Genomic DNA, 72,089 nt, shown 5'->3' on the forward strand with positions numbered 1-72,089 from the left:
ATTGGACGGTCAGCGCAGCTTTAGGGGGTCCTCTGTCAGCTCCCCCAGCCCCAAAACCCCTCGGCCTCAGTCCCTCACTGGGCAGAGAAGAACAAGAAAGAGGGTGGGGGTCTGGAGGCTGAACCAGATGATGGTAGATTAAGGCACCCCCCCCCCCCGGAGGAGGACTGGTTCCGCGGAGAGAGGTTTTTCCCTGAACCAGAGAGGGAGGGGGGGTCGTGGGCTGCCTGCCTCCTGCGGGTGGGGCTTGTTGGTGTTTGAGGACCAGTTCCTGGCATGCAGGGAGGGGGGGCTGGATTAAGGGATTGGATGTGTCTGGTGTAACTATAGAAGGTGCATTAACAGATTAGCAAAGTTGGAAGAGAAGGACTGCAGGGGATGGGATGACACCTTCCTATATTTGGCCGACTGTCCCGGAGAAGAGGGGGGATCGATTCATCCTGCGGAGCCCCTGAAAGCAAGAAAAAGGAGCAACGGATGGAACCTAGCTCAGCTAAGAGAGATCCAACCGAGAAGCCAGGATAAATTTCCTGACAGGTGAAAAACTATTCATCAGTGGAAGAATTTGCATCCCAGAAGTTGTGGCTACTCCATTGATGGAGGTTCTCAGGAAGAGATTGGACAAGCATTTGCCTGAAATCTCCAGCTGGAGAAGCAGTTTGGACTAGAGGACCTCCAAGGTCCCTTCCAACTCTTTTGTTTTGTTATTCTGATTCAGTCCAAACATGAATTCAGAGACTGGTCAACAGAATTGCTTATTTAAAACAATCTTATACACCTCTGACAATTTATAGGGTGTCAAATACCAACAAGTAATCATTTTATAAAAGTCCTCTTTTAGGTTGTAGTTCAGCCTAAATTTTAATGTTGACCACATATTTTCCCATTGCTCCAATATTACGACCAAAATTACTGAATCATGCTACATTTAACATATTGACTGTTAGTGGAATCACCATCTAGTTCTTCTTTTTAGCTTTGTCTTATTTTATTCTTCCTCTTCTGATTGGAATTGCATTTGGATTTTGTGTGTTATATTGTCATCTAGAGTCGTTCTGGAACATGGCAAAATCTAAATGGAATAAACAAAAAAATGATGATTTTCTTGACTTAGGTACTAGATATTCAACTATTAAAAAGGTAAACTTTCAACTAAAAAGTGTTTGGTTGTGGATAAAGACAAACCAATTAATTGAGAAATAGAGAATAGAGAAATAGAGAAATAGACATAGTCAGGGCTACTGGGGGGGGGGGGGGGATGAAGGAATTGACTTGGAATGGAGTGCAAAATCATCCAGACCAACCCTCTGCATTATGCAGGAAAACCACCCAATCCATCCATGAGAAGCCTCTGTCCCCTTCTTAGGGATCTCCAGGTGTGAAGAACCCACAACCTTCACAGGGGGACCATTCCATGCTGGCCCAGCTCTTCACCACCTGAAGGAAATGGACCGGCTGATCTTTTCTCTTGAAGGAACCTGGAGATGTGGAGTCATCCAGATTATTCAGGAGGGGAAGAGATCATTGCTAGATCACCCATCTAAGAAAGTCTTAGCACAGATATTCCAATCAGGTAACTCTCTTAGGATGGGTAGATACTCTATACGTAATAAACATTTAATGGAGGAATGCCAATGTTTTTATTAGCAAGGGTGGGATGAAAGACAAGATGCTGTAGTGATTGTCAAAATGGCTGAGAAAATGCCCCCAAGGAAGCTTCCTCCACCATTTGTCTGAAAATGACCGTCAACTATTCAATTTGGTCTTCTACTTCTACTCTGTGTTGGATTCACCATCATTTGAATCCATGACTTTGATGGACGGAGGGAGGGATGCATCTTAGAATTTGGGATGGATTTCTAATACCAGAGAAGACCGAAGGCTCCATTGAGACCTTGGATTTTGGGTGTGTCCATGAGGCTCTCTGAGTCAAGATGGATTAAAATAAGGATTTTTAAAGTGTGTGTCTGGAAAGGGACTAAAATGACTCTCGCTGGACTGATTTGTCACATTTTGAAATAAACCTCCTAACTGGGAAAGCAGCAGGAGAGCAGGAAGGTCAGAGTGTGCAGAGACCCACAAAGTCTACATCTCAGGCCAAGCCAGTTATTATTTACATTGAGGGCAGCAGTTTAACTTTGCATTGTATTTCCCATCCACGAGGCTGTTTCCAAGGTGACAGAAAACTTCTTGGAGAGGAAAGAGGGAGGAAGAAATCCCCAGCGCTTCCATAATTATAGGTGGGACACCTGCCATGGCTCTTCTGCAGATCAAGAAGTGAGCCTGTAAACAAGAGCTCCCTTCCAAAGAGACTGAGAAACACTCCCCCTCTGTGCAAGTGTGATTTTTGTTTAACTACACAAAGTTCTGATGTCTAGTTTTTGATTGAGCTCAATATTGTTCTTGGAGAATGGCCACATTATTGCATCAGCTCTCTTGTGGTGGTGCCCTTGAGCATTAACTTTCCAAGTAAAGTACCGTAAATTTTGCTTCTAACTCAGCAGCTACTTCAGAGCCGTGACATGCTTGGGCATTAAGTGACCCAGGGGATTTTCCCTTTCATCACAATGCCAACTAGTCTCAATATATATATTTTTAATCTTCAGCCACAGTGCCGTGTATTTCCTCTGGGGCCAATTTCAAGGACTGAGATGCCAAACATCTCAATTCTTCATGACTGATTTAATTTGATCTCTGTCCCTGTCATTGTGAGCCACGTGGGGATTATTCCCCCTTCATTTCCCTCCAGAGAAACGCCCAACAATCTCAGAGTCCAAGAACTTGTTGAATCAGAAAACTTTTATCCTCAGAGTTTCAGCTCTGCTGTTTGACCGAATCCTCCAGGGAGACTCTGGGCAGAGACCCAGGGAGTCAGGGCAGGGGCAGCTCACTTCTCCCACTGACCCAGGAGGCCCCGGATGGAAATCGTTCCTGCTGGAGAACTTGGCTTTAGGCAAAAAAGTTTCTCTGAACAATTTGAGACTCTGGACTTCCCTCCCCACTGAAGATCAGGGCTGGCTGGCTTCCTTCCCATCCAAGCGTCTCCAGGGCAATTACAGAGGATGAGGCCCAAAGAGACCCTGCTCCTCTCATTCGGCAATCTGTGGAAATCTGCCAATGCCTGAATGTCACGTTTGACTCAAAAGATGGCTTTCCTATTGCCCAACTGTCCCTTTCCCCAGCTTTCCCCATCGCTCTGAGGAAATCAGTGAAAGGCTGTGATGACTTCTCAATAAAGTCTGTATGATTTAGAAGATGAAAGTCCAATAAAATATTTTCTCTGCAGGTAGCTTTGTACCTGTCACCCCAAGTATGGAATGTCACAAGCATTTTACCTTCACTGATATGCAATAAATTAAATTGCATTCCTGAAAAACAAACCCAGAAGTGTCCGGTTTTTAAAATTTTATCTTTGTTATTAGATTTTCCATTGTGTTCAGATCCATTCTTAGTAAAACCATGCAAGATTTGGGGAGGAAGATGCAGGAAGATACAGCTCTGCCCTGGAGGCCCAGAGGGAGAAGACCTTCCCCAGATGACCTGCGTTGGGCAACCAAAGGGCCCCAAAACATAGGCCACAATTATTGCCTGGTTCAAAATTCTTAACAACCCCCCATTTTATTTACGGATAGTCCTCAAATTACGGGCAGAATTGGGATGACAATTTCCATTGTAACTTGAGGAAATCATAAATTGAACACCATTTATGACCATCTTCCTGAAGGTCATTATGCAAATCATGCCGTTATTAAGCAAACCCAGCATCCTAATGGGTGTTTTTCCCACTATGAGTCAGGAATCCATAAACCCATCACAACAAGATGATGTAAATTGATTTCAAGATTGCCAACAAGCACTAAAATATATTTGAAAAATCTCACCAAACTTTCCTTTGAGGATAAAAAGCAATGAAATTACCAATGGCAATTCCGTGATATTGACAGAATAACAAAGTTGGAAGGGACCTTGGAGGCCTTCTAGTCCAACCCCCTGCTCAAGCAGAGGCCCCATGGCATTCAGACAAATGGTTGTCCAGTCCCTTTTTGGAAAACCTCCACTGATGGAGCATCCACAATTTCTGAAGGGAAGTTGCTCCTCTGATGAATTGTTCTCACTGTTAGAAATTTCTCCTTAGTTCTAGGTTGCTTCTCTCCTTGATTAGTTTCCATCCATTGCTTCTTGTTCTGCCCTTAGGTGCTTTGGAGAATAGGAGGCCCCTCCTCCTGGTCTCTCTGGCAACCTCTCAAATATTGGAAGACTGCTATCATGTCACCCTTCTCAATAACCTATGGAGACCCAATTCCAGCAACCATTCTTCATGTCAGCCTCTACTTTGCTTGCTTGCTTTCGGCTGCCATAGTAACGAGGGATGGGGTGGGTGGTGGCTAATGGTATTTTGGGGGGGGATTACTAGGAACTGGAGGAGATATCGCTTAGGAAGGTTTGTTCTCGCCATCTTTTGCACATGCTGATGGCTCGTGTTTGGACTTGGTCAAGGCCAACTGTCTCTGTATACCAACTGAATGAGGCCACTTGAAGATGCACCCCACAGGACATCATTGGGAGCGGGAGATTGGACATTGGGTTGGGGTAACTGGGGGGGGGAACGTTTGATATGTACAAGTTCACACTTTTTTGCTTCAGATCCTGCTTCACTTTAGCTGTTTGCATTTCATGCCCAGTAAAAGTACCTTTATCTCTACTCAAATGGAGTTGAGGGTTTTCTTTCTTGGATACTGAATGAGGCATGCATGACACTTCATATGTGCCTCATATGCCTCCAGTCCCCTAATCATCTTAGCTGCTCTGCCCTGCACTTTTTCTTGAGTAGATTGCAGGTAGTCCTTGAGAGTTAGGACCATTGGTTCAGCAACTGTTGCTATGGTGCTGAAGGGAGAGGCTACGATGGTCCTTGATGTGAGATAAGACTTCCTGGTGAGAGGTTTTGGGTAAGGAAGGAAAACATTTGGAAGCATCTTCCTCTTTGCAACCAGGGAGTGTTCCTGGCAAGGGCAAGAGCACACAAGGACCACACTGAAGATTGTTGGGCCTCAGTGGGACACACACACACACACACCAGCTCCTCCCCACCTGGGGAAGACCCTCCACTCACTCTTAAAATTTGGATGCCTTTTGCAGGGCCTCCAGGATCTCCTGGGGCAGCTGGTCTGGTTTCTCCTGGGGCAAAGTCCACAAGACCTCCTTGTCTTTGACATGGTAGACATGGCCCATGTGATATAATGCTGCCCCCACACCCAGCAAAAAGGAAGAGGACCTCGGGTGGGAGGCCCCTCCAAGGATTGCCAAATTTCTCATCAGGGTGTGGCTGCTGATGCCAGGATGGGAAGGGGGTCTCCTCTCCACTCTTCCCCACCTGCTTCCACCGCTTTCCTGGACAGGGGCTGGAGGGTCCCCTTGCTCTGGCAACAAACCAAGGCTTCCTCAAAACAACCCAAGATTCTCAGCCTGTTGCCAAGATTGCGGCTGGCTTTGCCTTGGGAGAAGATCCTGGGAGTCTCTCTTGGAAAGAAGGGAGGAGGAAGGGAGGAAAGGCTGGGGAGAGGACAGCGTTTTCTGGATGGGCGTTACATTTCCTCCTTTGGGCTGCCCAGGGGCTGCGGGAGAGGCCTGGGGTCCTAGCAATGCCCTCCAAGGGAGCAGAACTGAAAATGTCGGCTTTTTCTCAGCAGCTCCACATTTTTAATGGGTAGGGGATGATTTTAAGGCACTCCTGTCACTTTCCTGCCTCCTGGTCAGCAGTCATTCAAACATTGATATTTCTAAAACAGATGGGCAATGAAATTTCACTTTAAGCTCAAGGAATTCTATGTTGAGTGCCAATTAAAGATTGGTAAATCTCATTTAAGAGATAATGTCAGGTGCAACTCAGCAAGAACAGGAGTACAGCTCAAAGCATTGGAAGTTTGTTACAAGCTACCTAAAGATAAGAATTTGATGTACTGACAGTCAAGCCAATGGAATTGGGGGGGGGAGGGTGGATTTGGGGCTTTTGTGGGAAGGTAAGGATTCCAAACTGATAACACGTTTAACCCAGTAGTGGGATTCAGCCAGTTTGCCCCTATTTGGGAAAACCATTTGTTAACGCTCTGGGCAGTTTGGAGAACCGGTTGTTGGAAGAAATCTCTTTTTGTTTTTTTCCACTTTACAGGTCTAATCTTGTAAGGAAGGCAGGAAGGAAACATTCCGGTGTTCTTTTTAGCCTAATCTTTATTGCCCTGCTTACAGAAACTGCCTCTCCCGCTAAGCCTTATTGCATTGTAACAGCTAAAGGTTTATTATTTTATTAGGGGCTTGACTTTCTTAAAGGGGAAGGGTTGTTTTAAGCTTTTTACACTGCTGTTGGGAGGGAATACTTCCCTGTTGGAGTTCTTCCAGCTTGGATGCAACGATCAGCACTTTGAAGAAATAATTGACTAAGGAAGCAGAGCTGCTGGAAAGAAGCTTTTAATGACAAGGAACCAAGATGAGTGACATTCAGCAAGGCTTCTTGGCTAGCTAGAAAAATTAACATTCAAACATGAATTTATATATCCTTTCCGAGTTTTGGTCTAAAACTGGTTTTTGATGAAGTTTAATTCTGTGTTTCCTGATGTTTAATCTTGTGTTTATTGATGAGATAATTTTCCCTATTCCGCTTTGTTTGGACGGAAAAGAGTTAATCTCTGTTCTTGAAAAGAAGCAGGGTTGCGAAATCTCTCCTTCTTGTCTTTGAATGGGAGTTTCTCTATTTGTGTCTGGGAGTGGATGAGGATTAATCAGAGTCCAATCTTGGAAGGAGCTGGATGTAACCCGGGAGGAGATTCCCCTCCATCTCAATGGGGACCTCAAAGGTATTGGAGGAAAAGCAGCTGGAGAGCCAAGAGGAGAAGCCATTTCAACCATAGATGGGTGGAAAGAGTCCCAGGAAGAGGAGATCCCTCCCTTCCCCTCAAAGGATCCCCTCAGGGGGAAACCAGATCCATGCAGGGAGGGTGGAGAGGCCTTCAGAAGGAGCCGGAGGAGAGAGGAACCGTCGGAATGTGAGGACTGGTGAGAAGAGGCTTCCCAGAGGGAGAAGCCCTGAAGAGGAGATGCAGGGAGGGTGGAAGGAGCTTCAGAGACAGAGGATCTCTGGATTACCATAGAAAGATCCACTCAGTGCCTGGAGAAGGAGAAAATGCGACTGGAAGCATAAAAGTTCTTTCCCACAGAAGGAGGGAAACCTGGCAAAGGTGAACCCTGAGGTGTTCATCAGTAGATAGAATTGAGTTTGGGTTGTTTGTTGTTTATTTTTCATCCTTTATTAACTGTGTTCTGTGCATTAAACCTTATACTTTTTGCCACTTTAAATAAAGTCCATCTTGGTTTCAAACCTGGAGTTTCCTCCTGGCCTTCTTGCCCCCTGCTCAGCCAGACCTGGATGGGAAAGGGTCTCCCCTCCGATCCTCTCCTGGGTCCCCAGAGCGCTGGTTGGGGGGGGGGAGAAACTGGGAGGGGGTCACGAAGGGATGAAGGCTGATTGTGGGGTGGCAGAAGGAGGCCCAATGGGGCCACTGCTCCTCCCATCCCCGAATGGCTGGCAGCCAAGTGCACAGCCGGCGCTTTTCTCCTCGGCCTGATGCGTCGCAACCTGGAAGGGAGAGAAATCCGGGAGGCTCCCCGGAGCCCCCAGCTGGAGCCCTGCGAGGTCAACCCGCTTCCCCCGAGAAGGGCTTCCCCTCCGCCCTGCCTGGCTGCATCCCGCGAAGTGGTGCTGAGCTTAAGACCCGGGGCAACCCGCCCCTCTGCCTAGGCGCTTCTCCACACAGCTCCCGGGACAGGCTGCTGCCCTACCCGCCTCCAGGGCTCCACTGTGGCTCTTCTCGGTGGGGGCGTCCTCAGCCTTTGGGAGACGGAGCCCCAGCTCGGCCCAGGAGGGAAGCGGCGCAGAGCTCGCCATGGCCTCGATCCCCGCAGCCCGCCTGGCAGGAAGACCCTCCAGGCGCTCTGCCTCCTCTCTCACCCGCTGCGCTCCCACCAGCCCTGGGGGGGCATCCACAAACCAAGGCAGCGGGAGGGCAGGGGGCTCAGGCAGACCACCCACCGGGTGCAGACCTACCTGACCTGGGCGTGAGGGAGCGGGGCAGGCGAGGGGCTTGAGAGACAGCTGTCTGTTTGGGCGAGGCGAGGAGGGAGCCGAGAGGTACAGCGGCTGAAAGAGCCTTAGGGGTCGGGGGAGGTGCAAGGAGTGTCCGGGGAGGGTGCAGGGATCAAAGCCAGTTGAAGGTCTTTGGCCCAATCGCTGGACTTTTAATGCCACCTTCAATACAAAAGTCACATGGGTGACCTGTGGCCAATCATCAGGGGACTGGGAGTTCTGGTCCTAGCTTAGGCATGAAAGCCAGCTGGCGAAGTTTGGGGCCAATATTCAGGAGGCTCTGAGTTTTAGTTCTGACTTAGAAGTGATTGCAGGTTGGTGACTTTGGACCAATGACCAATGGATGGTGAGTTCTAGTCCCATTTTAAGCCAGAAATCTGGCTGAGTTTCTTTGGACCCCCCCCTGCCCCCCCACACCAGGAGAGTCTGAGTTCCAGTCCTGCCTTAATACTTATTGATTGCGGGTGTGAAAATGCTTGCTATGAATCTTGGTCTGATCCATCAAAGCTTTTTTTTACCTGCTCAAAATAGGATTCACAAAGGGATTCATTTGTAATCAGAAGTCATTCTGGGACCTCAAATTCAGTGCTAATTGATCAGCAATCTCTGTGTTTGGAAAGCGGGATACTTTCCATGGAGTCCTAAAAACCTAGATGTTCCCACCCTTAACCTCACCTTCTTCTTACCCCTGGATCAATACACAGCATTGAACCCTCCTGCCAAAGTCCAGACCATTTGGTCAGTGATGCGGCTGCCTTTAGACAGGATCCCTTCAGCCTCCTCCTGGGGAGAGTCTCAAGGTCCCCTTTCTTTGGGCATCTTCTCCAGCCCTTCACAGACAAGACAAGCTTGGAAGAGGAGCAGAGAAAATGCTTTAGGTAGAAATTGTAGAGTGGACAATTAAAAGGCCTGGATGTCATTAGATGTTGCCATTTTAATTCTCTGGGTGAGAAAAGAAGAAAATAAAGTGAGGATTTCTTAAAGGTACACACCTAAACACCAACCCCTAACTGAAATCCTAGACAGCCGTTGTGATCAACACTTTCTGTACAATGGATTTCAATGTGCACATCAAGAAGGAACCATATAATAGTAATGAATATTTGTCTCCCCAGCTGAGGACCTGGAGGCCCCCACCCAGCTGCTTTGGTGGGAGGGACAATGGTCCCCATGGAGATAATCCTACACCGTGGTTGGGGCTTCCTTCCCACAGCCTCCTGCTCACTCACTCACGCAGAGACACTTTTAGATGCTGTCAGCAGGAATAATTGCTCAAAGGATTTCTTAAAAGGCGTCATGTTCATTGGTAGTTCCTGAATATTAAATTCCTGTGAATGACTTTCACGGAGTTCTATTTACCTAGATTTATTGGGATGAAAGGGGAATGAGTTACAAGAAGTACAGTCATTCAATCATTTCCCATTCTGAAAAAAGTAGATTTGATTTTCTTTGGCTCCTGCCAACTATCTAAGTGGAAAGAATTTATCCTTTCAAATAAAATAATCTTTAACAATTCTTCCAATATCACAATGCTGTTATATTTTATGTTTTTACATTTGTTCTGGCTGTGAGATGCTCCTTTGTGTTCAGGTCTGGCCTCAGAAGGATAATGTAGCACTTGGGGATGAAGATGCAGCCCAGCAGACCAGCACTGGAGGCCAGGATGGAGAAGACCTGCACAGCCACCATGTATTTCCCTTTGGTGCTCAGGTAGGTGGGCACAAAAGTCACCCAGACACTGCAGAAGACCAGCATGCTGAAGGTGATCAGCTTGGCTTCGTTGAAGGCCCCAGGCAGATTCCTGGCCAGGAAAGCCACCGTGAAGCAGATGGCAGCCAGGAAGCCCATGTAGCTGAGGGTGATGTAGAACATGACAACAGCCCCTTCGTTGCATTGCAGGATGATCTCTCCAGGCTGGGAGTGGAGGTCAGAGTCAGGGAATGGGGCAGAAACTCCCAGCCAGATGGAGCAGATGATAATTTGGAGAACAGAAGAAGAAAGGATGATGGAGTTGGCCAAGCTCTTCCCCAACCATCTCTTCACTTGGTTTCCTGGTTTTGTGGCCAGGAAAGCCAGCACCACCGTGATGGTTTTGGCCAAGAGAGAAGAAACAGCAACTGAGAAGATGATGCTGAAGACCGTCTGTCGGAGAAGGCAGGTGGCTTTCCTTGGTTGACCAATGAAGAGAGAAGGAGACAAGAAGCAAAGCAGGAGGGAGACCAGGAGGATGTAGGAGAGGTCCCGGTTGTTGACTTTGACAATGGGAGTTTCTTTGTATTTCATGAAGATGATTAAGACAAGGCCTGTGATTAGGAAGAAGAGTAGGGCAAAAGAGACCAGGATGGTTCCCAGATGTTCTTCATAAGACAGGTAGGTTATAACTTTGGGGATACATTGGACTCTTTTCCTATTTGGATATTTATCATCTGGACACTTGGTACATTTTTTTGTATCTGAGAAAGTCAAAAAGCAATATTTCTTTAATATTTTGAATTTTTTTTTTGCCTTTCAAGCAATACCATTTTTGAACAACACCTGATTCCAGGAACATTTTCCAAGATGTGTTGCTCAACCATTCCACAGGGAAGAAAAGGATAACATAATTTACTAATGCCTACATAGCTAAGGTATATGAAATTGGAGGATTTCTAGTGCATTTTGAATAAACAAAAAAAGGGTTGAGTTTCAATGCAAACTTTAATTTACACTTTCATCAAAATGCTGTGGATGAAACCAGTCCCACAAAGCCTTCCTTTCCTCTAATGTCACTCACCTTCTTGAGTGGAGATGGTCCCCTCCGGACAAGGAACGCAGTCATAGCAGCAAACTGGCTCTCCTTCTCGAGCCCTCTTGACAAATCCAGGATGACAACTTTCCACACATTTGGACTGAGGCAGGGACTGAGCAGAAAAACAAGGAATGCCAAAGAAAAGATGTTAGGACTCTCCGTCCACAGAAAATGGAGGGAGAAATGGACATTAGACAAGTAGATTCTGGGCTTCATGGAGATAAATAGTGAAATCTCTGACTCCTTCCAAATAGATGTAGGAGATGTGACCCTGGCAGGTTCTTTCTTTAGTTCTTCCCTTTTGCTTCTGGCATTTAACATTGCAATAATAAAGTCTTTTCTATTTAATAAAGTCTGGAGGGATGGAATTGAGTAAAGATTTTAGCATTAAGTGACAAACAAACAGTTCCTCCCCATGGCTGTATTAAAATGCATTCCTCCACTCTTCATCTATCCATGGTTAGGATGATCCCATATTAGATTTTTGAATAAATTCATAATCAAAGATTAGATTTCTTTAAGTAGAGTAAAAGATTAAAATGGAAACTTCTGACCAGAAGAATCTGGAAAGGTTTCTACTGGACTACAGAAAGCCTTGCAAAGCTGCTCCCCTTTGACACTAGTTCCAAAAAGTCTCCCAGTTAAGAGATAAAGGAAACATTCCTCATAAATTATAGCTGATGATGTTTCCTAGTTTAGGTAATAAAACATCTGCAAGAAAACAAGGAAGCTCAGAGAGCACCAAGGATCCCTCATGTCAACCTTGAGCTACAAATATTCTCCTTTGTTAAGACAAAAGGTTTCTGCATAGTTTCTGGAAGTGTAGTGAGACTGAATGAGATCATGAGAAGGTGTCCCTGAAAAAGATTCAGATCTTTGGCTGCAACAGATGGGAGATGAGTGTGAGTCCCAGGTCAGAAGGAGACATTTCTAAGGCCCATCCAGTTATCCAAGAAAAAAATGCTTTGTGGTGAAGAACTGCAATTAGGAGACTCCAACTGGCATGGAAAGACAGACCCACATTTAATATTAGTTACATTTTGGGACTCCTTTTCATCCAGAGGGACTGAAGGCTAACACTCAGGATAAACAAGGCCATTTAAGGGATTTTCAGATGAAGAGCCTCTGAAGAGTCAAAGGCCAAATCTAAGTAGTGTTTCCTGTCACAATCTCTCTCGTTACTTCTGATATCAGGAAGGGCTTTTTCTTGAATCAAAGTTGTGTTTAAGGTTTCTGGGTCAAGGGATTGTCTCAGTGGTCACTGTCACTTTATGTGAAATGAAAGTCTTGGACCTCCTTCCTAAGGGCAGATGGTCAATTGCTCCCCCCAGTTGGGAGAAAGACACATATGATTAACTTTGACCAGGCCTGGACTACTTAAAATTATCAGAGACCCTGGACATGTCCTTTCAGGGAGCCATTTCCCAATGGCCTTTCCCTAAGCAGGACAAGAGGAAGCTTCTCTCCCAAATGGGACCACCAGGAGCTCCATCCAGTCATGATCCTATTTATTTTATTTATTTTATTTTTTTCTTTAGTTTGTCAAAACTTGTACAGGTAACAGGTATAAACATGGACACGAGTGTATAAAAAGAGTATAGATAGATGATTACAAATAAGTATAAGCATGGACATGAGTACATGAAATGAATACAAATCAATGGGGAAAGTGGGACAGGGAGGGTAGGCACGCTGGTGCACTTATGCAAGCCCCCTTATAAACCTCTTAGGAAATGTGTGAGGTGCATGGTGGACAGTTTAAGGTTAAAGCTGTGGGGGTTTGAGGAACTAACAACAGAATCAGGTAGAGCATTCCAGGCATTGACCACTCTGTTGCTGGTCGTATTTTCTGCAATCGAGTTTGGAGTGGTTTACAGTTTGTATCTATTGTTTGCTTGTGTAATTATCTGTAGAATGTTGTAACGGATAATTTTGTGTACTATACTTAGGTCAGGATGTAGGCGGCATATTTCTAGGTTGTCCAAGCCCAAAATTTCGAGCCTGGTGGCATAAGGGATTCTGTTGTGAGCAGAGGAGTGGAGGATTCTTCTCGTGAAATACCTCTGGACCCTCTCGATTGTATTAATGTCCGATATACAGTGTGGATTCCAGGAAGACAAGCTGTATTCGGAAATTGGTCTGGCAAAGGTTTTATATGCCCTAGTTAGCAGTACAAAGTTACCGGAGAAGAAGTTACGCAGGATTAGATTAACAACTCTTAATGCCTTTTGGGCAATGCTGTTACAGTGAGCTCTGGTGTTTAGATCCTTTGAGATGAGTACTCCTAGGTCTTTGACTGAGTGAGAGTCGTCTGCGACGTCGTATCCGCCTAGCTCGTATTTGGTGTTCTGATTTTTGTGCCAATGTGTAGGACAGAGCATTTGTTAGATGAGATTTGGAGTTGCCAATTGTTTGATCATTCAGATACATAGTTAAGGTTGGCAAAGAGTCCAAATAGGACACAGCTGCTCACAATATGATCTCAAAGGTCGTGTATGTAAAGCAGAAAGAGTGGGAGTCCTAATATGCTGCCTTGGGGGACACCACTGTTAACGGTGCAGGGTTTGATAGAGCGCTTCCACTTTTGACTATTTGACAGGAACGCGGCTATCCACTTGTTTCGCCTCATTCAGTCCAAACTTCAATTCAGGGAATGTTCAACTGAATTCCCTTCTGCTTTGCTATTTGAGGACAAGGAACAAGCAAACCTGAGACTATTAACAACACAACCTCCAGCATGCTAATCAGCTAACTCATCTTAAAACAATCTCCAGCACTGCAGCATCTGAAGAACAGCTTGGTCAATAGAACTGAAGGTCTATAGAAAAAATAAAACCTATAAGGTTTGTACTCCCCATGTTCAATTCTCAGTGAAGGTCATGGGCCCTGGAAACTAGGCTTAGTCCACATGAAATGGGTCCTAAATCTTTCGAAAAAAGAGGAAAGAGAACCAAATTTCTCTCACCTTGTTGAGCAACTTTAGCCGGGAAAGAGCTCCTTGGTCGATGATAAGTCTCTGTCTTTTCCAAATCCCCATTGATGGTTGGATGGGATCCTTCTTGGGGAGAATCAAACAGCTCATGATTGTCAGATCTGCTGCTACATCTCCGTTTTGATCCAAGTACAGGACGTAAGCAGAAATATTGCAAAACTCATTCTTCTGCAGGGAAGGGTGGAACTACAAGGGGAACATGCAAGAATTTTAAAATCTGAAAGCTTTTTTAAAAAATATCATTTAGCCTTTACACTTTTGAATCTTTCTTCCACAGTTCTCTAACATCAAAATCTGCTTATTTAGAAAAACAGGTGTTACTGCTATCTTCATAAATAAAAAACAAAAGTTCAGCAAAATTTCCCCATCAAATGTTGGCAAAATGTACATTAACAAAATGTATTTGTTGCAATTGATAAGTTATAGTGGACACTCTGGAGCAGGTGACAAATAAAACGAATCATAAGAAAAAAGAGGTTATTCATACATGCCTTGAAAACATCAGGTTGATTATGAGAAACTGCTCATTTAGTGGCCATTCAGAGTTACAACGGCACTGAAAAAAGTGACATGATAGTTTTCCCCATGATCATGGCAGCATTCCCAGGGTTTCAAATTCTGAATTCTTGGCATCCACTTATGATGCTTAGAGAGTTTTAGGGTCATGTGATCTACTTTTGCGACTTCTGACAAGGAAAATCAACCGGGAAGTCAGATTCACTTAACAACTATGTTACTGACTTAACAACTGTGATGATTCACTTAACAAGAAAAGGCAAGAAAGACCATAAAATAGGGCAAAACAACCATCTTGCTTAGCAACAGAAATGCTGAGCTCAGTTGTGGTGGTAAATCTCCTCCTGCCTTGTGCAGCCCTCTTCCGATAACTGGAAGAAGTTGCCCAGAAGCTCCAGATCTTCTCAATGTTGTTCCAGAGGGAGGGAAATGGAAGAATGAGCTCAGTCAGAAGGGAGGAGATTCTGGCTGAAGGAGAGGAAAAACACCCTGAAAAGAGGAGCCATTTCAGAGCTGAGCCCTTAAAGCAGAGAGGTTCAGCCTTCCCTTCACTGGGGATGCAAAAGCTTGACTGGGATTCTTGCAGAGGAGGGTTGGGCTGGATGATCTCAGGATCTCTTTCAAAGTTATAAAGGCAAAAATTCTACTATGCTTATCAGAAAATCATAAAGACAATAATATATTACAAAATGCATTTTACAATTACTAGTAAACCCCAAATCTATCTGCTGTGGTGCCTGGTGCTTAGAAGATTATGTTTAAAGCAATTTGATTGGCCAAATCTGTTGACCTTCTGAAGCACAATATGTTTGAGAAGGTTCCCCTCCTTCTCCTCTGGGTTCCTTCTCTAAAGGATCTAAGATTAATGGACCCATATTGTTAGAAATAGGAAAGCAGCAATAAAGCAAGGAAGGCAATTTGGTACCAAAAAGCACCAAAAGTTTATCAAAGCATCTGCAGATCCATCAGGTGGAGCCAGATCAAAGCAAGCAAGAAGTTTTATGCCCTTCCTCCCATCACTCAACACTGTCCTGCTTCCCCATTGGCTGGGTACTAGCAAGCTCTCAACCAATCCAGAGTGCCTGTTTCACAATATAGCCTTATTTTCCCCAGCAACTCCCTGTCTCCATGGGCTGGTGTGATTCTGCATCATTAACTTTCCGTTTCTCTTTTGTGTAAATCAGTTATATTTTGAAATGTGTCCGTTAAGCTCTTGCTCAGAAAGCAACCCCTCCCTTTTCTTTCTAGACTTTTCTGAACCACATTGTTCACTGTTAGAACAAGACTGTTTTCACTAGTTTTTCAAAAAGTTCCTTAACTTTGTAGTTCCTTATTTTCTTTATTTATTATGCAGAAGCAAGAGCTGTAATGAAACATTATTTTAGAAGCAATTCTTCATATTCCACAAAATTGGGACCCCAGACCTGCCATGGACACAGTCTTGGATCCCCCAGCCTCTTTTCGCCCTTCCTTCCCCTCCTCGAACTGGAGGAATAGGCTGCATTCAAGGCCTGGGCCAGAGTCTGAATGATACTGTACCAAAAGGGAACATTTGGGATCCATCTTCTACGCCTTTTCCACTGGGTCTCCAGTGGGGCTTTCTGGGTGCATCTTCTGCGGCCTTTGACAGAAAAGACATTCTTTGATAGAGAACAGAGAAAATGATGATCTTGAAATGGATATTCAAAAAAGAAATGGGGTTCAAAGGCAGAATCTTTTGGCATTTCTCTTGCATGAAAACCAAAGGCCCAAACACTATGGACATATTTAAAAAGTCTGTGCTTTTTACATCCAAATATTCCCATAGTGGGCTTGATCCAGACTTTCCCTTCAATGGGTCCTGGGAGACGCATAAGTGTTAAATGGAAAGGAAGGATTCTGTCATTAATGGGGACAACTTCCATGAAGTGAACATAGACGTTGACTTGTCTCCACTTAGAGAGGGCTTCCCTGAGGGTTGCTGTATAGCCAGTTGTTGAGAACAGTTGAGATATAACCACACAAATTCCATTCCTGACAAGCAAAGGAGTGAAAGTCCTCATGAAATTCTCTCCCTTTTCTGTGTCTGAAGCAAAGAGGCCAATCAGGGTCCATCTGAAGTGGAGGAGCAGCTGGACAATTGCTGGGTACTGGATTCCTTCTTTGGGGAGCAGCTGGTGGAAAAAGGGAAATTTGCTTTTATCGCTCAGCGCCTCTGAAGCAATTGCATCACTGATCTGAAAAAGCAATGAAGAAAGCTGTGTTATATTGGGGGTCAGATAAAGTCCAAAACTTTAGTTTTTAATAAATTCAACTTGGTATTGATGAACAAATAAATTATTGTTGATTAGCAATTATATTACATCAAGAAACTGGATATTAAGCACAGATTTTTAACAACACTGTATATAAAAATGGAATACAAGAAACAAATTAGGAGAGGCAAGGCTGGCGTCGCGGCAGTATGACGCCCGATCTTGAAGCTCCAAGCTCACCATTGATATCTCTGCCGCTGGACGGTCCTTTTGGACCTAACCGTACTGTAGAAAAAGTGATAGACAAGGCCACATCCTGCTGATCCCAGGGACACTGCGAAGTCCCTGGTAGATCCAGGAGAAGCCCTTTTTTCTGGCGGCAGAGAGGCGGCTATTAAAGCTACTGAAGTTGGGACAGCTACAGAATGGAAGAAAAGCTAGAGAGAAAGTGTGTCAATTTGGTGAGATAATTCATTATTATTTGAGAGAACACCCTAAAAGACTAAATGTAAAGTTAAATTTGAAGACAGAAGAGGTCAAGCAGCGAGATGAAGCCTGAGTCAAACTTAGTTGGTTTTTTAACCCTTTTTATTGCTGGAACTTTTACAAACGCTTTTTAAATTTTTAAACTGAACTGTTTTTTTCCTCTTTCAAATACTTACATAATAATTTTTATTGTTTAAGACTTTCTTTCTCTTTCTTCAATGTCTTACTGTATTTTTTTCTTTCTTCAACGCCTTATTGTATTTTTTTAATTCTTTTTTTTCTTTTTGTTCTGAATATAAGGAGGGAAGTGAAAGTAGAGGAAATAAGTAAAATAAGCCACCCAGAGGTTTGGAAACATTGTTTTCTTTTTCTCATTTGAGTGTTTGAGTTTGTTGTGAAAAGTAAGAGCTGGTGTTATATTTTAAGAACTCTGAACCTATTTATTGATAATGATAGTGGGATGAGCATGGAAGAATGTTTATACAGGTGCTCCTCTGGGATTCTGTCAGTGGTTAGAGTCTGGAGTTGAAAGAAAGCTTGGAGTTGAAAGAAAGAAGATAGCAGTAACCTTGGAAAGAGAATTGTTAATTTTGCTTGGAACTTGATAAAAAAGCCTTGGACTGTATAGTGGCAGTGGGGTTTTTTTGGTTTTTTTTTACAGAAAGCTTGGTTTTTTTCCTTTTATTGTTTTTTCTTTGGTGTCACTTCTCTACTTTCCCCCTCACTTAGTTATTCTCAGCTGGACTGAGGCATTTTACAGATGAAGCCTGTTTTTTTTTAAGGAAGGTGTATTTTTTTCTGTTTTCTCTTGGACACATTAACAGATATATACTTTTTTCTTTTTTTCTGCTGGAGCTTGTCATTCCACTCTACTTAATTAGATTAAGGCATACAAGAGCCTGAAGCTTTTCTTTTTTTCTTTTTATTGTTATTTGGGATTATATTTGCCCTCCATATAAGTGGATTAAGGTATAGAAGAACCTGAAGTCCTTGTATCTCTCAGCCATCATATAGTATATCAATTGTTTGGAAATGAGTAAAAAGATAATGGCCATTAGCTCTTCAATACCAACTTCTTCTTCTGCATCATCTGGAGGACAAAGATCAATACAGAAGATGTTGCAGCAGGAAAAAGAAATGGAAGTGACATTGCAGATGATTATGCAAGGAATTAAAAAAATACTAGTAAGAACAGAGAATAATGAAAGTAGAACAGAGAATATTGAACAAAGAACAGAAAAAAAATGAAAAAATGGAGAATATCCACAAAATGATGATGAGATATGTGGACAAATTTCAAAAAATTGAAGAAAAAGATGAACAAAGAGACAAGAAAATTGGAGATATTGACAGGAGATTGAGCATGGTCGAAAAAGATAAGAGTGGAATATTGGGATGGGAGATCAACATATTGGAATTTTATCTCAGATTTCAAAATATAGAAGAAGAAAAGGGATGAAAGTTGGCAGAAATAATGATAGAAATTCTGGCAGAAGCATTAGAGATAATCAAAGAGAAGATGATGGATGGAATAGACGAGGTGTTTCGATTTTTTACAAGATATGCAGTGAGAAATAAACTGCTAAGAGAAGTCCATATAAGATTCACTAAGAAAGCAATCAAAACACAAATACTACAGATGGCAAGAGATAAAATATTGAAATTGAAATATAAAGATAAGGAGATTGTGATTCTGAAACAAGTACCAAGAAGAGTGAGAGAGATGAGAAGAGAATATCAATTTTTGACTAAAAATTTATTTTAAAAAGGTGTTTATTACAGATGGCTGATACCAGAAGGTCTCATGTTTATATGGCAAGGACCAAGACAAAGAATAGATTCAATTGAAAAAGCAGAACTATTTTATGCAGAATATTTTAGAGGGAAAGAAGAGGTGACATGAAAAGAAGAATCATTAATTGAATTTCAAGAGGAATGTCTAACAGTGACTGAAAAAGAAGGTGTGGTAGGTGGCATTGTGGAGCCTAGAGAACAACGAGGTCTACTAGAGCAGCAAACCCTTCTTATAAAGTATAAATATGGAAGAGAAAAAATGATTACAATTAATATAAATGGACTCAATTCAGCTATTAAAAGAAGGAAAACATTTTATAAATTAAAGAAATTAAAATTTGATATAATCTGCCTACAAGAAGTACATATTAAAAAGCAACATGAACAAATATTGATACAGCCAAAACTAGGGAAAATATTTACTGCATTGACAGGTTGTAAGAAAGGAGGAGTGGTTTTATATATTAAAGATACAATTCCAGCGGAACAAATTTATACAGATGCTGATGGAAGAATATTGATGGTGGAAATTATGGACAACAATATGAAAATACTTTTAATAGCAATTTACTCTCCAAATGACAATCAAGAGAATTTTATATAAAATTACACATGAAAATAATTGGATTGGACTATGTTAATATTTGCATGATAAGAGATTTTAATGGAATAGTAGATGAGAAATTGGACTATAAAACACAAAAAACAATAAAACAAAGTAGAAAGACTCTTTCAAAATCTTTTTTTTAAATGACAGATGAAATATTTAAAAGATGCATGGAGAGAAAGAAATGCTAAAAATAGACAATATACCTTTTATTCAAATAGACACTCATCATGGTGTAGAATAGATATGATATGGATGTCAACAGAATTGATTTTTAACATACTGGAAATTGATATAGAAACAAGTACTTGGGCAGACCACAATCCAATGACAATTAAATGGAAAGGACAAAGGAGAAGATCTAGATGGACTTTAAACAATACCATATTAAAAGAAAAGGACTTTGTACAGAAAATGGAGAAAGAATTGGCTTTCTTTTTTAAAGAAAACAGAAAAGAGGACACATCAATGCAGAATCTTTAGGATACAATGAAGGCCTATGCTTGAGGCTTGATAATAGACTATACAAGGAAAAGAAATACTAAGAAAAGACAAGCTTTTAAAACATTAGAGGATGATTACAAGAGACTTGAAAAAGAGTTACAGAAACTTCCACAAAAACGGACATTAAAATAAAAATGGACACAATTAAACATAAAATATGGGTTAATGGAAAAGGAGGAACTAGCACAAAAACTTAGAGGTGCTAAACAGAATTACTTCGAAGATGCAAATAAACCAGGTAGATGCTTAGCGTATAAACTGAAAAAAGAGAGAATCAAGAAAAATAATGCAACTAATAGATGATCAAGGGCAAATTTGCCATGGAAATAGAGAGAAGAAAAAAATTATGCAAGATTACTATGGAAAATTGCATGAACAAGAGAACATAGAGGAGGGAAGAGTCAAACAATACCTGCAGAAAGTGAATCTACCCCAGATATTTAAAGAAACTGAAATGATGCCAGAAGGGAATATAACGATGATGGAGTTAACTGAAGCACTAAAAAAAAACCAGAATAATGGAAAGGCTCCAAGTCCAGATGGACTGCCAGTGGAATTTTATAAGACATTACAGGAATCGCTGAATCTTCCATTGTTAGAAGTTATGAATGAAGTTATGTTATATATGTGAGGCTTTATTATTAACCCGGGAGAAGATTAAAAGGCATCATTATTTAAAACTTCCAGCCTGGTTATCAACTATTGAAGCATTTTCATATCCAATAACATATAAAAAGGAACAAACAGATATGGTGAAATATTAAACGCAAAGGGTGAACTTAAATCTATGCAAGAACTGGAAGGATGAATTGGTTTTCATATGTGCAAATACATTCTAGATATGATAAAGATCTTAAAATAGAAGCTTTTATGACAAATTGACTGATTTAGATAAAATCTTGACAGATACCGATGAAAAGGTGATTAAAAAACTATATGGATATTTATTAGGGGTTAAGCTAGAAGAAGAACAAGTTAAAGAAACAATGATTGCTTGGGGGGGGGAGGATTTTGGATATGGGCTTGATTTAGAGAAATGGCAAAAATTGTGGTCTCAAAATTACAAAATGACAATGTAAACAGCATATAAAGAAAATTTGTATAAGATGTTTTACAGGTGGCACTTACCCCTGATGAGAATAGCATACATCCCTTCGGCCGATTCGCTTACACAGAGAGGGACTCCTCCGGGTGCCGTCCACTAGGCTGTGCCAGCGGGCGACGCCCAGGGGAAGGGCCTTCTCTGTGATGGGCCCGACCCTCTGGAATGACCTTCCCCCTGATATTAGAACAACCACGGACCTCCGCTCCTTCCGTAAGAAGCTCAAAACCCACCTATTTAATCTAGCCGGCTTGGCCTAATTCCAGCTGTCCCACCCCAGCCTGTATTTTTAAATTTTTGTCTTAGGCTTAGTTTTTAACTTTTATAAATTTGTACAGGGGTTTAACGTTTAATTCATTTTTAACTATATTTATGATTATTTGTAAGGTTTTTTAATTCGGTACCTGTACACCGCCCCGAGTACCTTCGGGGAGAGGGGGCGGTCTAGAAATCAAATTAATTAATTAATTAATTAATTAAAAGAATGTTTAAGAATAAATCCGAAAAATGTTGGAAATGTCATCAGATACCGGGTTCATATTACCATATGTGGTGGACATTGCAGAAGCTAAAAAATACTGGACTAAAATCCACGCATGGTTGGAAAAAATGATAGAAAAACATATAGACTTTGAATCAGAGATATTTTTATTGGGGATTTTACTGGAAACATACAGTAGAGAATTGAAATATTTGATTGTAAATGTGTTAACAGCGGCTAGAATTGTATTTGCTAAAAATTGGAAAAATGAGAAAAAACCAACGCAGGAGGAAGTTATTCAGAAAATAATGGAATGTGCTGAAATGAGCAAATTGACATTTGAAATTAGAGAACAAGAAGATAAACAATTTTATAAGATATGGGATTTATTTTATCAATGGTTAGATAAAAAATATGGAAATGAAATATGATAAGAGAATTTTACAATGCAAAGGTAATGGAATGACACAGAATATAATATAAAGATGTACTACTATTGGATGGATTTAGGAGGATGTAATGAATTGTTATAATATAAATTAATTCAAAATTTAGAATATCTCATATAAAATGAAGGAATAATAGTTATAGTCAAATAAATGATTAACAATGATAATAATGTATACATATATATTAGATTGATAATATGAGATTTTATATAAATTGTGAGGACTATGGAGAGGATGCACAAAAGTTTCATAACTAACCGACACGCTGGATGTAACTGGAAGATGTTTTTATGTTTTATGTTTTGTTTGTGTATATTTGTTTTAAAAATAAAAATTCCTTTAAAAAAAGAAACAAATTAAATAAAAAACAAGAATAAAAAACATAAATCATATTTCTGTGTCTCTCCTACAATTTATTGCAATGAGACCCATCTGTCTATGGAGATTCTCAACCATCCAGGTCATGGTTATCCCAAAGGTACTTTTTCACGAGGCAACTGGTCTTTCTGGTTTTACTTTGCAGACGTTTTGCCTCTCATCCAAGAAGCATCTTCAGCTCTTGAAAAAGTATCTTTGGGACAATCAGACCGACATATGCAGATGTTAAGTGAACGTTTTTTTAAAAATAAAGGGGCCTATTATATGTAAATGTTTCATTCTGATCGACCAGCAATGGGACTCTGCCATTTTCCAGAGGTTTAATTGTACACTAAGAATTTCAGTTCTGTGGAAAAGGAAGGAGACCCTCTGTGAGTTCCATGGTTTCACATATCAGGACATGGTAAAAAGCATCTGGACTTAAGCAGTTCTTAAAAGTAGGTAGATACAACCTCAGATGAGCAGCCAGGATTGCTTTCACACAAAACTGGAAAAAAATCAATACACCCACAGATGAAACTATAATCAGGAAAATACTCGATTGCACAGAAATGGATAAAATGACAATAGAGCTAAAAGAAAGAGAAGGCTCGGACTTCTATAACGTATGGAATAAAATGTATAAGTGGCTAGAAATCAGAAGCCAAAACAGAAAATAGGGAATATAAATATATGGTGATACAAACAATTAATATTATTATAAGTGTTAATACTACTGTGGTTATATAATAGGACAAGGTTAAAGTAATAGGAAGGCAATGCAGGAGGAAGAATTAAAAAAGCTAAGCAGGAAAGCTGATACAGAAGGCTGTAAAATTACTATATATTGTTATGTATGTTTTGTGTTTTGTTTTTTCTTGTTGTGACTTTTTTACTGTTTTTAAAGATTAAAACATTCAATAAAAACAATTTTTTAAAAAAAACAACCTCAGATGAAAAACAACACAGGACATATTATACCGTGTCCTCTGCCTTACACAACGAGAGCCGAAATGGAGAAGCCAGTTGTGAAAGACAAAGCACACCCTGACTGCTTCCATAGGTGTGAAGAGGCTAAGGGGGAGTCCAGTGCTGCTGATCAAGGGACCTGGATTAATTGATCATCAGGTTTCAGGAGTTTGCTGGTCTCCAGCATTGAGCTGTGTGTGTTAAGACAATGCCAAGGGATAAAGACACCAGCAATGACCTTAGAGAAGGAATTGTTGCTGCCTGTCAATCTGGGAAGGGATACAAGGCCATTGCCAAACAATTTAAAGTCCATCATTCTATAGTGAAGATTATTTCAGAAGTGGAAAACATTCAAGGCAGCTGCCAACCTTCCCAGGAGGGACCATCCCAGCATGTTCACCCAAGGTCGGACCCCGCAATGCTCAGAGACATGGGCAAAAAACCCAGGAGTTCCACCTCAGACTCTAAAAGCCTCGGTGAGCCTGTTAAATGTTCCAGTTCATGACAGCAGAATGAGAGAAAGACTGAACAATTATAGTTTCCTTGGAAGGGTTGCCAGGAGGAAACTTCTCTCTAAAAAGAAAATGGCAGCACAGCTGAGGTTGGCCAAGTTGCCTCTGAACAGACCACAAGACTTCTGGAACATTCTTCTTTGGACAGACGAGACCAGAGTGGAGAAGTTTGGCCATAATGCACAGAGCCACGTTTGGTGAAAACCACACACAGCATATCAGAACCAACATGCCACACCAACTGCCAAGATCAGTGTGGAGGAGTGAGGATTTGGGCTTCTTTCGCAGCCAGAGGACCTGGGCACTCTGCGATCATTGACTCCGCCATGAACTCCTCTGTATACCGAAGTGTTCCAGAGTCCAAGGTGAGGCCCTCTGTCTGATGACCGAAGCCTGATGGACTTTGGGTCATGCAAGAAGACGATGATCCCAAACACACCAGCAAGTGGCTGAAAAAGGAAAGAATCCAGGGATTGCAATGGCCCAGTCAGTGTCCAGACCCCACCCCGATTGAAATGTGGTGGTGGGACCCTCAAGAGAGCTCTGCAGAAACAAACCCCACAAACCTCAATGAACTGAAGCCGTGTTGTAGAGAAGAGGGGGCCAAAATTCCTCTCACAACTATGTCAGACGCTGATTAAGTCATACAGAAAACAATTACTTCAAGTTGTTGCTGCTAAAGGAGATTCTACAAGTGATTTTATCATAAGGTGAATTTAGTTTTTCACACATGGCTTCTCCATTTTGGCTTTCTTTTTGTAACATAAACAAGGACATGGTGTAATATGTCCTGTGTTGTTCTTGTTCATCTGAGGTTGTATTTACCTACTTTTAAGAACTGCCAAAGACCAGGTGATTTTTAATCAGATGTCCTGATAGATAAAATCATACAACTCAAAGAGGGTGGACTTCCCTTTTCACATGACTGCATTTCCTCTGATTTTAGACAAAGATGAAATTGTGTAAATTCCCAATTCAGCTCTCAGTCAGCAGCTGAAATCCTTTCATGCACCCCCAAAATTCTCCTCAGGTGCTGTGATGGGGTTTGTTCCAGTAGAGGTAGATATTAAGCCCCAAACATCAGTTCAATAGACGGGATTGGGGATAGCTTTGGCATGGTATATTCTAATAATTGGGAAGAAATCTGGATAGCTATGTTTTTCTTTTTAACTTTAAGCATTTAAACTTTAAATTCAATCCTGCCATTGCTCTAAATGGGCTCCTTTGATGATGGCAGATCCAAGATTCAGTCTCAGAGAAAAGTAACGCTGGGTAAGGAAAGGTGTGACTTGCTGTATTGGCTACATTTGTTTTCCAAAGACTTTGATTTATGAATAATTAGAGAATTATTATATCAGTAGGAACCAAGTTTCCTCAAGAGTCTACACAATAGTACTGCATTATCAGTTTAAACCAGTGCTTCTCAATTATTTTCTGTCATGCCCCCCCCAGGAAGAAGAAAACATTTCGCGCCCCCCGCGCGACTGTAAATAGTATCATTTGTCTATAAAATTGTTATAAGTACACCTCTGCATAACACTGTATCCTTTTTAAACACTTCTTATTTTATACAATAAACATTTATCCATAAGTAATTCATCGCAATTCTGTGAGAAAATGATGACAAATGCAGTAAATATCTTATTTTTAAATTGGTAACAAGGGCCCTACAGAATAAATTCAAGGTTTATCTAGAGCGGTGATTCTCAAAGTATGGTTTACCGTACTCTTTCAGGGGGATGGCGGAGTATTTTATAAATAAATATTTTTAACATTTCTCGGTTTTAATTTCTAACATACTACACATCAGTGATATAACCCACACACATCAAAGCTTTTTGGTGTCCTCAATCACTTTTTAAAAATCAAAGAGACCCCCAGGCTAAAACCTTTGAGAACCGATCTAGTCCTATAATATATAGAGACCCCAGTGGAAAAGCTGCCTCGTATTTCTGTTTCCCAGAAGCAAAGCCTTCCTCTGAGCGAGAGGCAACCACCCAGGCATGGCCCTCCTGGAAGAGAGGATGTGCCTTCGGCCAGAGGAAAAGCGAGGGTCGGGCCAGGCAGAAGCCAAACTGGGCACAGAGGCTGAGCAGGCAGGAGCCACGCTGCCTCTACCTCTTCTTGCAGGCTATTGAGATCTGTCTGGGTTGCACCGGCACTAATTCGGCGGGGCTCGTCCCCGAAGCGCCAGGGTTGCTCCAGCGGCGTAGTCGTTTTAAGCGCTCTGAAGGCCTCAGGGAAGCCTCGGACGGTCCCTGAAGCCTTCGGAACGCTTAAAACCACCCTCCGAGCAAACCGGAGAAGGCGGAGCGGCAGCTCCTCCCTCAGCCAGGAGCCAGCGGGGGCTGGTCGGACAGGCAACCTTGGCGGGAAACTCCAGTCCGCCGCCTTTGCCGCCGCCATTGCCGCCTTCGTCGCCGCCGTTGCACCTAGATGGAAAGGGAGCCTTCGCGCCCCCCTTTATGGAGCCTTGCGCCCCCCCTGGGGGGCGCGCCCCACTATTTGAGAACCACTGGTTTAAACCAAGTATATTTAGCAAGTAAGAGGCTCACAGACCGAAAGAGGCTGGAGATGGTTTCTGTTCCAGCAGTTTGAGTTCTGTCACTGCATGGCGGTGTGAGCTCCCATCACTTGCCTCAGCTTCTGCCCACCTAGCAGTTCTAAAGCATGTGACAACGCTAGTAGAAAAATTGATACCACTTTGGTGGAAAATATGGCATGTTTAGTGCAGATGGTTGGGCCCCTGCCAATGCTGGACTTGATCAGATGTGACACCCAACTGCAAGGCGACATCGGTGGTGAGAGAAGGCCTGGATGATGCCACAGGACACCTCTCGTTTTCTGGTGCAGAGCTACTGTCGTTCACCCCCTGTGGTGCACCCTGGAGAAGCTCATGAGCACAAACTAAATGGACTAGCATTCTTTGGTGGTGAAACAAATACTATATGCTAACATTGCAGTCTCCTGGCTAATTATACCTTTGCCACATAATAAATAAATAATTTATCACTTTAGACATGTACATGAGAATCCTTCCTTAGTACTGGTAAGTCATTAATATCTAGAATGAATAACAAGGGTTCAAATATATCCCCTTCTATGCTACCTTTTGGTAAGTATCGATCTTTCTTCTCATTGAGCCCAAACCTCCCTCTCAAACAAGGGCTTGGAGAAAAGGATCAGGGCCAACAGGCTGAGCTCCATTTTGAGGGAAACCGGTTTCCTCTATAACATTTCTCTCTCTTCTGTGTCAAATGCTGCACTAACATCTATACAGCCAGCAAACCGTGGTTGACTCGACTGACATATTATGTAATTAGATATTTCAAAACAAATCTATTGAAAATATTAGATTATTAATTATTATACAATTTTATGAAACTTTTTACTCTACATAAAACCTTCTTGTTCTTCTGCAAGGGAGGCACTTTTGTTCTACCCAACCTCAAGTTTACTTAAGAGGAGCATGGCATATATTTTAGCAACAATATCTATTAGTCTAACTGGCCTATAATTGCTAGAGTCTGTTTTATTCCATATATAATTCACCCAAAACTAGGGATATTTTTTGAATAGCTGAATAGACAGGAGAAAATCCTCTCCAGGGATCTTATTGCTTTTGAGGCCTTTTATGAGGAATTTGAACATGAACTTAATAGAAAAAGCCCAATTAACATGTTTGCTAATATGGAGAAAAGCAGTTCTTGAATTTCATGGAGAAGATATGGTTGCATCTGTTCCTCACCCACCAACACCCATCACTCACTTTGGCAGATAGAGAAAAAACACACAAACCTGTGGGACTTTGTAAAGTGCCGCTAATGCTGACAGCTGAATGGAAATGCCCCTGTGAGCTACATCAAAAAGAGCCAGGAGGTTCTCCTTCCTTCCACAGCCGTAATTGGGGACATTGGCTTCTCCAGTGGAGAGAATGTCCAGCAAGGCATCCGAAGTGCGTAAAGTGTTCAAATAATTGTCTTGGACGTTGTAGCCCAGAGTGAGGTTGTGCAGAAGCTGGGAATTCTTGTTGGCCAGTTGAATGTTGAAAATTAATTGTAGGGTGTTAAAAAAAGCAGAAGAACTCTTACTGTAAAAAAAAAAATGTTCATGTTATTCTCATCAACAGTAACAAATAACTTTTTAAAAGAACTTAATCCTTTTTGTCTCCATAAGCCTACTGAGTCTTAAGCCAATATTGATCCAAAACCAATAATCAGTTATACAAACATTGGGAATGGGCTGGACAGAGGCAACTGTAACTGTTACAATCAGAACTTTAAACAAAATGAATTCAAGTGATGAATTCAGGAGTGAATGGGGAGAGGAAAACAATCTGAATTGCCTTCAGTTTTTTTAACCCCATCTTTGGATTTGTGTCTCTTCTACAAAATATGAAAAAAGAGGCACATTATATAACCTCTCTACAGTATCTACATCAGGTAGATAGAGAGGTTATACATAATATAGAAGTAAGTGACAAAAGAAGAAAAGAAGGAGAGTGTTAGAACTGCAAATGGAGGGGATGCAACTCCAATCACCCTGAATGACTTACAGAGATGGACTAGAAGGAGCACTGTGGAAAGGCAACATTATAGGGGATACTCGTGTTTCAGTTGTGACTATAGCAATGAGATGGTCTCCTGGCCTGTAAAAGCTCCATGGATTGTTTCCATCCTGGTGCTCCAAACTCAGAGGGCATTTAATTCCAAGCTTCCCAGAGACTGGATGGCACAACAGCAGCATCAAAAGCAGAAGCAGGAGGTCCATAATTCATGGAGCTTTATTAATCCTCTTCCTTTTTTCTAACACTAACAGCAGGAATAGTTGGTAGAATTCAAAGCAATCTCACAAGATGGAAATGCCAGGGACTTTCCTGATATAAACAGAGAGACATTCAGCTTCACCTGGAAAGGAGAGAGAGGTACAATCAAGAGCAGAGCCCCTTCCTGTCCCAAAACATGTTCCCTCAGATCCTGACAGAACAATTTTATCTTTTTCAAGACCCTTTGCTTATGGCTTCAATCAGATGTCTCTATCACAGGCATGGAGATCTCAAAGGCCCAGATGATCATAATTACAGGGAGAAGCAACTTCTTCTCTTGGGATCCTGAGCTTCTTCTGGGCTCCATGTGTGCAGAGGATAAGCTGGAGAAAAGCCTGTTGGTGAAAAGCCTACAACTACACTCCTGGGGTCAATTTCTGTAGTAGTTGTGGTCCTTCTTGTCAGGACGTGTCCATAAAGTGATGCTGGAGGAAGATAGTTCAATAACAAGGGAATTAAGTTCTGCTGTCTTTCATCCGGGTCTCTTGTCTCCAGTGTCTGCTGGAGAAGTTCACCTAGAAGTATGGTGACCCTTAACTTTTGTGCTGCCTGTCGTCTAATGCCAAGGAAGCAATGAATCCCCTTGGATTCTGCCTATTGTTAAGAATAGGACCTGTTTGGGATTTTCTTTTATATCAGAACTTCATATATGAATCCTAAATTGGAGCTGATTTTTAAAAGTGGGACACTTTTGACATTCCCAACTCTAAGGCTGTGGGGTGAACCCCTTCCCTAAAAAGCCTCCAAGTGCTTAGAAACTGCTCTTGGGGCAACTGCATCCCTGGTTTATTTGGATCCATTGTTGAGGGATTGTGTCTCTTATCTCACTGAAGTCTATCTCCCTTTGCTTAGAAGGGGGAACTGGGGAGAGGGCTGAGGGGGGGGATGAAGGAATAGGCAGGTCCCTCCTTATGGTGGGGAGCAGAGGATGGCCCATATCCCAGGTCCTCCTCTCAGGGCCTGGCTGTAAGGTCCTTGCTGGCTCTGGGTTCAAGCTGTGTCTTTTGAAGGGGCTTCTCTCCTCCATGAGGGTCTCTGCCATGTCTCTCTGAGGCCTGGGTGAGCCCAGAGGGGAGGAAGCCCCTTTTCAGTCAGAAATGAGCCCACCTGGATTCCTGGGTTCACCCCAGGAGGGACCCCAGGGGAGAGGGGGAAGGGCAACTGTGGCCATCAGGGGTTCCTTATTGGCTCTCAAGAGGCTGCAGCTAAACCTGGGTTTGTCTCAGGGTGGCTGTTAGAACGTTTCCCCACACTTGATGAAGTGTGTTGTATAAGCAGGATCCTCGCAGGAAGAAAAGTGTCTCCAGCTTATCTTCAGTTATAATCGATTGTCCAACTGTCTCCCATGAATTAATGTATTTTGGGGTTCCAGTAATTGAGCCCTCAGCCAACAGGCTCAGCCTCAGAAAACAAACCATGGTTGAAAGTTACATGGGTGAAGGGACCAGGCTAAGTGTGTCTTATGGAACTGATCAGAGGCAGTTTGTGTCTTCTCAGCTGACCTTCTGCCCTGCCCATTCCTGCCCATCCATTGTTCCTACTTGCTAGGAATGGAATTAAAACCCCTCGGTTGGTCTGTGTGTGTGTCCTCTGCTGGCTGACAGGAACTGAGAAATATCCTTTTCATGAAAGAGGGAAAAATCCTGGATTCCCTGCTGACCCTCCAGTCTCCCCCTCCGGCCCCCATGAAATTAGGGAAACAATGACTTCCGCCTCCTTGGGGACCCTTCACTTCTGAGATCCCCGTCTGTGGGTGGGGGGGAAGAGGTCCTGGCCCCTTGGGTCTCCCTCTGACGCCCCCTTCCTTCATAACCCCCCCTCAGTTTCTCCCCCCTCCCGCCCAACCAGCCCTCTGGGGACCCAGGAGAGGATCCCCTCCCCCATCCAGCTCCGGCTTTGGGAGTCAGGAGCTCAGCCGGCCTGAGGAGGAGGAAGGAGGCCCAGGGGAAACTCCAGGGTTTAAACCAAGATGGACTTTTATTCAAGGTGCCAAAAGAAGAGAGAAGGTTCCACACACAGAACATGGTTGAAAAAAGGAGGGAAATAACTCCACAATTCTCCATTTTTCTCCTTTGCCAGTTTTCCCTCTTTCCCGCCACAAAGTGGAGGACCCTATGGGGCTTGTGCCAGCTTTAGCTGTCCCTCTCATTGCCTGTAGGGGGCAGTCTATAGACTGGCCTTTAAGTGATACCTGGCCTCCACAGGCAGTGAGTAGGACAGCTAAAGCTGCAAAGACCCCACATCCTCCATATTGTTCCCCAAATCCCTTTTTGGAGAGGATTCCTTTTTCCCTCTATAAAGACATAAAGTTAGAATAATGGACAAATGGAGTGAAAGAGACCTTAGAAGTCATCTGTGCAAGTGCCCAGTGCAGTGTTACTCAAACTTAGCAACCTGAAGATGAGTGGACTTCAACTCCCAGAATTCCCCAGGCAGCACTCAGGGTCCTTCCTCCACTGGGTCTTTCCATGATTTAGCTGTCCCTCTCACTGCCTGTGTGTGTGGGGGGGTCAGTCTACATCAGTGTTTCTCAAACTTGGCGACTTTAAGTCCTGTGGACTTCAACTCCCAGAATCCCCCAGCCAGCATAGCTGGCTGGGGAATTCTGGGAGTTGAAGTCCACAGGACTTAAAGTCGCCAAGTTTGAGAAACACTGGTCTACAGTCTGGCCTTTAAGCCATGCCTGGCCTCCGCAGGCAGTGAGTCGAACAGCTAAAGCTGGCAAAGATCCAAATGTTTCTTTAGGCACCTTCTCACAAGGCCTTTTGAATATGAATCATATCTGAACTTTTATGCGTATTTCCCTGTCATCATCTGGGCCTGGAGAGGGAAACCTGGATTCTCTAGATGTCTAATACCAGATTCCAGATCCAAGGGACAACATTTTAATTTCACCCCCAGAGAAGGGGCGGAATCTGGGGCTCCTCAACCTCTCCAGGCGACCAAAGTTTCCCCCTTCAGAGGGAGCCACTCTGGCTGAAGCCAATTCGGGGCTCGAAGCCCCTTCAGGATTGACTCATCAATGGATAAGCCACACCCCTAGGTGAAGGCAGCTGGTTGGTGGATATTGTTCAAATCTCAGGTCCAGGCCAAGCAGAGCCTTGGCTTGTGATGTCAGAGGCTCCTCCTGAGCTCATTGGCTGGAGCTCGCCATGGCAACCTCCAGCATCCTTGGGGATCTGGACCACATAATGGAGGCTCTGCTCAACATCCCTGGAAAGTGGCTGGATTGGATGGCTGACACTGGGGGCATCGCAGGGTCTCCCTCGCCTGGGCTCCTCAGGAGGGAGAAACCCTCCCTTTTAAGGCAGAACTAAGGGGGGGGAGATTAGAAAAGTGGGACAGGCGTGTGATACCTGCTGTGTCTGCAGCCTCCATACCTGTCACCAAACTCCTCATCCAACATATCAAAGGTTCCTGTCTCCGGAAAGGGGCTGGTTGGCTGGATGGTGGTGAAGTGCACTAGAAAAAACCTGCAAGGTTTACAGGCCAAAAAAATGGCTTTAGGCTGTCCCAGTTGGACGGGCATTGCAACCACAATGCTAGAGATTGACCTGCTTAATGATTTGGGGAAATTAACCTCAACTGCAATTCCGTTGGCCAGAGAGTAGTTATTTCCCAATAACACACTTGGCCTAGTGACTGAAATATTCGTTTATTTTCACTTTTTATTGCTTGGATGTTTATACTGCCTTTATTATTTCTCTCAATAGCTCAAGGCAGTGAACATATCTAAGATTCCTTCATCCCCACAAGGACAACCTTGTGAAGGCTGAGAGAGGGACTGGCTCAAGGTCACCCACTGGGCTTTCGTGGCTGAGATGGGGCTCGTAAGTACTGAGGGTGTGTGTGTCTGTCTTAATTCCAATGGTCACCACCTTTTCCTGTTATCAGAAATCATAGCAATACAAAGACAGTTGAATTGATGGAGAGCCGATATTGACTCCTTTGGAGGTTTTTGAGCAATGAGATGCCTTGAGTTGGACTCAGAATCAAATGGGAAATCAGGATAGTTTGAAGAGAGATCAGTACTGAGGGATTATGTTGGTGTTTCTCAAACTAGGCCCCTTTAAAGTATGGTGGGGAGGGGACTTCAATTCCCAGAATTCTCCAGTCAGCAAGCTCTGCAGATTGTCCATTGGTTCTTCTCTCCCACTGCATCCCATGCTAGAGAAAATGATGGACTCCAAAACTTTGGGGAAAAGCCAGAGTGGAGAAGGCAGGTTAGCAAAATTAGCCCTGAACTGAGAGAGGATGTGACTGTGTCTCTCCGTTTTTCAAACAGGTCAGCAACAAGGAAGAAATGGTCATACAGTCAATATCATTGGATGATCTCTCGGCAACCAATGATGGTCCCAACCTCCAGGTTGATGAACTGAGATACTCCTTTGACTTTCAGACCCAGGAATTCCAGAAAGACAATCAATGGATGAAAGAGCAGCACAGCTGTCTCCAGGAGAAAGTGGATCAACTTAAGGCCACAACAGAAGATCTGCAGAAGATCATGCCATCAGTTAGAGTTAGCTCTAGAGAACACATCTTGGGTGAAACACATTGAAGAACTACACAAAGAACTGTGTGAGGTCACTAGCCATGTGTCCATCTCAACCAAGAGAAGGCTGACTCTGAGAAAGACCTGGAAGAGGTGAGGAACTTTCTGCCAGAAGGTAAGAAATTCCTCCAGTCTACAGCATGAACTGGCTGAGATGGACCACAGTTGCCATGTGCAGAAAAGCCACTACAGCCAACTGAGAAAGTCACCCTCTTCAGAATATGAGGGAAAACAAGAAGCAGCATCTCAAAAGTCTGCAGCAGCCGCATCCGAGATCTCAGATCCCGCTGTGGCCAGATTCACCTGGCACACAAGGTAGCAAGTCCTCCCATCTTCTCCCAGGTACACCAGATGGGAAACATGATGTAACTCTACTTTATTGGAAGGATACATAAGAGAATCTTGCATGTCTGAAAGTACGAATCTCCCACCAGCTCTCTTGAAAGCCTGAAAAGTGAGGGATGGTCCTTTCTGAGGTTCTTTCTCTGCCAATTATGCACCAGGGGGCTCCCCCACCTTATCTGATTATTCCCTATGCAGCATCTTCTCCTTCTCTCCTCAAGGTCATTTATTTGTTATTACCCCACCTTATTTTTATAAATAACTCAAGGCAGTGAACATATCAAACACACCTTCCTTTTCCTATTTCACCTCACAATAACAACCCTGTGAGGTTGATAGGTAGAGCGACTGACCCAAAGTCACCCAGCTGGCTTTGATGACTAAGGTGGGACTAGAACTCAGGATCTTCCACTTTCTAGCCTGGTGCCATATTTTATTTGCACATATCTTTACATTTCCTTAATAGTTTGCGTGAATGCTGGTGATGTATCTTGACCCAGCAAAGTATTAACTACAGTACTTCCTCATAATTAAGCTAATTAATTAAGATAATGCCTCATAAAACTGAGGAGGTATGAATAGCAATTGGTCCTTGCTCATCTAGTCTTCTATATTATCATTAATACAGGTGGGATAGTTGAAGAAATGGGATATTGTGATGCAACATGTATACCAATTCTTGGATAAAGCTACTTTTATCTTGTTTTAAAAATACCATTCAGCTTTTAGAACAATATCTACGATTTCCTAATAGAGTGCATAAGTAAAATCTAGTAGAAAAATAGATAATTTTTAGCAGTAGGACTTAACAAGACCCTTTTATTTCATATAAGAACAAACGAATGGCAGCTACAAAGTGAATCTTTCATTAAGATTTCATTTGTACTTTTTCTCATATCATTTCTTTTTTTAATCAATTTTTTATTTTATTCAAAACCTCCAAAAAATGTAAAAAAAATTATAAACAAGCCCCAAAAGTTAAATAAAACTACATAAAAAGTACATAAAAAGAAAAACGAAAAGAACCAATTCAGGTGAGGAAACCAGGAATCTCTCAGCAGGGGGGAAAAAAACCCTGCTGAGACTGGATGCCATCTTGGGGAGAGTCAGAAAAACACTTTCCTTCCAGTTGTTCAGCAGCTGCTGGATGCTCAGCCACCATCCCTGAGTCCTGCAGGTCATTTTCCACCAGATATCCAAGAATTTGAACCCCTGGCACTATCCTTCTTGACCTGGGACACTAGAGAGCCAATCTGGGTTTCTGTTATGTGTGTTTTCCCCGATTGTTTAGGGGGGAGGCACTCTTTGTCCGATTCCTCTCATGAGTCCTGTCCAGTATGCTTGAACGTCAGTTGTAGCCCTAATCTTCCTCAGAGCACACAAGCCCCACAACCACATCAAGGTCCTGCCTCATGGGGGGGATTGTGGTTCTTCACACAGTCAGCCAGATGTTCAGACTGGATGTCAGCTCTTCCAAGGAAGGCGGCCTTTGGCAATTGACCGATGGTGAGGTTGTCAATGCCGATGGGGTCCAAATTGGGCTCCAGTTGTTTTGGGATTTCACCCACTGCAGCTATTCATCCTGGGGCAAAAAAAGCACAAATTTAATATTTTAATTAAAAAAAATAAGTAAGCAAGAAATAATAAATAAAACTTAGCAACCAAATTAATATTTAAAACTACCAGGCTCCCACTCTTCTTCCTTTTTAGTTTTCAAGGCCAGCCGTCCCCACCCAAAAACCCAAAGCAGGCAATGCAAAGCAACCAAGGATCCCAGGTGACCTCAAGAGACCCCAAATCCTCTCCCTTCAGCTAGGACTCTTCTTTTGGACAAGTCCTCCATCCACTCACTTCCTGCAGCCTCCAAGTTGCCCACTGACTGCAGTCAGCTGGGTTTTTCTGCCTCTTGAATAGAATCCATCTAAGAATTAAATAACAATAATATCATAATAATGAGAAAAAAAATGACAACCAGATTAGTTCAAACACTTACCTTCCATCACATTGTCATGCAAGGTAGAACGTCTGACATCCTTTGTTCATCAATGATGGGGATGTTGGGGTAGATGGGTTCTGGTATGTAAGGTTCCACCGTGATTATGGTGGCCTCCACATCTTCATTTCGTTGTTCTGGCGACACTTGCAGACACCTTTTTCTGGGGATTGAAGAAGAAAAAAAGAATCAAATATAACTGACTGGTACATTGTTTTCTTAACAATGATAATAAAGATAATTCTTAATGGGGACTCCAGATTTTCAAGAAAAGATTGGGAGTTGGATTAGAAGACCTCCAAGGTCCCTTCCAGCCCTGAGGGAGTCTATACTTTCTCCTGTTAGTTCCACCAACATTTTGGGGGGCTTTCAGTGCCCAAGGACTCCCCAGGTTGTGGTGATGCCACTCCCCTGATCAGGAGCAACTTAGTTGCACTGGTGGAAAAATATGCAGAGGTCAATGAAGATATAGACCCCAAGGACAAGCAAAGTCGCCTTCCAGGGGTCTCCATAACTTGTCAGAAGGTGCAAAGAGGAAAAAACTGAAGAGGAAATGCTTGTAAAGTTGATTTGATTCTTTTAAATTTATTTTGTAATGTAAATATATATCTGGATTTGGAATACCCTTCAAGATCTTTTTTTAATCCCTTCAATTCTGTTAAAATGGAAGAGACTGAACTCATGTGGCCATCCAGTGAGAACCCTCAGAACTTCCTTGGAGACCCTGGAAAACGACATTGGTCATCTTTGGGGTCTACGTGGTGTTTGGCCTCTGCGTTGAAGGTGTTGCAAGCGTCACCAGAACCACCAGCTGAAGAGGAGGAGGAGGCCTCCATCACGGTGGAACCTCCATACTGGAATCCATCGATCCCAACATCACCATCATTGATGGAAGACAATGTCAGGCGTTCAGCCCTGGTCAACAATGTGATGGCTGGAATTTCACCCATGGCTGCGATTTGTGCTGGGGCAAAAGACGCACAGATTGAATATTTTAATCATAATGAAATAGTAAGCAACAAACAAAACAATAAAAAAACCCTGAGCAACCAAATTAAGGTTAAAGGCTCCTAATTTTCTTTCCTGTTAGCTTCCATAGTCCAACCACCCCCACCCAAAACCCCAAAGCAAGAAATGCAAAGAACAAAAGGCGTTAAGAATTAAATAACAACAACAATAACAAAATGCCTTTAAAATAGAAAAATAAAGAAAAACTGACAAACACCAATCATCACATTGTCGTGCAATGTAGAACGTCTGACATCCTTTGCTCATCAATTAAGATGATGTTGGGGTAGATGGGTTCCAGTATGTTCGGTTCCACCGTGATGATGTCAGCCTCACGTCTTCATTTCGTTGTTCTGGTAACATTTGCAGACACCTTTTTCTGTGGATTGAAGAAGAGGAAAAGAATCAAATATAATTGAATGGTACACTGTTTTCTTAACAATGATAATGAAGCTTATTCTTAATGGGGGCTCCAGATTTTCAAGAAAAGATTGGGGGTTGGACTAGAAGACCATCAAGGTCCCTTCCAGCACTGAGGGATTCTATCCTTTCCCCTATTAGTTCCATCAACATTTTTTGGGGGGTGGGGCTTTCAGTGCCCCAGGGCTCCCCAGGTTGGGGTGATGATACTCCCTTTAACAGGAGCAACTTACTTGCATTGGTGGTAAAAAATGCAGAGGCCAACGAATAAATAGACCCCAACTATGAACAATGTGACTTTCCAAGGGTCTCCAAAGATGGTCTGGGGTCTTTCCCTGGATGGCTGCCACAGCTCATTTGGGTCCATTTCTGAAAGAGAGAAGGGATGGAGGAAGAAGAGTCAATTTCTGGTTTAATGGTTGGTGAAAGGGGCCCTGGCAGGCTGGCGGCTGGGAAGGTGCTCCAGTGATCTGGGCCGAGTTGCCTGGCCCTCACTCGCTCAGCTGATCCGTGAGCCATAATTAAGGGGCGGAGCCTCCATGAGGTGACCCAGGAAGGGAAGGGCTGCCTCCTTTGCTGGCTACGCCCACCTCTTCACTTATACTGGCACACCCCAAAAAACTCAGGCTAGGGCTTATTTTCAGGGAAAGACGGTATTTCTGACCTGTCCCGTTGTTCCCTCAATGCTCGGTTCTCCCTGAGAAGCTCCTGGTCCTCCCCAGCTTGTTCCCGAACTCTGCAGTGGAGATGATGGCTTTCCTTGTTTACGTCATTGAGTTCTTTCCCCAAACTATTGATTCTGTGTTGGTTGTTTTCTCTGAGGAGTTCCGCCTTCTCCCCAGCTTGTTTTTGAACCCTGCAACTCAAATCTCGATTCTCTTTTCTGAGCTGGTCTCATCTGAAATATTTCTTCTGTAAAAGATCTAAACCAGAGTAAAATTAGCTTCCTTGGGTTTGTTACATGAGTCATCAGACTTGTTTAAAATTAAAACAAAATACCTGGTATTTTGTTTATTGGCTTACAATTCAATAGAATAGAATTGAATTCTTTATTGGCCAAGTGTGATTAGACACACCAGGAATTTGTCTCTGGTGCATGTGCTCTCAATGTACATAAAAAGACAAGATACATTCGTCAAGAATCATAAGCTACAACACTTAATGATAGTCATAGGATACAAATAAGCAATCAGGAAACAATCAATATAAATATAAATCGTAAGGATGTAAGCCACAAAGCTACAGTCCTGCAGTCATAAGTGGGAGGAGATGGGTGATAAGCAACGATGAGAAAACTCATAGTAATAGTAAAGCAGCCTTAGTGAATGGTTGTAGGTCTATGTATAATTTTCTGTGTTTTGAAGAAGTTGAAAAGAGTCAGGTCTTATTTTTCCCAACCTTATTCCAGGCAATGCAATTCAACCTAGAACTATGGGTAATAGGGGAGAGGGAGAGAGCGAGCTAAGGAGTATTTAAGATGAAATTCTGGAAGAAAAGTCAGGGTTGCTATCTAAAAATTTCTCACTGCTCAGTTTCTCTTCAAAATCTTTGGAAAGCTCCTCCTTTTCTGTAATTTGTTGGATACTTTTCACCGAAAGCTCCTTGTTCTTCAACTGGAGCTCCTCTTTTTCTGACAAGAGCCTTGAAATTTCCATGGTCTTCCTGTAAATTATAAAGAACAGAGAGAAATTGGCCTCCTTACTTTTTTTCACTTGAAACATGATATTGTTTTGTAAATTAAAAAAATATTAAACACAACTTTGTGTGTTTTGTGTGTGTGTATAAAATTCAGTTTTTCTCTTTCTGCTATAACAACCAGCAGTTTCTCCTTACAGGAAACAAAGCTGTCAGCCATTTATTGGGGTATATAAGAAATCAGTAGATTTTCAGGGGCTTCAGCTGTGCCTGAATGCTTCTGGAGCCACATTATTCTACTTTTTTTAATTCTCTTGTTTTCCCCCTAAAAGATTCCAGATCGCAGGATCTGATCTGGGTCGGTCACTGGGACCTCAGGTTGAGCCTCCTGAGCTTTCGGACTCGTGCTGGGACCCTTCCTCGGGAACTCAGGGACTTGAGGAGGGTCAGCAGCCCCCAGGGGTCTCCAGGGAAGCCTCAGCTCTTTCCTGCCTCTTCCTCTTCCTCTTTGGGACTTTGAATTAAGGCATCAAACAGACAAGAGGCGGAGACTGTACAGGTGGTCCTCAATTTACGACAGTTCGTTTAGTGGCCATTCAAACTTACAATGTCACTGAAAAAGTGACTTATGACCATTTTTCTCACTTACGACCATTGCAGCTTCCCCATGGTCACATGATCAAAATTAAATGCTGTGCAATTGGTTCCTATTTATGACGGTCGCAGTGTCCGGGGGTCACGTGATCCCCTTTTGCGACCTTCTGACCAGCAAAGTCAAAGGGGAAGTCAGGTTCACTTAACAACTGCAGTAATTCACTTAACAACGGTAGCAAGAAAGGTTGTAAAATGGGGCAACATTCACTTAACAACTGTCTCGCTTAGCAACAGAAGTTTTGGAGTCAATTGTGGTCATGAGTCGAGAACTACCTGTTGTAGGAGATCTCATAAAATCCAGAGGAGGGGGCTTGGGGCCTGGGGAAGGGGAAAGCAAATAGAAAAGGGAGAAAGAAAAACAGAAAATTTCATCTCCACTTTCTTGACTTAACGGTTCAGGTGGAATCCAACTGACGGGGGAGACGTAGTTAGAGATTAATGTTCTGTCACATACATGCAATGGCATGATAGGATTTCTCTGGTTATGATTAGCTTTGAGGGCCTCAGATCACAGCCTTGCAAGGTAAAAGAAAGAACTGGAAGGGATTCAGGAGACCCTCTACCCTCCCACTCAAATGGCTCTCCAGTCTCTTCTCCAAAGCCTCCAGGGATGCTCCCCACAACTTCTGGGGAAAGGCCTTTCCATGGATTCATTGTTCTCCCTGTCAGGAAACATCTCCTGAATTTGAGGTCGATTCTCTCCTGCAACAGTTTCGATCTCTCACTTCTTGTCCTGCCTTCAGGTGCTTTGGAGACTAGCTGGACCCCCTCTTCTCTATGAAGGCTGCTATCAGGACACCCCGAATCCTTCTCTTCATTGACCTAGCTCTGTGATGGGGAACATTTTTGGCACCAAGGGCCCAAACCAGAACACGTAGGCGCATATGTGCCCTGGAGCACAGGAAACCCAAAGACCAGCTGGCCAGCATGCAGGCACACACCAGAAACCATAAGAGCAGCTGGCGACGGTGCACACGCCCACAGAGAGGGCTCTACGTGCCACCGCTAACACGCCTGCCATAGGTTGGTCATCACGGCCCTAGATGGCCCCAGTTCCTGCCATTGTTCATCCTGCGATTCAGCCTCCAAGCCCCTCCTCCTCTTTCTTGCTCTTCTCTGCACACTTTCCAGTCTCTCAAGATCTTTTTTTAAAATCATGGTGGCCAAAACTGGATGTAGGATTCCAAGTGTGGTCTTACCAAAGCAGTATAAAGCGTGTTTAGCATGGAGTATAAAGGGTATGTAACATATATCCTGCAAAGCATATAAATTATATGGCAGCAAATGAATTCCCAAAAGAAAACAGCTGTAGCTTTAAGGATTTTCAATTTCATTTTTACCACGAACCCACACGTGCTTTGAAGTCCTTTCAATGGAGGCTGTAAAATCCATCAGGAGATTCATCTTCCAAGATTCCTAAGAGGGTTGATTTCGCTTCTTCTCCAAATTACAAAGAAAAAGCCTCCAGACTGTTAAAAATCGGCTGCTGAACTACAGGGAGAAATCTCACCCAAAAGTTATGCACAACAATATTGGCTGAAACTCACCCAGCTGGCTTTCATGCCTAAGGCAGAACTAGAACTCGCAATCTCCTGATGATTGTCTCAAAGTCCCCCATTTGGCTTTTATTGTGAAGTTGGGATTAAAACTTTAGTGATGGGCACAAAGTCCCTTGGCTGGCTTTGGATCCTTCTGCCGCTGCGCTTCCCGGCTCCCCTCCCCCCACTCGCCCGAACAGACAGCTGTCACTCAAGCCCCTTTCATGCCCCGCCCCCTCGCACCCAGATCAGGCCGTGCCACCGCCTCGTCCCCGCAGAAGCCGCGTCGGGGCTGGGCGGGAGCCCCGGCAAGGAGCCGGTCGGAGCGCGGCAAGAGAAGCCAAGGAGCGGACGAGCGCCTGGACGGGCTTCCTCCCAGCCGGGTTGCGGGGAAGCCGGGCGGGGATTCCCACGCGCCTTCCGAGCCATGTTGGGGCTCCGTCTCCGGGAGAGCGGCTGAAGGACCTGCGGGGGGCGAGCGTGGCCCCTGGATCTGAGAGCAGGAGAAGCCCCGGGGGGCAGGCGGCCTCTGGGGCTCGGATCCCCGGCGGGACTTGAGGCAGCTGGAGGGGGGGCGCAGTCTCTCTCGGCCCTCCCGCAGACTCTGCAAGGCGGGCGGGCGCTGCGGAGGGGGCGGCGGGGAAGCTGGTCTTGGGAGGAGCGGATGGACCACCGATGGGCTCTGAGGAGGTTTCTCTCCCTTTGAGACTGCAGCCGTCGGGCGGGGGAGAAACGGCGCCGGATCCCTCCCCCCCGATATGAAGAGATCTCCTGGCTTTCTTCACCTCCAACCCCCAACCCCTCTTCCCCGTTAACCCCTTCCCGGTCTTTGTCCGATCCAGTCCTCTCAGGGCGGATCCCCCTTCTTCCTGGCAGCTGCCTGCTGAGAAGCCCTGGAGGGGCATCCGAGGGGCGCTGCCCCCTAAGGAGAGAAAAACCTCCTTTCTGCCTCTGCTTTTCCCAGCGGCAGTTGCACTGAAGCCCCCGGGCCCTCCAGCCCGATCTTCTGTTTTTGGGAAGGTGCAGGTGGGGGCAGAGATTGAAACAGCTCGACCCGCCTTCACTCCCCCAACTCTAGGCAGCCACACCCGGGGAAGGAGGGGTCCCGTCTGACTTGGGGGAGAGATGAAAAGGACAGGAGACCTGATCCAGGTGGGCCAAAATTTCCCTTTTCCTCGGGTTGAGGTGGAGCCGCTTCCTCCACTCCAAACCTTCCCAGCCTCCGGGCAACGTGAAGGCTCCCGAGTGGCCCTGACTGACTGAGCGACCAGAATCCATTGGGGTTTCTTTTTAACACCGGCGGCAGATGAAACCTTTGGGTGAGGCTAACAAAAAAGAAGTAGGAAGACCCCAATGGCGGAAACTCCTCACACAGCCCTCCATTCCCAGGCCTGGTCGGTTAGGCGAGGCCACTCAGGCGACCACCCTGTGTCCGGAGGCTGGGAGGGTCCGGATGGAGGGGAAGCAGCTCCCTATCGCGTTCAACACGAGGGAGAGGAAGGGGCCAGGAGACCCCCCTCTCTCTCTGAGGGTCCCTGTCCATCACACCAAAGGGGGGGGGCTGCCTCCAGGCCTCTACTTCCAATATTGTCCTAGGTGAGATCCAGCCGCCTCCCCTTTTCCACAGCAGCCCCGCCTCTCCCCCCCCCATTATTCCCCCATGGGGTTCAGCAGCCCCCTCCCCCCATTCTTTAGAGGTCTCTGCCCTTCTCAATGCTGTTTGCGGTCTGAAGGGGAAGAAGAAGAGTAGTAGGAGAAAGGGAATGGAAGAAGGAAGGAGAGGAGGAAGGAAGGAAGTAGAGAAGGGAGGGAGGGAGAAAAGAAAGAGAAAACAAGGTCCTGTTACAACAGGAGGAAGGGATGGTAAATAAAGCAACCCAAACTGTATACTATAACCTATTAAATGAAATAATAAATGTATAAGAATGATAAATGTAAAGAAGAATAACAACCATGTGAATGTATACTTAAAATGCTATGTAAGAGAATAAAAAAATAAAAAAATCTTTGATTAAAAAAATGCTGTTTTTTCGGTCTGGATGAGCTTATTAAAAGAAATCGTGTTTTTCTAAAGGTGAAGGTGGAAGTTGAGGAAATGGGGGAGGGGGAGTTAATTGGCGGTGGAGCGTGGCGTGTCCTCCGCGGATGGGAGGTTGAAGGGGCGACGAGAGGCGAAGGTTGCGTGTCGCAGCTCCTCTATACAAGGAGCGGCCGGGCATTCTTGCAGCGCGGGGCAATGGCTTCAGGGTCGGGGGAGGGGGGCGCGTGGCTGGTGCGGGGTTGTTGCCGCTTGTTACTGCTGCCAGGGTGTGAGGGGGCAGGGAGGCGCAGCGGCAGAAGGAGCGTCGGGTGCTTGAGGCACAAGCGGGCGTGGCGGCGGCGCGCGGTGTTTGTTACACAATGGGCTGTGATTGTGTGTTTGGGCTGGAAATTGGGCGTAGGAGGGCGGGTGTTGTTTTTGTGGGTGCGTGTTGTGTGTGGGCGAAGGAGAGCATTTGAGGAGGGGGCTTAAAGCGGGGAGAATACGAGAGGGAAAGCGAGAGCAGAGGGAGAGGATCGATCAAAGCGCCCAAGAAAGGCAGCAGAGGAGCCTCAAGAGAAGCGAGTTCAAGGGGCCAAAAAACCGCCATTCTCCCGCAGCGTCTCCGGGGCTCAGCAGGGATGCGGAGGGTCCCACCTGGAGGGGCGACCAGGGCGAGCGCTGCGGAAAAGCCGGCCAGCAGGAGGGGGGGGTGTCTTTTCCTGCCTCTTTCTTCCCCCAAAGGAAAGCGGCGCTCTCTGCATTCTCCCCCCTTTCTCAGACTCCCAGCCCCCCTTTTCCCTCCGCTCAGCCCAACAGTCCCAAAACTCGGAGCGCTCGGAAGCCTCTCGCTGCCCTGTTCTCTTCTCTTCTGTCGCTGCTATCCCACCAAAGGACTCCGGTCCCAGCCCCCTTTGGACTTCGGCCAAGCAGCCGGGCGGAGCTGAAGGGCCAGAAGGGCCGCTCTGGGATTTGGCAGAATTCCCCTTCGTGATGGCCATTCAAACATCGTCGCAGGAGCCTCTTCCTTCCTCCGGCCACACTTCTCCAACTGGCCGTCCCTCTGGATCACTTTCTCTCCAGCTGTGGCTAGGACTCGATCTTCCCGGGGCCGATGGAGACTCTCGGGGATTTTGGGTTGGTTATTCAGGAAGATTGGCTGGGTGGGTTTTGCTCTGCTGTGTAAGATCTGCGTAATTAGATGACGTCACAAATTAGGCTCCTCCAGGCACTTTGTGGCAGCTGATCAGGGAGGAAAACTCCGTGGAAAAGACGGGAGAGAAGGGAAGGGAGAAAGAGAAGCAGGGAGAGAGGGAAGGAGAAGGAGAGAGAGGGAGAAAAGGATAGGGAGAAAGAGACTCTGTGAGTCCCTTCTGAGGAGGCGCTCTCTGAAGTTGTGAGTGGGTCAGGCTGAGTCTTGTTCAGTTATTTGTAATTAAACAATAACCAAAAGGGAAAGAAAAGTGAAGGGATTTATTTCAGTTCCCATTTCCTTTCCCCCTCCTCTTTCTCTTCTTCTTTCAATTCCCTTTCTGCTTCCCTTCCCATTCCTGTCTTTGTTTACATTTTATTCTGTTTCCTTTCCTTTTTCTATTCCATTATCCTTCCCCTTCTTCCAATTTCCCTTCTCTTTCCTCTTTCCATTCAGCTGACACAGAGTTAATGCAAATTCCTCATTCATTAGGAAAACCTGGATTATCTCCTTGGACGGAGACCACACAGAAATGACACATTCACTTTATTTAACAGAGTAATATCCATCATCGGACAGTTATAAAAATATGTATCATATATAAAAAAGGAGCAGCAAGACGCCCCACACGGCCCTCATGTCCATTTCTTATATCACTATTACTCCATGACTCCCATTCAGACGCCCCCCCCCCCCCCGTGCCCAAAGGCTGGAAGGGTCCGGATGGAGAGGAACCAGCTCCGGGTCTCTTTGAAGGCTAAGAAAAGGCCAAGAACGGGATACTTGCCAGCCGCCACGGATGCTCCCCACAAAGAGCCCTGAGACAGAGGACTCCCTCTGGGGAGGGCAGAGCATCCCTCTGGCTGAATGAGAGGGCGGGGGGGGGGGCAAGTGGGAGCAGTCCTGGTGGGAGACTTTCGGGACCGTTGGGCAGAGCGAAGGGGAAAAGGAGGAGCTGGGATTTTGGCAGAGTAGCGGGTAAGTAAGGGAGGGGCCTCTCTTATTCTTTGGGGGAACAAAAAGGCAGGAAAATCCTTCCTTGCTGGCCGGCTTTTCCGCAGCGCTCGCCCGGGACACCCATCCAGGTGACACCCTCGGCATCCCCGCTGAGCAACAGAGACGCTCCAGGCGCGCTGCCAGCCGAGCCCTTGAAGCCGCTCGGGGAGAATCGCGGATCTTTGGCCTCTTTAACTCGCTTCTCTCGCAGCTCCTCTGCCGCCTTTCTTCGGCGCTTGGCTACGGCCACCCCCGCCGAGGAGCGCAACACGGGGAACCTCAGCAGGCGGCCGGCCTCGACCTGATGCGAGACCCGTCTGGAGCTGGAAGGGGAGCCTCGCTCGACTTCTTCCTGCAGAACTCTTCAGCCCGGCTGAGGCGGCGCAGGAGGAAGTTTTGTCGGAGGCTGCGGATCGGCCGCCGCCTCAATCCACGAATCCTCGCAAATTTCTCTCCCTTCCAGCCTGCGCTGCGTCTGGCTGGGACAAAACCGCGTCCAGCTCTGCGCTTGACTCCCGGCAGTTCCGGGGGGGCGAGGAGCAGCAGTGACCGCGCAAAGCTACAGATGGCGGGAGGGAAACCTTCTCTTGCTGGTGGGGGGGGGATAAGGGGAGGAGCAACATTCTCCCCCCCCCCCCCACTTTTTACCTGTTTCCAGGCGAGGCCATAAAGAGCCTTAAGGCGGAGCTTTGACTGCAGCTACAGAGTTGAGCTCTCAACTTCCCTCTTCCAGGATCTCCACCCACAGCCCGGCTTTCTTGGCCCCCTTAGTCGCCCCCCCCCCCCAATCTTGGCTCGACCCCTCCGAGGGCGGCGCTGCTTCTGCCTGGCAGCTGCTTGTGGAGAAGAAGCCTGGCCGATCAGGCGATGCTACTCACGGGATACTAAAGCCTGTGAAGATGAGGATGGGGAGGAATCGGGCTCCACTTCGACCCTAACAAAAGGCAGGTTTTGGCTCCCTTCGATCTGGAGCGGTCGCGCAGGTTCTCTTTTTCAGGCCCCATGCTCCAAGGAGCTCCCTCCCCCGGGGGCCAAAAACAAACGGTGGGGGAATCACCTTTCAAGCCACCAATAGCCCAGAGCCAGGATATTTGCGGGACTTCCGCTATCAGGGGTGGGGTGGGTCCCTGCCCCTCTCTCCCCCTGAGCCAGGCAATGGGCTGTGATTGTGTGTTTGGGCGGGAGCCCAAGCCCTCTGGGTCAGACGTTGCCCTCCTAAGAGACGAGCGGGCACCCATTTCCCAGAGCTGTCCCTGCCAGGTGGAAGAGGCTGAAGCCCAGCCTCCCCCTGGCGTCCCCTTCCTTCTTGGGGGATGAGGACGTCCCAAACAGCTGGTTGTTGTCCCCAAATCCAGAGGGGAGGTTGAGACTGGAGTCCCAAAGATGTCAGGGGAAGGATGGTTCCGTGGGCACCGTAGAGTCCAGGCTTTGTGGTTGATGCCATTTTGTTGGGTTTTATCTATTATTCTCCTGCACTGACCCTCCCAAGGATTTTGTCATTGGATGGGAGTCCAGCTCAGTCTCTGAAATAAATAAATAAAGGCAGGGGGTTGGACTAGAAGACCTCCAAGGTCCCTTCCAACTCTACTATTGTATTGTATTGTATTGTATTGTATTAAATAAAGAGGGGGTGGTCGCTTCTGGGTGGCCTCCTGTCCAGGTGATCCCAATGAAGGAGGAACCTGCATTCATTCTGGGTCAGCTGCCTGAAAAAAGGAGGGGGGTATAAACCCCCTCCCCTCTCTTTCCCTTTGGATGAGTTTGTAACTGCAAACAACCGAAGAGGACTCAGCCTGACCTGCTCAAAGCTTCAGAGATCAAAGCAGTGAGAACGTTTCCCTCTTCAGAAGGGACCCCAAGTCTTCTGGCCAGTCGTTGATCTCTCTCCCTCTCTTCCCCTCCATCCCATCTTTTCAGTCCATGGACTTTTCCTCCCTCCTCACCTGCCACCAGGTGTCTGGAACATGTTTGTGGCATTCCCTTACGCAGCTCTTACACAGCAGAGTGAACCCCACCCAGCCAGTCTAGCTCAAAACCAACCCAAAATATTGAGGAGGTGTCAATCAGCCGTGGCTAGATAGAGGTCCTTGTTACAGTTGAAGAGGAAGGGATCCAGCCAGTCGGAGAAGTTTGGCGGAGAAAAAGAGGGTCTCCAGGGACTGAATGGCCATTGTGAAGGGGTGTCTGCAGATCCCCAGAGCCAGAAGGTCTGAAGAGGAAGGAACTAGGTCTATCTGAACTCGAACAAAAGGTGGATTTTGGCCCCCTTGAATCTGGGCACCTGCCATCTTTTCTACCCTCCCTCAAGGCAAAGGAAGCCCCTCCTCCAGATGTTGCTGTCTACAGTTGTGGGAGTGAAGAAGAGCTGAGCTGCCATCTTTTCTATAAACCCCCCCCCCCACCTGCAGCCTCTCAATAAACCCCACCACGAGATTGGGCTGGGGGGGGAGGGGACTTTCAGGAGCCCCCAGGGCTCAGTCCAGGCACCCGACAAAGGCAGAGGCGAAAGGGTGGAGGTGTTCTCCCCTCGCCCAGCCCTCCCCTCACTTTGCTTCTCAGAGAGCAGCTATTATTATCCCATGATTCTTTCTCTCCTGACTTCGAAGTGAATCTGCTTTTGCCTCACTGTGGCTTTTTTACCAGCACTTTGAGTTCTTTGGCTGAGTTGCCAGAGGCCTCCCAGAGTTGAAACCGGCTTGTCTTTTGCCACAGAATAGACAGAAACCTGCCTTTCTCTTCTGACCCCAGAGACGACCCTCGTGATGTGGGAATGAGTTTGAAAGTAGTCACCTAGCCTGGGTGGAGAGGAAGAGGATGGCTCTGGGAAGCTCCCCAGGATCTGCCTGGGGAAACATTCTCGAGGGGGCCAAAGCCCACCAGGGTCCCCTCTGCTCCTGAACCCCTCCCCCGTCCAGATATGAGCTCTTGGGGGTTCAGGGAGGAAACGGAAAGGGACCAAAGGTGGGGGGCAGACGCTGTTCCTCTCTCTCCAGGCTCATGTCTAGCATTCCCCTCCCAGCTTAAGGGGTCCTTAGCCTGGTGGGGAGGAGCCATTCTTCCTCCAGAGGAACCTTAATGCTCACAATCTACAGATTGGTTTCCTCCCCCAGGAATCGAACCACTGGGAGCTTCTTCTTGAGGCTGCAGAAGAAGACCTCCTCTGCAGGAGTCTGGCCTTCCTCCTTCCGCTCCAGCCGAAGCCCCTCTGCCCCAGAGAGAAGCCCACCCTCGCTTAGGAAAGGCAGCTGGTCTATTGGGGAGGACGGTGGGGGTCTCTCAGGGGAAGGCTGGCCAAGGACCCACCTGGGCAGGGCTAGTAGCATGGAGGGATGTCTGAAGTGGGAGGAATCGGGGTCTTAGTGTGTTTTTAAAGCACCAGGAAGCGGAGTTAGGGGGTCGGGAGTCATGGAAGCTCCTCTTAATACAGAGGACTAGAAACTTTGTCCTCACCATAGCTCAAGCCAGTTTCTATCACCCCTTCCTGAGTTTTGCTTTCTGTCACCCCCTGCAAAATTCTTGTGGTTGGGTGGGAGAGTTCTCCGTGTTGGGGGGCTTCATAACTGCAGAGGGCTTGGTTACCCTTAGATTCTGAGGAAATATACCCCATCTCGCATACAGGCTTACAATGATTCATTTAGTGACCATTGGGAGTTATAATGGCTCTGAAAAAAGTAAATTGTTACCATTTTTCACACCTATGACCGTCACATCATCCCCATGGGCAGGTATTCAAAATTCAGAGGCTTGGCAACTGGCATGTACTTATGACGGTTGCAGTGTCCCGGAGTCATTGATCCCCTTTTGCGAGTTTCTGACAAGCAAAATCAATGGGGAAGTCTGCTTCACTTAACAACCGTGTTACTAGCCTAAGAACTTTAATGAATCACTTAATGACTGTGGCAAGAAATGTCATAAAATGGGGGAAAACTCAACAACTGTCTCACTTAGTAACATAAATTTTGGGCTCGGCTGTGGTCGTAAGGCAAGGACTTCCTGCCTTTCAGTTCCGTGTCAGCTCTGCTTCCGAAGGGCAACCTGGAGATTAGACACAATGTGGAAACCTTCCAAATTTGTCAATTAATACCGTTGATGGTCTTTAAAGTAGAGGCAGTCCGCAATTTACGATGGCAATTTGGCCCAGAATTCCCACAGCTAAGCAGAGTGGTTGTTAAGAAAGTCCGCACCACTCAGCAATGGCAATCCCTGCAGTCACAGTTGTTGTCATTAAGCGAATCCCACTGTCATTAGTTGAGGCAACTTGGTCAGTGGGGAAGCCAGTGGGAAGTCTCAGGACTGCAGGCAGGGAAGTGGGGGAGGGGAGAAGGCTCAGAAAAGTTCCTAAAAGCCCAGATGTTCCCAACCTTACTCAGCCCCTTCTTGGACCTGGATGAATGCTCGGGATTTAGCGCTCTTGCCAAAGTCAACGATGCGGCTGCTTTCAAACAGGATCCCTTCAATCTCGTCCCAGGGGAGAGTCTCAAGGTCCCCTTTCTCTGAACATCACCCAAGCCTTCACAGACAAGCCAAGCTTGGAAGAGGAGCAGAGAAAATGCTTTAGGTAGAAATTGTAGAGTGGAAAAATAAGGCACCTGAATGTCATTAGATGTTGCTCTTTTATTTCTCTGGGCAATGAAAAAAAAATAACAGTGGGAATTTCTTAAAGGTGGGCATATAAACAACAACAACTTGAAATCCTAGAGTACTGTTGTGATCAACACTTTCTGTACAGAGGATTTTACCAGAAAATCAAGAAGGAACCATATAATAGTAATGGATATTTGCTTCCCCAGCTGAGAAGAGGGAACCATTTCAGGGGAATCTGCCACTCCAATGGTTTTCATGGATATGATCAAACAAGCTGTTTGGAGTTTGGTTCCCACAGCATCCTTCTTATCTCTTTCCTATTCGCTCTCTCACACATAAACTCATTTAGCCACTGTCAGTAGCAATAATTGCTCCAATGACTTCTTAAAAGGTGTCACGTTCATTGGCAGTTGCTGAAAAGCAAATTCCTCTGAATGATTTTCACAGAGTACTCTTTAGCAAGATTTATTGAGATGAAAGGGAAGGGAGTTACAAGAATTCAGGTCATTCTACCATTTTCTATTTGGAAACAAGTAGACATGATTATATTTTCTTTCAAATTAAAGGAAATCCTACAATTATTTAAATGTCATAATTGTCTTATGTCTGATGTTTTTATATTTACTCTGGCTGTGAGATGCTCCTTTGTGTTCAGGTCTGGCCTCAGAAGGATAATGTAGCACTTGGGGATGAAGATGCAGCCCAGCAGACCAACACTGGAGGCCAGGATGGAGAAGACCTGAACAGCCACCATGTATTTTCCTTTGGTGCTCAGGTAGGTGGGCACAAAAGTCACCCAGACACTGCAGAAGACCAGCATGCTGAAGGTGATCAGCTTGGCTTCGTTGAAGGCCCCAGGCAGATTCCTGGCCAGGAAAGCCATCGTGAAGCAGATGGCAGCCAGGAAGCCCATGTAGCTGAGGGTGAAGTAGAACATGACAACAGCCCCTTCGTTGCATTGCAGGATGATCTCTCCAGGCTGGGAGTGGAGGTCAGAGTCAGGGAAGGGGGGAGAAACTCCCAGCCAGATAGAGCAGATGATAATTTGGACTGCAGAAGAAGAAAGGATGATGGAGTTGGCCAAGCTCTTCCCCAACCATCTCTTCACTCGGTTTCCTGGTTTTGTGGCTAGAAATGCCAGCACCACCGTGATGGTTTTGGCCAAGAGAGAAGAAACAGCAACTGAGAAGATGATGCTGAAAACCGTTTGTCGGAGAAGGCAGGTGGCTTTCCTTGGTTGACCAATGAAGAGAGAAGGAGACAAGAAGCAAAGCAGGAGGGAGACCAGGAGGATGTAGGAGAGGTCCCGGTTGTTGGCTTTGACAATGGGAGTTTCTCGGTATTTAATGAAGATGATTGAAACAAGTCCTGTGGTTAGGAAGAAGAGTAGGGCAAAAGAGACAAGGGTGACGCCCAGATGTTCTTCATAAGACAGGAAGGTTACAACTTTGGGCTTACATCGGACTCTGTTCTCATTTGGATATTTGCCATCTGGACACTTGATGCATTTATGTGTGTCTAAGAAAGCCAAAAAGCAACATTTCTTTAATATTCTTATTGTCTACATTTGAAGAAATACCTTTTTTGGACAATGCCTGATTCCCGGAACATTTTCCAAGATTACCATTCCAAAGGGGAAAAAAGGATAATATAATTTACTAATGCCTACACAAGGTATATGAAATTGGAGGATTTCTAGTGTATTTTGAATAAACAAAAAAAAGTTGAGTTTCAATGCATGTTTTAATTGCACATTCATCAAAATGCTGTGAATTAATCCTGTTCCACCAGGCCTTCCTTTCCTCTGGTGTGACCCACCTTCCTGAGTGGAGAAGGTCCCCTCCGGACAAGGAACACAGTCGTAGCAGCAAACTGGCTCTCCTTCTCGAGCCCTCTTGACAAATCCAGGACGACAACTTTCCACACATTTGGACTCAGGCAGGGACTGAGCAGAAAAAGAAGAAATGACAAAGAAAAGATGTTAGGACTCTCCGTCCATGGAAAATGGGGGGTGAAATGGACATTAGATAAGTAGATTCTGGGTTTCACGTAGGTATAGTGAAATCTCTGACTTCTTCCAAATAGGTGTAGGAGATGTGACTCTGGCAGGTTTTTTCTTTAGTTCCTCCCTTCTGCTTCTGATATAACACATTGCAATAAAGGACTTTTCTACTTAATAAAGTCTGGAGGGATGGAATTGAGAAAAGATTCAAGCATTAAGTGACAAACAATAAGTTCCTCCTATTGGCTGAATTTAAATGCATTCGTCCACTCTTCATCTATCCATGGTTATGATGATCCCATATTAGATTTTTGAACAAATTCATTGTCAAAGATTTATTAAATTGTTATTTTATTAGATTTATTTAAGTAGGGTAAAATGTGATTGAAAAGGAAACTTCTGACCAGAAGGATCTGGAAAGGTTTCTTCTGACAACAGAAAGCCTTGTAAAATTGCTCCCCTTTGACACGAGTTCCAAACAGTCTCCCAGTTAAGAGATAAAGGAAAAATCCTCATAAATTATAGCTGATGATGTTTCCTAGTTTGGGTAATGAGACGTCTGCACGAAAACAAGGAAGCTTAGAGAACACCAAGGAGCCCCCATGTCAACCCTGATCTACAAATATTCTCCTTTATTAAGACTAAAGGTTTCTGCATAGTTTCTGCAACTGTAGTGAGACTGAGAGGAGATCATGAGAAGGTGTCCCTGAAAAAGATTAAGTCTCAAATCTTTGGCTGCAACAGATGGGAGATGAGTGTGAGTCCTGGGTCAGAAGGAGATATTTCTAAGGCCCATCCAGTTATCCAAGAAAAAAGTCCTACAATTAGGAGACTCTGCCTGGCATGGAAAGACAGACCCACATTTAATATTGGTTAAATTTAGAGACTCTTTTTCGCCCAGAGGGACTAAAGGTACCATAGCTAACACTCAGGATAAACAAGGCCATTCAAGGTATTTTCACCTTAAGAGCCAAAGGCCAAATCTAAGTACTGTTTCCTGTCACAATCTCTCTCATTCCTTCTGATATCAGGAAGACCTTTTCCTTGAATCAAAGTTGTGTTTCAGGGTTTCAGATTCCCGGGTCAAGGGATTGTCTCACTGGTCATTGTCATTTTATGGGAGCTGAAATTCTTGGATCTCCTTCCTAGAGGCAGAAGGTCAATTGCTCTTCCCAGTTGGGAGAAAGACAGATGTGGCTAACTTTGACCAGATCTGGACTACTTAAAACTATCACAGACTATGGACCTGCCCTTTCAAGGAACCATTTCCCAATGGCCTTTCCCTAAGCAAGACAAGAGGAAGCTTCTCTCCCAATGGGACCACCAGGAGCTCCATCCAGTCATGATCCAATTTCATCACATTCAGTCCAAACCTCAATTCAGGGTCTGTTCAACAGAATTCTCTTCCGCTTTGCTATTTCAGGACAAAGAAATCTGAGGCTACTAACAAACAACCTCCAGCACTTGAGGGTTTCTCATCCCAGATTGGATGGCTGAATCAGCTAAAAACAGTCTACAGTATTACAGCATCTGAAGAAGACCTTGGTCAATAGTGCTGAAGCCTTCCAAGAGGTCTATAGAAAGAAAACTACAAGGTTTCTACTCCCCGTGTTCAATTCTCAGTGAAGGTCATGGACCCTGGAAACTAGGCTTAGTCCACATGTACATAATGGGCCCTAAATCTTTGGAAAAAAGAGGAAAGACACCAAAATTTCTCCCACCTTGTTGAGCACCTTTAGCCGTGAAAGAGCTTCTTGATAGATAATAACTCTCTGTCTTTCCAAAGTCCCCATATATTGTCCAATAGGATCCTTCTTGGGGAGAATCAAAGAGCTCATAATTCCCAGATCTGCTGCTACATCTCCATTTTGATCCAAATACACATCCTTATCAGAAATATTACAAAACTCATTCTTCTGCAGGAAAAGATGGAACTAGAGGGGAACATCCAGGAATTTTAAAATCTGAAACCTTTTTTTAAAAATCCCATTTAGCTTTTGTATATTTGAATCTTTCTTCTGCAGTTGTCTAACATCAAAATATGCTTATTTAGAAAAAATATATGTTATTGCTATATTCATGAATATAAAAAAAGGGGGTCTGCAAAATTTCTCAACCATATATTGACAAAATATATATTATCAAAATATAATTCATGCAATTGGTAAGTTATAGTGACAAATATAGAGCAGGTGACAAATAAAACAAATCATAGAAAAAAGATTCATAAATAAAGGCCTAGAAAAAATCAAGTTGATTATGAGAAACTGCTCATTTAGTGACCGTATAAAGTTACAACACATGAAATAGTCACATGATAGTTTTTCCCACGATCTTTGCAGCATCTCCAGCGTCTCCAGGGGATCAAAATCAGAATTCTTTGCATCCACTTATGATGGTTAGAGAGTTTTAGGGACACCTGATCTCCTTTTGTGACTTCTGACAAGCATAATCAAGCCACATTCACTTAACAACTGTGTTATCAACTTAATAACTGCCATGATTCACAACAAAATAGGAAATAAAGGTCATAAAATAGGGCAAAACTCAACAACTGTCTTGCTTAGCAACAGAAATGTTGGGCTCAGTTGTGGTCGTAAATCCCCTCCTGCCTCCTGCAACCCTCTTTCCATAACTGGAAGAAGTTGCCCAGAAGCTCCACATCTTCTCAATGATGTTCCAGAGGGAGGGAAATGGGGAAATGAGCTCAGTCAGAAAGGAGGAGATTCTGGCTGAAGGAGGGGAAAAATACCCTGAATAGAGGAGCAATTTCAGAGCTGAGCCCTCAAAGCAGAGAACTTCAGCTTCCCCTTCGCTGGGGATGCAAAGACTGAGCAGCCTTGAGTCAGAGAAGCTTTGACTGGGATTCCTGCAGTGAGGAGGGGTTGGGTTGGATGGTCTCTGGATCTCCTTCAAAGTTACAACTGTAAAATTCTACTATGTTAATCACAAACTCATAAAGACATGAATGTATTTAAAATGCATACATCCTTTTAAAATTAGCAGTGTTTAAAGCCAAAACATATCTGTCATGGTGCCTGCTGTTTAGATTATGTCTCAAGCAATTAGATTGGCCAAACTGTTGACATTTTGAAGCAGAATTTTGTTGAGAAGGTTCCCCTCCTTCTCCTCTGGGTTCCTTCTCCAAAGGGACTGAGATTAATGGATCCATATCGGGACCCCTTACCTGCCAGAGCTGCAGCCTTGGAGTCCCCAACCTCTTTTCGCCCTCCTTCCTTCCCCTCCTCGATCTGGAGGAATAGGCAGCATTCAAGGCCTGGGCCAGAGTCTTCATGATACTGTACCAATGAGGGTGAGTTGGGATCCACCTTCTGTTCCTTTTCCATTGGGTCTCCAGTGGGGCTTTCTGGGTGCATCTTCTGCGGCCTTTGATAGAAAAGACATGCTTTGAAAGAGAACAGAGAAAATAATGATCTTGAAATGGATCTTCCACAAAGAAATGAGGTTCAAAGGCAGAATCTTTTGGTCTTTCTTTTGTCAGAAAAGTAAAGGTCCAAATACTATGGACGTATTTATAAAGTCTGTGCTTTTTCAATGCAAACCCTCCCAAACTTGTAATGATCCAGACTTTCCCTTCAATGGATCCTGGCAAATGCATAAGTGTTTCATGGAAAGGAAGGATTCTGTCCCAAAGGGAAACAGCTTCCATGAAGTGAACAAAGATGTTGACTTGTCTCCACTTAGAGAGGGCATCCCTGAGGGGGACTGTATGTTCAGTTGCTAAGAATTGTTGTGATATAACAACACAAATGCCATTCCTGACAAGCGTAGGAGTAAAAATCCTCATGAAATCCTCTCCCTTCTCCGTGTCTGAAGCAAAGAGGCCAATTAGGGTCCATCTGAAATGGAGGAGCAGTTGGACAATTGCTGGGTACTGGAATCCTTCTTTGGGGAACATCGGGTAGAAAAAGGGAAATTGACTTTTATCACTCAGAACCTTGGAAACAATTTTATCACTGATCTGAAAAAAACAATGAAGAAAGCTGTGTTATATTGGGGGTCAAATAAAGTCTAAAATGTCAGTTTTTAAGAAATTCAACTTGGTTTTGATGAACAAATTAAATAGATTATTGCTGATTAACCAGTAGGCCATATCAAGAAATAGAATATTAAATACAAAGCATTAGCAACAATGTATATAAAAATTGAATAAAAGAAACAAATGAAATAAAAAAGAATAAGAATAAAAACATAAATCATATTTCTATATCATCCCTACAATCTATTACAATCAGACCCACCTATGCAGATGTCAAATGAATGTTTTGTTCCAATAAAAGTCCGTATATATTTAATTCTGACTGAAGAGCAAATGTGTTGCTTTAACACAAGTATCCCAATAGGCTGTTTGTCGAATGTGCAGTCCAAGACTCTGATCTCTCTTATGCAGTTGACATTCAATATTCCAGATTCTTGGTGAAGCAATCTTTTGGCTTTTTTTATTTGTTTGTTTTTATTTATTTCCGTCTCACCTAGTTACACGAGAGATAAGGAGACCGCAGCTCCTAATAGAATTTGTCAGTTGCATAATCCAAGAGGGCTTTATTTGAAATTCGGCATCTTCTAACACAGAGAACTTTGGGACTCTGTCAGGTTCCAGATGTTTAATTGTACACTGAGAATTTCAGTCATGTGGAAAAGGAAGGAGACCCTCTGTCAGTTCTATGGTTTCACATATCAGGACATAGAAAAAAGCATCTGGACTTAAGCAGTTCTTAAAAGTAGATAAATGCAAACTCTGATGAATAACAACAGAGAACATATTACACCCTGTCATCATTTATTTTGCATAAAGAGAGCCAAAATGGAGAAGCCAGGTGTGAAAGGCCAAGGACACCCTGACTGCTTCCATAGGTGTGAAGAGGCTAAGAGGGAGCCTGGAGCTGCTGATTAAGGGACCTGGATCATTGGATCATAATTGATCATCACAAGTGTGACGGCCTCTATAAAAGCCAAAGTTTCAGGAGTTTGCTGGTCTCCAGCATTGAGGTGTGTGTTAACACAATGCCAAAGGGTAAAGACACCAGCAGTGACCTTAGAGAAGCCATTGTTGCTGCCTATCAATCTGGGAAGGGATACTAGGCCATTGCCAAACAATTTAAAGTCCATCCTTCTACAGCAAGAGTTCCACTTCATACTCTACAGGCCTCAGTGAGCCTGTTAAATGTTCCAGTTCATGATGGTAAAATCAGAAAAAGACTGAAGAAGTATGATTGGGAGGGTTGCCAGGAGGAAACCTCTCTCTAAAAAGAACATGGCAGCATGGCTGAGGTTGGCCGAGTCGCACCTGGACAGAACACAAGACTTCTGGAACATTCTCCTTTGGAGAGACGAAACCAGAGTGGAGAAGTTTGGCCATGATGCACAGAGCCACGTTTGGTGAAAACCATATACAGCACATCAGCATCAACATGCCACACCAACCACCAAGCACGAGGGTGGAGGGGTGAGGATTTGGGCTTCTTTTGCAGCCAGAGGACCTGGGCATCTTATGGTCATTGACTGGGCCATGAACTCATCTGTGTTACAAAGTGTTCCAGAGCCCAAGGTGAGACCATCTGTCTGACAACTGAAGCCTGGAGGACTTTGGGTCATTGAAAAGGCCGATGACCCCAAACACACCAGCAACTGGCTTAAAAAAGGAAAGAATCCAGGCGTTGCAATGGCCCAGTCAGAGTCCAGACCACACCCTGATCGAAATGCGGTGGTGGGACCTCAAGAGAGCTGTGCAGACTTCCGGTTCCGGCGGCTGACGGCGATGGGCAAGCCTTGCTCGCCCCGCGCAACTCCGGTGGGCTCCCCACTCCTTGGGGGGCACGGGACGCCCCGTAGAGGCTCCTGCCGGAGGGGCGGCACTGCAGGGGATCCCCGGGATCGGCGGCAGCCGGTGGGGGGCCCCCCGCCTCGCTCCAGGCACTGGGGAGCACGATGGGGAGACGCTCCGGCGTCTTCGCTGGGAGGCTGTTCAGAGAAAAAGTGAGCTGAAGGACGCGGCTGCGGTGCGGTGAGGCGTAAACCCCCTTCCATTCCCTTTTACCGAGCTGGAGAAACTATCAGCAGTTTAAATTCCTTCCGTTCAGCTTGATTTGGAGAGGCGCGGCTGGAGGGAGGGGGATTTCCCCCCCCTCGGACAGGCGGCTTGAAACAATTCTGCTCTCAGCCCCAGGGGGAGGGGGAGAGCCAACCAATGATGTCACGCCCTTATTAAAAGTGAATTTCTGGATTTAACCTTACAAGATAATGATGATCTGGGAACTTTGGGAACTCTAAACTTTTGAAAACTTTGTTATGCCTCTAAACCCAAAGCTGGCAGGGCAAGATGGCACACTTCCGTTGTCTTTATGAACTGTGAAACCTGACTCCACCTATAAAGCTTCAGGCTTCCCGTCTTTGTCTCCGTGCTTCTCAGACAAATCTCTTGTGGATTGTTATTTGTTGATCTCCCTGGAGTGAAAAAAACTCTCTATTGACAGAGTGACTAGAAGAACTTTCTCCCTCCTGGACTCTCTTTATCCTGGACTCTCTTGGCTGTCCTGCCTCCCTGTTTGATCATTTTATACATTGACTGAACTCTCTGCCTTATAAAAATGCCTCCTAAAAAACCACCCCCTGGAAAGCCTGGCTTTGCTGCCTCTGCCCCGACATCTGCAACCTCCAGTCCGAGTACACAATCAACAATAACAGCTTTGATGCAACCTAAAACAACAGAGACGGAGTTTCAACAAATGTTTCAACAACTTCTACAGGGACAAGAGAAAATAAAGAAACAACTGAAGGAGAAGAAAGAAGAAATTAAAGAGAATCAGGCTCAAATTAATAAGAACTCACAGAGACTGGATCTTTTGGAGGGTGGGACGGCTGAGATGAGGGAGGGGATGGAAGGGGTTCAGAAGGGAAACAAAGAACTTGATACGCAACAGATGAAAATGGAGTTCGAAAGAATGTCCTTTTACCTTAGATTCCAAAACGTGATAGAGGCAGATGATGAAAATATAAGGGACATCATGACAAACATGTTGGCTGAATATATCCAGAAAGAAAAACAACAGATGGGGTGGGAAATAGACCTGGTTTATAGAGTGAACTCAGCCTATGCTAGAACACATAATGTACCCAGGGAGGTACACATTAAATTTCTTAGAAAAAGTACAAGAGATGAAATTCTGAGTGCACAAAGGGGACAAGCCCTGACATACCAAGATAGGGAAATAACCATTCTGAAACAGATCCCCAAGAAAGTGAGGGAAAAAAGAAAAAGCTATTCGCAGCTTGCGAAGAAACTATACCAGAAGGGGGTGTGGTTCAGATGGGTGATGCCTGAAGGTATGCTAATTTTCTGGGAGGACACAAGAGTCAGAATTAACACACCCATAGAGGCGCAGGCCTTTATGGAAAAAAATAAAGCACTCCTAGAAAAACCAGATGATCCAACAACAGACATACAGGACACGGGAGGGGCCGGAGCTCCGTCGGCGGGGGGAGATGGGGCAATACCAAGAAAGCTCAGATCACAAAAATGAGTAAGAAAATTCACCTGACATAAACTGACCGAATTCTTAATTGAACTCATATGCTGAATATATGTTACCATTTAGTAATGAATGTTGTGTAAATGTATACCATGAGTATGGAGGGAGGGGGCACCTACTGCATCTTACAACTGCCAAAATTTGTAACCTTTTCTCTTACCCTTTCCCTTGTAAAATTTTAAAAAAACCAATACAACTTTGTTTTTTTTAAAAAAGAGAGAGCTGTGCAGAAACAAAAGCCCACAAAACCTCAATGAACTGAAACCATGTTATAAAGAAGAAGGGGCCAAAATTCCTCTCACAATTATGTGAGAGGCTGATTAAGTCCTACAGAAAACAATTACCTCATGGTTCTACAAGCTATTGTATTACAAGGTGCATTTAGTTTTTCAATGGCTTCTCCATTTTGGCTTTCTTTTTGTAAAATAAATGAAGACAATGGTGTAATATGCCGGGTGTTGTTGTTCCTCTGAGAAGAATTAGGGGTGACATGATAGTACTTCAGTATTTGAGAGGCTCCCACAAAGAAGAGCGGGTCAAATTATTCTCCAAAGCACCAGAGAGGGCAGGACAAGAAATAACAGTTGGAAATTAATCAAAGAGGGAAGAAACCTGGAATTAAGGAGTAACTTCCTAACATTGAGGACAATTAACCAGTGGAAGGCCTTGCTTTCAAAGGTTGTGGGGGCTCCATCACTGGAGGTCTTTAAGAAGAGACTGGACAGCCACTTGTCTGAGATAGTATAAGTTCTTCTGCTTGAGCAGGGGGCTGGACTAGAAGACCTCCACTGTCCCTTCCAGCTCTGTTCTACTTTTAAGAGCTGCCAAGGACCAGGTGATTTTTATCAGATGTCCTGATACATAAAATCATACAACTCAAAGAGGGTGGACTTTCCTTTTCTCATGATTGTATTTCCACTGATTTTAGACAAAGATGAAATTGTGTAAATTCTGAAGTCCTTTTATCCACCCCCCCCCCCAAATACTCCTCAGGTGCTGTGATTGGGTTTGTTCCAGTAGAGGTAGATATTAAGCCCTAAACTTCAGTTCAATAGAAGGGCTTGGGGGTAACTTTGGCATTATATACCCTAATAATTGAGAAGAAAGCTGGATAGCTATGATTTTTTCTAAGTTTAAGCAGTAAATTCAATCCTGCCATTGCTCTAAGTGGGTTCCTTTGATGATGGCAGATCCAAAGTTCAGTCTCAGAGAAAAGTAATTCTAGATAAGGTGTTATTTACTATATTAGTTCATCATTTGTTTTCCAAAGACCACAACATTTGACTTTGATTTATCAATAATCAGAATTATTATGTCAGTAGGAGCCAAGTTTTCTCCAGAGTCTACACAATCTAACCCACATGATAATAGTACTGCATTATCAGTTAAAACCAACATACTGTATATTTAGCATGTACTGTAAGAGACTCAGGGATTAAAGATGCTGGAGATGGTCTCTGTTCTGGCAGTTCGAGTTCTACCACTGCATGGTGGGGTGAGCTCCCATCACTTGCCTCAGCTTCTGCCCACCTGGCAGTTCGAAAGCATGTGACAACGCTAGTAGAGGTACCACTTTGGTGGGAAATGTGGCATTTTTCGTGCAGATGGTTGGGCCCCTGCCAGTGCTGGACTTGCTCGGATGTGACACCCAACTGCAAGGCGACATCAATGGTGAGAGAAGCCCGGATGATGCCACAGGACACCTCCCGTCTTTCTGGTGCGGAGCTAATTCACCCCCTGTGGTGCACCTTGGAGAAGCTCGTGAGCACAAACTGAATGGACTTTGGTGGTGAAACAAATAATATGTATTAACTTCGTAGACTCTTGGCTAATTATACCTTTGCCACATGCTAAACAAATAAATAGCTTAGCACGTTAGGTATGTACATGAGAATCATTCCTTAGTCTGGTTAATTCACAAATATCTACCCTGAAGAACAAGGGTTGCAATATGCACCCTTCTGTGTTACCTGTTGGTAAGCATTGATCCTTCTTCTTGTGGCTCCATTGAGCCCAAAGCTCCCTCTCAGACAAGGGCTTGGATCAGGGCCAACAGACTGAGCTCTATTTTAAGGGCAATCAATTTCCTCCATCATATTTCTCTGTTCTCTGTGTCCAATGTTGCACTAACATCTATAAAGTCAGAAAACAGTAGTTTTCCTGACTGATATATTGTGTAATTCGACATTCTTAGATCAGAAAACAAATCTGTTGCCAACATTAGAGTATTAATTTATTGATTAATTATTATACAACTTTGTGAAACTTTTTACTCTATTTAAAACCTTCTTGTACTTCTGCAGGGAGTGCACTTTTGTTATACCAAAACTCAAGTTTACTTAAGAGGAACTTGGCATATATTTGAGCCACAATATCTATTAGATTAACTGGCTTGTAATTGCTAGAGTCCTTTTTATTCCATTTTTAATATGCATAGAGACGCTACTCTTGCCAACTTGAATCCAACTGGATATGGCAGGTATTATTTCTATGTGGAAATGGACAGCCAGGAGAAAGTCCTCTCCAGGGACCTTATTACTCTTCAGGCCTTTTATGAGGCATTTGAACATGAACATAATAGAAAAAAAATAATTAAAACATTCACTAATATGGAGAAAAGCAGCTCTTGAATCCCATGGAGAATATAAGGTTGTATCTGTTGCTGACCCACCAACACCCACCACTCACTTTATCCGAGAGAAAACACACACACACAAACCTGTGGGACTTTGTAAAGTGCTGCTAATGTTGATGCCTGAACGGAGATGTCCCTGTCAGCTGCATCCAGAAGAGCCAGAAGGTTCTCCTTCCTTCCACAGCCGTAGTTGGGGACATTGGCTTCTCCAGTGGAGAGAATGTCCAGCAAGGCATCTGAAGTGCGGAAAGTGTTCAGAAAGTTGTCATGGATGTTGTAGCCCAGTGTGAGGTTGTGCAGGAACTGGGAATTCTTGTTGACCACTTGAATGGCAAAAATTAATTGTAGGGTGTATAAAAAATCATAAGAAATCTCACTGTAAAAAAATGTTCATGTTATTCTCATCAACAGTAACACGTATCTTTTCAAAAGAATTTATTCCTTTTTGCCTCCACAAGCCTACTGAGTCTTAAGCCAATATTGATCCAAAACCAATAATCGGTTATACGAGTATGGGAATGGGTTGGGCAGAGGCAACTACAACTGTTTCAATCACTCCTTTAAACAAAATTAATTCAAGTGATGAATTGAGGAGTGAATGGGGAGAGGAAAATAATCTGGATTTCCTTCAGGATTTTATAACCCCATCTTTGGATTTGAGTCTCTTCTACAAAATAAGAAAAAAGAGGCAAGTTATGGAAATCAAAATCATTCAGAAAAATAGAGAATTTCTGTAATATAGAAGTAAGTGAAATAAGAAGAAAAGGTGAGTGTTAGAGCTGCAAATGGAGGGAATGCAACTCCATCACCCTGAATGACTTACGCATGAGAAGTTATAGAAGGAGGGCTGCTGAAAGGCAACATTATAGGCAATATTGTTGTTTCAGTTGTGAATATACCAATGAGATGGTCTCCTGGCCTGTAAAAGCTCCATGGATTTTTTCTGTCCTGGTGCTCCAAACTCAGCAGGCATTTCATTCTAAGCTTCCCAGAGACCGGCTGGGACATCAGTAGCATCAGAAGCAGAAGCAGGAGGTCCATAATTCATGGAACTTTATTAATCCTCTTCCTGTTTCTAACACCAACAGCAGGAACAGTTGGAAGACTTCAGAGCACTCTCAGAAGATGGACATGCCAGCAGCTTTCCTAATACAAACAGAGAAACACTCAGCTTCACCTGGAAAGGAGAGAGAGGTACAATCAAGAGCACAGATCCTGCCTGTCCCAAAACTTGTTTCAACAGTGCTTGACTTAAATAATTTATCCTTTTCTGATAGAAGATCCTTTTCATAAGGCTTAAATCTGATGTCTCTATCACAGGCATGGAGAACTCAAAGGACCAGATGGTCATAATTACAGTGAGAAGCAACTTCTCCTCTTGGGATCCTGAGCTTCTTCTGGGCTCCATATGTGCAGAGGAGAGGCTGCAGAAAAACATGTTAGTGAAAAGCTACAGCTACACTCCCGGGGTCAATTTCTGTGGTCTTTCATGTCAGAACATGTCAGGAAAAGGATGCTGGAAAAAGAAACTTCAAACACCATGGGATTGACTTCAATTGGGTCTCTTTGTCTTCAGAGTCTGTTGGAAGAGATCGCCCAGAGCTATGGAGTTTGATGTCACTCGAGGTTGATGACCCTTAACTCTGGTGCTGCCTGACTTCTAATGCCAAGGAAGCAATCAGTCCCCTTGGATTCTGCCTGTTTGGGATTTTCTGTTTTGTTTTGATTGATTTTTAAACCTGCCACATCACCAAATTCTTCTATCCTTTGAATTAATTTAAATCCAGATTCCAATGGGTCTTCCAATATGAAAACTTGATCATCAGCAAAAGCTTGGATTTTATATTCTTCCTTTTGGATTTTTAGTCCCATTATCTCCTGATCCTTCCTAACTCTGGTTAGGAGTATTTCTAAGGTTAGAATAAAAAGAAGTGGAGAGAGAGAAGATCCTTGTCTTACTCCTTTTGTTATCTCCTTTTTTTCTTTTGTATCCCCATTCATAAGCACTTTTGCTGTTTGGTTTGTGTATATTTTTTCTATCATTTTAATGAATTTTTCTCCAAATTTCTTAATTTCTAATTGTAACATTATGTATTTCCAATTTACCTTGTCAAATGCATCAAGGAAAACCAGTGCAGTTTATTTCTCTGGGTGTGTTTCATAATATTCTAGGATGTTTATTATAATCCTCATATTATTTTTAATCTATCTATGTGGAAGTAAACCATTTTGATCTGGGTTAATCTGTTCATTTAGAGTCTGTTTAATCCTCTCTGACATAACTGAGGCAAATATTTTATAATCCGAGTTCAGTAACAAGATGGGTATATAGTTTTGAATTTTCTGAAGGTCTGAATCTTCTTTTGGTATGAGAGTTATAGTTGCTTCTGTCCATGATGCTGGTATTTTAGCTTCTTCTAGTGCTTCATTGAATACTTCTAATAGAGGTTCTTCCAATATTTCTTGTGCATTTTTGTATAATTCCTTCGAGATTCCATCTGGACCTGGAGTTTTGTTATTTTTGTTTTTTCAATGCCATCCCTAACTCTTTTATTGTACTTGGTCTATTAATAATTTCTCTGTGTTCATCTGAGGTTGGATTTATGGTTGCAAAATTTAGGTATTGTTTGATCTTGTCTTCTGGTATGTTATCTTGTAAATAGAGTTTTGTAAAATATTTTTGGATTATACTCTTTATCTCTTCCAGTCTGTGTTGTATGACTCCATCCTTGTCTTGTAGTTGATATATTGTCTTTTTTCCTTTGTCTTTTTAAAATTTGTGTACTAACCAACATCCGGATTTATTTGCATGTTCGAAGTAGTTTTGTTTAGCCAATTTAATCTTCTGGGCTAATTCTTTCTGTACTGTTAAGTTGTACTTTTGTTTTATGATCTCTCTTTTTTCTTTCTTAGTCCTGTTTTGTGGGTCTTTCTGTAGTTGTGATTCTGCCTCCTTAAGTTCCTTCTGTAATATCTCTTGTTGTACCTTTTTTTCTTTGTTTTTCCTTGCCATATAGGCTATTGTTAATCCCCTGACATATGCTTTTGTGGTGACCCAAAATTTTTGTAACGATGTATCTTCTTTTTTGTTCATCATAAAAAAATACTTTCAGTTCTTTCTCTAACATTTGTATGTATTCTTTTTCTTTTACCAGATTTTGCCTCATCATCCATCTTTTTTTTTTCTTTTTATGGCCTTTCCACCCTATTTTAATTCGGGATTTTCTTTTATATCAGAATTCCATATATTAATCCTAAATTGGAGCTGATTTTTAAAAGTGGGAGACTACTGACATTCCCATCTCTGAGACTGTGGGGTGAAACCCTTCCCCCCAAAACCTCCAAGTGCTTTGAAGCTGCTCTTGGGGCATCAGTGTCCCTGGTTTATTTGGATCCATTGTTGAGGGATTGTGTCTCTTATCTCACTGATGCCCCCGCCCTTTGCCTAGAAGGGAGAACTGGGGAGGGGGATGAGTGAGGGATATGACAGAATAGGCAGGTCCCTCCTTATGGTGAGCAACAGAGGATGGCCCATATCCCAGGTCCTCCTCTCAGGGCCTGCCTATAAGATCCCTGGTGGCTCTGGGTTCAAGCTGTGTCTTTTGAGAGGCTTCTCTCCACCATGCGGGTCTCTGCCGTGTCTCCCTGAAGCCTGGATGGGCCCAGAGGGGAGGAAGTTCCTTTTCAGTCAGAAATGAGCCCACCTCGATTTCTGGGTTCACCCCAAGAGACCACAGGGGAGAGGGGGAAGGGCAGCTCTGACCATCAGTGGTTTCCTATCGGCTCTCAAGAGGCTGCAGATAAACCTGGGTTTGGTCTCAGGGTGACTGTGGGAACGTTTCCCCACACTTGGTGGTGTGTTGTGTGAACAGGATCCTCGCAGAAAGAAAATGTTATTTTCCCCATCTTATCTTCAATTAAAATCGATTGTCCAACCTGTCTTCCCTGAATTAATAGACTTTGGGGTTCCCGTGCTTCATTAACTCTTCGGCCAGCAGGTTCAACCTCAGGAAACAAACCAGTATTAAGAGTTGCAAGTGGGAATGCAGGCATGGCTGAAGTCACTGGGCAAAGCAGGTTGTGTAGATGTCACAAGAGACAGTTTGTCCCTCCTCAGCTGACTGTCTGTCCCCCGCCCCAGCTCTACCAAGTCTATTTCTAGTTCCTAGCAATAAATTAAAAGAATGTAGTTGATTTATATTCTCTGCTGATGGATAAGTAAAATAAATCTTTATATATAAAAAGAGGGAAAACTCCTTGATTTCCTAGGACCCTCTAGTGTTCAATAACCCACTCCTGCCCCCATGAAATCAGGGAAAATGGCCTCCGTCTGTGTGGGAAAAGATTCTGGCCCATTTGACCTCCTTCTGCAACCCTCTCCCTTTGTGAGCCCCAGTTCCCTCCCCCCTCAACCAGCCCTCTGGGGACCAGGAGAGGATTGGAGGGGAGACCCTCCCCATCCAGCTCTGTCTTTGGGAGTCAGGAGCTCAGGAAGCTGAGGAGGGGGCAATGAGGCCAAAGGGAAACTCCAGGACTTAAACCAAAATGGACTTTATTAAATGTGGCAAAACGTATAAGGTTTCACACACACAACACAGTTAAGAAAGGATGAAAAATAAACAATCCTAACAACTCTAGCTACATAATACTAATTCTATGAGCTGCGGTTGTGCAGAGGTTAGGATCTATTGATAAGCCAATCCTGAAGAGGCTTTGAGCCCCAAATTCTCTGCAGCCAGAGAGGCTCCCTCTGAAGGGGGAATCCTTTGTCGCCTGGAGAGGTCTGGGAGCCCCAGATTCTGCCCCTTCTCTGGAAGTGGAGTCCAGATTGGCAGTCTTGTCCCTTGGATCTGGAATCTGGTTTTAGAGATCCACAGAATCCAGATTTTCCTGCACCTGCCCAGAGGATGAAAGGGAAATATGCATAAAATATTAGATATTATTCCTCTTAAAAAGGCCTTCTGGGAATGTGCCTGAAGAAACAATGGATCCAATGAAGTACAATCCCTAACCAAGTATCCTACACATAGTCCTCAATTTATATCCATTCATTTAGTGACAGTTCCACGTTCCACAGCCATTGAAAAAGCACTTTATGATGGGTCCTCATACTTACAACTATTGCAGCACACAATTGGCACTTGGGTGCCTGGCAATCAACATGGATTTATGACTAGGAAAATCAGTGGGCGAAATGGTGTTTGTTTCATGACTGTAAGATTCACTCAACAACTGCAGTGATTCGCTTAACAACTGTGGCAATAAACATTTTAAAATTCAGCACAACTCACTTAACAACCATCTAGCTTAGCAATGGCATTTCTGGTCCCAATTCTGGTCGTAAGTCGAGAGGTAGCTGTTGGGTGCAGCAGCAGGCTGGTTTGGAAAAGCTTAAGCAGGGCTGGATTTAATCAGGGATGGGAGACCATCAGGAAATGCCAGAGTTAGATTGAAAAAAAGGCAGTGGCCAACCTATCTTGCTATGAAGAAAATTAGGTGGGGCCCCTTAGTGACTTTGAGACAAACAGTAAGTGACTCTGAGTTCTAGTCCCACCTTAGGCATCAGAGGCAGCTGGGGGCTTTGAGCCAATCACCAGGAGGCTCTGATTTCAATTTCCAGGGCCCAGCTAGGACTTCATGGCCAATTTGTAAGGGCTCCTCTCTTAACTTAGGAAAGTGAAGACTCTTGAAATTGATTATTTCAAAAGGAACCTTTAATTAAGAAGAATGGAAACTGTTAAGGCAAAGCAACATCTTTAGGCAATGCAAGTGGAATTAAAGTGATAGTGACCCCTCTCCTTTGTCAGAATGCAGTTTCTGGCCAATACACAAGTGTGAAAATGTTTCCTTTATCAACTGCCCTGAGAGCCGAATAAACATACATTCCCATGGCTACCTCTGGTTAGACATTAAAGTAAGATATCCCACATGGCTATCATAAACATCCCTCCAGAGGTGCTGAGATCTCTGGCCTTCCGGTGCCAGGAAAGCAGTTGTAAAATATCAGTTGTCATAGGCACCTCCAATAAATTGACTCCAAGGCCCCCCTGCTCCCAATTGAATGACAGTATCATGTTTAGGGATCTGACACAATGTCTAATGTCCATTTCTCCCCCCATTTCCCATGGATGGAGAGGTCTAACATTTCTTTGCCATTCCTTGTTTTTCTGCTGCCTCAGTCCAACTGTGTGGAAAGTTGTCATCCTGGATTTGTCAAGAGGGCTCGAGAAGCAATGTTCGCTCTAAAGTGCACACCTGCGTGGCCGCGCACGTAACAAAAAGAAACACCTCACACCAGTTTCCAACTGCCGCACAGTGTTTTTTAATGTGTTAAAATGATTTAAAATATTTCCCCTCCCTCCCTCCTCTCTCTGCATCGAACTCTCTCCTGAAGTCAAGGAAGAGTCTGCCCGGAGACTGATGACGCTGCAGAAGGGAGAATTCCCATTGGTTTTCTGGGGCTTCATTGGTTCCTGAGAAAATGCGATTCGCTGGTTGTAGCCTGCATTTCTCTGCACATCCGGCGTTTCTCAGGCATTGCGTCCTCTGAAGTCCCGTTCTGAGATCTGCAGCCTTTCTGCAATTCCTTCGCTTTGTGGAGAGAGGGAAGCAGCGTGGAATTGGACTGCCTGAGCCAAAGGGGTCGACGGAATCTTGAGACTTGGTTTTTGAGCAGTACCAATCCATTCCACTTTTTCCTTTCCCTTTCTGTCTTTCTTCTATCTTCCTTTCATTTTCATTTTCTTTCTCTTTTCCTTTCCTTTCCTTATTTCCTTTTCCCTTCTTTTTTCTTTTCCCTTCCCTTCTCTTTTCCTACCTTCTTCATCCTTTCCTTTCTTCTTTCCCATTTCCTTTCCTTTTTCCTTTCTTTCTTTTCTATTTCCTTTCCTTTTTCCTTTCCTTTCTCTTTTCCTTTCCCTTTTCCTTTCCTTTCTCTTTTCCTTTCTTTTTTCCTTTCCTTTCTTTTCCTTTCCTTTCCTTATTTCCTTTCCCTTCTTTTTTTCTTTTCCCTTCCCTTTCCCTCCCTTCTTCATCCTTTCCTTTCTTCTTTCCCAGTTCCTTTCCTTTTTCCTTTCTTTTCTATTTCCTTCCTTTTTCCTTTCCTTTCCTTTCCTTTCTCTTTTCCTTTCCTTTCCTTTTCTTCTTTCCCATTTCCTTTCCTTTCCCTCCCTTCCCTTCCTTCCTTCCTTCCTTCCTTCCTTCCTTCCTTCCTTCCTTCTTCCTTCCTTCCTTCCTTCCTTCCTGGGGGTTTGAGGAAGAGGGAGTGGACCCTTTTCCTCCTTGCCCCCCTCCCCAACATCTGCTCTGATGGCAATTATGGCTAAAAAAAAATCAGGTGTTCAGGCATGAAAATGTGCCGCTCAAACACTATACTTTTCCGCGCACACTGAAAAAAAGTAGAGGGAACATTGTCGAGAAGGAGAGCCAGTTTGCTGCTACAAATGTGTTCCTTGTCTGGAATGGACCATTTCCACTCAGGAAGGTGGGTGACACTGGAGGAAAGGAAGGCCTGGTGGAAATGGATTTATCCACAGCATTTTGATGAAAGTATAACTTTAAAAATTCATTGAAGCTCAACTCTTGTCTTATAAAGAATATCTGTGAATCATCCTGGTCTCTTTTGTCCTACTATTGTTCCTAACTACAGTCCTTGTTTTAATCATCTTCATTAAATACAGAGAAACTCCCCTTGTCAAAGGCAACAACCGTGACCTCTCCTACATCCTCCTGGTCTCCCTCCTGCTTTGCTTCTTGTCTCCTTCTCTCTTCATTGGTCAACCCAGAAAAGCCATCTGCCATCTCTGACAGATGGTCTTCAGCATCATCTTCTCAGTTGCTGTTTCTTCTCTCTTGGCCAAAACCATCACGGTGGTGCTGGCTTTCCTGGCCACAAAACCAGGAAACCGAGTGAAGAGATGGTTGGGGAAGAGCTTGGCCAACTCCATCATCCTTTCTTGTGCTGCAGTCCAAATTGTCATCTGCTCCATCAGTTACATTATCCTTCTGAGGCCAGACCTGAACACCAAGGAGCAGCTTCCGGCCAGATTAAAAGCATGAGGTATAGCACCATTATGATATTGGAATAATTGTTAAAGTTTATTTTATTTGAAAGGAGATATTTCCACTTCAATAGTAGGCAAGAGCCAAAGAAAAGCAAATCTACTTGCTTCAGAGTGGGAAATGATTGAATGGCTGTACTTCTTGTATCTCCCTATTCAACCCAATAAATCTTGCTAAAGAGAACTCTGTGAAAGTCATTCAGAGGAATGTAATATTCAGCAACTACCAATGAACCAGAGACCTTATGAAAAATAATTGAGGCACTTGTTCCTACTGACAGAAACTAAAAGTTCGTGTATGTGAGAGATAGAGTAAGATCCTAAGGTAAGATGAGAGCTGTAGGAGCCCTGCTCTAACCGTGTTGTTGGATCATCTCCATGAGAAGCCTTGGAATGGCAGAATGACCTGGAATGCTGGGATTGACCTGCTCTCCATCACTATTATGTCCTTCTTATTATGAAGGAGTATGCCTTCAACAAAGTGTTGAGCCTTGGTGATTGCCTGGACAAATTCCTGTCATTTTCTTGGCAAGATTTTAGCAATAGGAATAGCACTTAATCTTATATATTGCTCCATAGTGCTTTATAGCACACACTGAGTGGTTTACAGTGTCAGCATATTACCCTCAACAATTTGGGTCCTCATTTTACTAACCTCAGAAAGATGGAAGACTGAATCAACCTTGAGCCCATCAGGATTGAACTCCAGACTGTGGGCAGAGTTAACCTGCAATATTGCATTCTAACCCCTATGCCACCTGGGCTCCATTCTTAGAATTGGTTTGCCTTTCATTCCCTCCATGGACTGAAAGAGAGTGACTGGCCTAAAACCATCCAGTTGGCTTTGTGCCCAAGGCAAGATTGGAACTCAGCAACCCAGTTTCTATCTGGTACCTTAACCACTGCATCAAACAAATTCTCTCAAGTCTAATTTGGGAGATAAAGAGTCTATTTCAATAGATGAATGACATATTTCAATAGATATGTCACTGAGAGACATAAAAGGTCAAATTGAAGATGGATCATTCTGAGATATCAGTTAGAGCTGTTGTTTACAATCCACACTCGTTTCATGACTCTGAGCAGCATACATGAGCAAACCATTACAAAATAATTGTAGGTATACAGAAGAAGCATCTGCATGGGGGGGGGGGGGATAAAAACCACGACAATTTAATTGAAGGGCCACATCTTTTGCAAGTAATGATGTCACATGAATGTACAAAATGGTGGCATTTCAAATACATTTTTCAGGATCATATTGACTTTTTTTTTTTAACACTACCTCGATGCTCCTGGTGTGTAGTAAAAGTTCTAGAATCCAAAGACCCATTGAAATATTTCAGTGGGCCTTTGAAGTCTAGGATCGATTAGTCATTAAGCAAAATAAGCATATTGCTTAGGACAGCAATGGCGAACCTTTTTTGGCTCGCGTGCCATAAGTGGGGGGAGTGCAGTGGGGTCGTGTGGGGGAATGCTGCACCCATAATGCAATGCACGACACCCCCCCCCAGTGCGCATGTGCACACTACAGGCGCGACCCCTCATTTTTTGCATGCTTTTTTCACCCTCCCCAGGCTCCAGAGGCTTTATAGGAGCCTGGGAAGGGCGAAAACAGCGTCCCCTGCCCCCCCGGAAGCCCTCCGGAGGCTTCAGGGACCTTCAGGAGGCTTCCCTGAAGCCTCCGGAGCAGTCAAAATGATCCTCCGAGCAAACCGGAAGTCCGGCCTTGTGTGCCCTGACAAATGGCTCCACGTGCCACCTGTGGCACACGTGCCATAGGTTCGCCATCACTGGCTTAGGGCACCAAGGGAAAGGATACCACACATTATTTTCCTCCCTCTCTAACACATGGATTTCTCACCCCCATTGGAAACCAGGCGGCTGCCAAAGAGAAGGAAGAGCGCACCTCGTGGGCTTCTTCCAACAGCCGAAGAAAGAACAGGAGGGCAGGATTCGGCTGTTGGAAGAAGTCCATGCGACTTTGTGTGCTCCCTTCTCTTTGACAGCCACTTGGTTTTCAATGGGGGGCGTGGGGGGAATCCATGCGTTAGAGGAGAAGAGAAGGCTGAGCTTCTGCTAGGGACTGCCTTTTTCCTCCCTCTCTGGATTGGGCTTCAACACTGCTCTGGTCTGGTCTCCTGAAAAAGCCTTC

The 72,089-nt window shown here is 44.3% G+C and overlaps 1 protein-coding gene across 1 annotated transcript; it reads right to left on the reverse strand.

Annotated features, from left to right (window-relative positions):
- Positions 1-5,115: 5,115 nt before the first annotated feature.
- Positions 5,116-36,476, reverse strand: LOC309392693 (vomeronasal type-2 receptor 116-like; the record flags this gene model as incomplete). Its single annotated transcript, XM_081954122.1, has 8 exons — positions 5,116-5,420; positions 7,834-8,022; positions 8,099-8,201; positions 9,692-10,590; positions 10,911-11,037; positions 13,891-14,103; positions 33,114-33,245; positions 36,399-36,476. 8 exons carry the CDS (start codon positions 36,474-36,476, stop codon positions 5,116-5,118), a joined length of 2,046 nt encoding a protein of 681 aa, XP_081810248.1.
- Positions 36,477-72,089: the final 35,613 nt, after the last annotated feature.

Source organism: Natrix helvetica (assembly GCF_964273705.1).
Source record: "Natrix helvetica genome assembly, chromosome: 5".
Taxonomy (NCBI): domain Eukaryota; kingdom Metazoa; phylum Chordata; class Lepidosauria; order Squamata; family Natricidae; genus Natrix; species Natrix helvetica.